This window comes from Gopherus flavomarginatus, chromosome 2 (genome assembly GCF_025201925.1).
Source record: "Gopherus flavomarginatus isolate rGopFla2 chromosome 2, rGopFla2.mat.asm, whole genome shotgun sequence".
Taxonomy (NCBI): domain Eukaryota; kingdom Metazoa; phylum Chordata; order Testudines; family Testudinidae; genus Gopherus; species Gopherus flavomarginatus.
The window spans coordinates 259,341,966-259,414,054 of record NC_066618.1 but is presented as its reverse complement, the minus strand read 5'-3'; positions in this window follow the sequence as shown (position 1 = coordinate 259,414,054).

Here is a 72,089-nt window from a genome sequence, read left to right as displayed (position 1 = left end):
CTTTTATCCAGTTACCAATGCATGAAAGGACCTTCTCTCTTATCCCATGACAGCTGACTTTGCTAAAAAGCCTTTGGTGAAGGACCTTGTCAAAGGCTTTCTGAAAATCTAAGTACACTATATCCACTAGATCTCCCTTGTCCACATGCTTGTTGACCCCCTCAAAGAATTCTAGTGGATTGGTGAGGCATGATTTTCCTTTACAAAAACTGACTTCCCCAACATACTATGTTCATCTAATGATTTTGTTCTTTACTACGGTTTCAACCAGTTTGCCCAGTGTTGAAGGTAAGTGAGATCTAGATGAAGTTACTTTATGGGGGGTGCACAACTGGTTGAGTAGTTTGTAAATGGCTCACTATCAAACTGGGAGGACATATCTAGTGGGGTTCCTCAGGGGTCTGTCCTGGGTCTTGTACTATTCATTCAATATTTTCATTAATGATTTGGATAAGGGAATGGAGACCATGCATATAAAATTTGCAGATGACACCAAGCTTTGAGGGGTTGTAAGCACTTCAGAGGACAGAATTAGAATTGAAAACAGCCCTTGGCAAATTGGAGAATTGTTCTGAAATCAGGATGAAATTCTATAAAGATAAGTGTACTTTGCACTGAGGAAGAGAAAAACCCAACAACTACAAAACGAGGAATAACTGGCTAGGCAGTAGTACTACTGAACATGATCTGGAGGTAATAGTGGATCACAAACTGATTGAGTCAACAAACATTATGATGCAGTTGTAAAAAAAAAAAAAAAAAAAAAAAAAAAAAAAAAACACACACACCACGATTCCATATGTAAGACATGGGAGGTAGTTTTCTTGCTCCACTCTGCACTGAGGAGGCCTCAGTTGGAGTACCATATCTAATTCTGGGCACCATGCTTCAAGAAGGATATGCTCCTCTAGACTCTCCATCTTGTCCACAACAAAAGTGATAAAATGTTTAGAAAACCCTGGCCTGAGGAAAGGTTTAAAAAACTGGACATGTTTAGTCTTGACAAGAAGACTGAGAGGGGACCTGATAAGTCTTCAAATATGTTAAGGGCTGTTAGAGAACGGTGATCAACTGTTCTCCATATCCACTGCAGGAAAGCCAAAAATTTATGGGCTTAATCTGCAGCAGGGGAGACTGAGATTAGGAAAAACTATCCATTTATTAAGGATAGTGAAATACTGGATTCCATGACATAGAAGGCAATTCTGAACAGGTTAGACAAACACCTTTCAGGGATGGTCTAGCTATACTTGGTCCTGCCTCAGCACAGGGGGATGGACTAGGTGATTGCTCAGGGTTCCCTTCCAGCCCTACTTTTCTCTGAGACCATCTTTTCTTTTTCAGCAATCCACTCTTATTCATTACACACCTTCCAACTTACAAAAGAAATGTCAGGGATCCTACAGACAAGGCTTGATCACTGCATAACCCCTGATTCATCCCATAGTGCAGTTCATATGGTGCACTAAAAGTGACAAGAACAAAGATAGTATCCAATTACGTACTCAAAGACTGTATCGTAATAGGTATAAGCGGGCTGAAAAAGTTGCACAGACAGCTTTAGTTCTGGCATTTGTTAACTTGAGTCTGATTAATGCAGTTTGTTATGTAAATTTCTCAGTACTTAAGACTGAAACAAATTCCATCTTATGGAACCATACTGACTTCCAGTTTGGTTCACCAGCAGGGTTCAGACCTTTAGATCTGCTCCAGGCCTCCACCACTTGAGCAAATTGCCTAGCAGTAGTAGGCTGTTATCTTCTCTAGTTCTGCCACTAGATGGGAATGATACAGTATTTTTGACAGAGGAAAGTAGAGACTCAGCAGTGTCAAGTTCAATTCTAGATTGTAAAAGGGAGTGTGTTAGACACTTCTGCCCTTGTACCTCAGTCTATCCCCCACTCTTCACATCCAGTTGCCCACCTCATTCCTCTGGCTGCTGCCCCATCACACTAACCTCCCATCCACCAGCTCCCGGGTTCCTGCTTCCCCACTCCCTCTGCAACTGTTCAACTTTCCTCACCCTCCCACTGCTCCTATCTACCACCAAAGCACCACTTCACTCCTGTCCACTCTCCCTCTGCTCCTATCTAACACCCCTGGCCATGCCTCAGCTCTTGCTCCCCTCCACCTTTTGTTCCCTCCCTTTTCTGACTCCTGTAATCCCCTCTCCTCTTGTTTTCCTGGTTTCCCATCCATCCAGTCTTCACCTCTCTGAATTCAAAGCAGACCGCTCTTTCCTTCTCAGTGGCAGTAGGACCATTGAGTGTACAGGAGAAAGCATCTGCTCTTGTGCCAATGCTACAGTAGCCTCTGGCAGGGAAAGAAAAGCCCTGCTTAGGCCTTGCAGCCCTGGGATGGAATATGAGCCGTCCAGTTACATATAGGAGCTGTGTGGGGTGGAGCATGCACAGGACAAAGAATCTTTGGAGAATTTCACTGCCAAACTCTAGCAGGTCTCTACTGAGCACAAGTGAGATTTTTCAGAAGCTTATAACTTGCCCATTTTGGGCATTTTTTCCCCATGGGAATAGCAAAAGGCACATGCCTGACACTGGGATAATTCCTCCTGCCAAACTTAAGTCCTTGAACCAATGCAGAGATTCTCAACAAAATAGTTTTAAATGTTCCCCCTGATTTCAATATTCAGAAACAGCAGAACTGGTTTAGCAAAACTTACAAAATAAATCCTAAAACAAAGTTGGAAGCAGATATCCAGCATGAAGTGTCAGCTTCAACAGTTAGTTTGGCAAACATAAGCAACCATACGCACACTAGCATAGTGAATAACAGGGAAAATGTAGGATCAGAAGCTAAAACAGGGAAAGAACGAGTTAAAAATTACTTAGACAAATTAGATGTCTTTATGTCACCAGGGCTTGATGAAATGCATCCTGTAATACTCAAGGAGCTGACTGAGGAGATATCTGAGCCATTAGCGATTATCTTTGAAAAGTCATAGAAAACGAGAGGTTCCAGAAGATTGGAAAAGGGCAAATACAGTGCCAATCTATAAAAAGGGAAATAAGGACAACCTGGGGATTTACAGACTGGTCAGTTTAACTTCTGTCCCTGGAAAGACAATGGAGCAAATTAAGCAATCAATTTGCAAACATCTAGAAGATAAGGTGACAAGTGACAGCATGGATTTGTCAAGAACAAATGGTGTCAAGCCAGCCTGATCACTTCTGCCTATCCATAAGGCTTGTTACCCTATCAAAGGAAACTATAGACATGGTATCTCTTGACTTTACTAGAGCTTTTGATTAGGGTTGTCAACTAATTGCAGTTAACTCATGTGATTAACTCAAAATTAATCACAATTGCACTGTTAAACAATAAAATACCAATTGAAATTAAATATTTTTCTACATTTTCAAATAGTTATTTCTATAACACAATAGAGTACAGTACTCACTTTATATTTTTACTACAAATTGCCCTGTAAAAATAAGATAGTATTTTTCAATTTGCCTCATACAAGTACAGTAGTGAAATCTCTATCACAAAAGTTGAACATACAAATGTAGAATTATGTACAAAAAATAACTGCATTCTTTTATTTTTCAATTGAAAACTTTAGAGCCTAGAAGTCCACTCAGTCCTAATTCTTGGTCAGCCAATCACTTGCACAAACAAACTTGGTTACAATTTGCAGGAGATAATGCTGCCCACTTGTTTACAATGTCACCTTAAAGTGAGAATGGCATTTGCATGGCACTGTTGTAGCCGGTGTTGCAAAATTTGTGCCAGATGTGCTAAAGATTCATAGGTCCCTTTATCTTCAACCACCACTCCATAGGACGAATCCATGCTGATGATGGTTCTGCTCAATAACAATCCAAAGCAGAGCGGTCTGATGCATGTTCGCTTTCATCATGAGTCAGATGCCACCAGCAGAAGAGTTTCTTTTTTGGTGGTTCAGATTCTGTAGTTTCCATATCAGAGTTCTTTTAAGACTTCTGAAAGCATGCTTCACACCTCATCCCTCAGATTTTGGAAGGCACTTCTGATTCTTAATCTTGGGTTGAGTGCTGTAGAGATTTTTAGAAATATCAAATTGGTATCTTTGCATTTTGTCAAATCTGCTGCTAGTGTTCTTAAAATAAACATGTGCTGGGTCATCCTCCGAGACTGCTATAAAATGCAATATATGGCAGAATACAGGTAAAACAGAGCTAAAGACACAGTTCTCCCGCAAGGAGTTCAATCAAATTTAATTAAGGCATCCTCTGGAATGGTGGCCAAAGCATGAACAGGCATACAAATGTTTAGCATATCTAGTTTGTAAATACCTTGCAATGCTGGCTGCAAAAGTGCTATGCAAATACCTGTTCTCACTTTCTGGTGACATTGTAAATAAGAAGTGGGCAGCATTAGCTCCTGTAAATGTAAACAAACTTGTTTGTCTTAGCGATTGGCTGAACAAGAAGTAGGACTGAGTAACTTGTAGCCTCAAGTTTTGTTTTTGAGAGCAGTTATGTAAGAAAAAAATCCACATTTGTAAGTTGCACTTTCATGATAGAGATTGCACTACAGTAATTGTAAAAGTATTCAATTCACCTTGTACAGTGCAAATTTTTAATAAATATAAAGTAAGCACTATATTTTGTATTCTGTGTTGTAATTGAAATCAGTATATTTCAAAATGTATAAAACATCCAAAAATATTTAAATATAAATGGTATTTCATTAACAAAATTAATCACAATGAATTGAATGATTGTGTTAAATTGCTTGACAGACCTACTTTTGATATCATCTTACATGACCTCAAACTAGGGAAATCCAACCTAGATGGAGCTACTGTAAGGTAGGTGCAAAACTGGTTGAAAAACCTAGAGAGTAGTTATCAGTGGTTCAGTCAAGCTGGAAGGTCATATCAAGTGGGATCCTGCAGGGACTGGACCTGGGTCCAGTTCAATATCTTCATCAATGATTTGGATAATGGCATAGAGAGTACACTTCTAAAGTTTTGTGGATGATACCAAGTTGGGAGGGGTTGCAAGTGCTTTAGAGGATTCAAAATGATCTGGACAAATTGAATTTTATCCTATTTACTCCAGAACATTTCTTCAATAAGAACAAATGCAAAGATCCTTCCTTCCATTTAGGAAGGAATAATCAGTTTCACACCCAAATACAAAATGGGAAATGACTGCCTAGGAAGGAGTACTGCAGAAAGGTATCTGGGGGTCATAGTAGATCACAAGCTAAAAGAGTCAACAGTATAACTCACTTTTTTTTTTTGCAAAACATCATTCTGGGATGTATTAGCAGGAGTGCTGTAAGCAAGACACAAGTAGTAATTCTTCCGCTCTACTTGGCACTGATTAGGCCTCAACTGGAGTATTGTGTCCAGTTCTGGGTGCCATATTTCAAGAAGGATGTGGACAAATTGGAGAGAGTCCAGAGAAGAGCAACAAATGATTAAACATCTAGAAAACATGACCTACAAGGGAAGATTGGAAAAAATTGTGTATTTAGTCTGGAAAAGAGAAGACAGAGGGGACATAACAGCTTTCAAGTACTTAAGATTGTTACAAGGAGGAGGGAGAAAGTGTTCTTAACCTTTTGAGGCTAGGACAAGAAGAAATGGGCTTAAATTGCAGCAAGGGAAGTTTAGGTTGGACATTAGGAAAAACTTCCTAATAGTCAGGGTGGTTAAGCACTGGAATAAATTGCCTGTGGAGGTTATGGAATCTCCAGTGATGGAGATTAAGAACAGGTTAGATAAACACCTGTCAAGGATGGTCTAGATAATACTTAGTCCTGCCATAAGTGAAGGAGACTGGACTAGATGACCTCTCGAGGTCCCTCCAGTCCTGTGATTCTGTGACATTACTTAAAAAAAACAAACTCACACCCATGATCTCAGACAGAGTGGGCCTGCTCCTGCTTCCATTGTAGTCAACTGGAAAATACTCAGGATATGTCTGCCCAGTGCTTTAACTTACACCAAAGGCGTATAAATATTTGCCTGCACAAGCATGGTGTGCACTAACTGGCCTTTGTGGACCCTGCTGACATGCACTTTAAAAGTTCCTTAGTGCAGGGGTTTTCAACCTTTTTCTTTGAGGCCCCTCCAATATGCTATAAAAACTCCACAGTCCAGCTGTGCCACAACTGTTTTTGTATAAAAGCCAGGGCCGGTGTTAGTGAATAGCAAGGAAAGCAATTGCTTGGGGCCACACAGCCTAGGGGACACCATAAAGCTAAGTTGCTCAGGCTTAGCTAAATTGATTCTGCTCTGATTGAATTAATTGGGAGCAGGATTGGGCCCTCCATCACTAACATGAAGTCTGATAGAGTATATCAGTTTGAATTATTTCTATCCTTTTTATGTTAAAAACTCTAATGTAGAGCTCACATTCAGGCGGAAAAAAATCTAGAAAATGAATTTTTATCTCCAGGCTAAGCTGCAGCAGTGAACAGGGTACTATAATGAAACCTATTTATATGCCTGTCATACAAAGAAACCTTTTCTGAAGGAAATGGATCTGAGTGTTTATTTGCAAAAATGATAGTCTGACAAAAATACTGAATTTCACTTTTAGATGCATGGAAGAAGTAGGTTTTAGCTTCCCTTGTCAGAGGAAAAAAATCCATATGTAAGTCATACCAGCTGAAAGTCTCAGAAAGCTAGTATGAATCTTTGTGGAAGGATGTGACTTAGAGTCTAAGGGAGTGGTTTAAGATCATGAATAAACTGTCAGCTTGCATTTTCAGCAAAAATAAGTCAAAAGAAGCTTATCTTCTATTGTCAATGTATTAGACAGTGTGTGCTATATCTGTGTGGAAAGCTGCATTTAAGTCAATTCTCTCTATAATTTGTATAAGTGAATTACACTGTGTGTAGACTGTCAGTTGCTGATATTGGGCCTGATTCTGCAGCCTCTCCAAATCTCAAACTCTGCTGGGAAGTCAAAGGGTCTCTAAACAGCTGCAAACAAACCCCACCATCACAAAAACAAGCAAACAACCAAATAGCAAATGGGGTTAAAATAAACACAAAGGAAAAGAGAACCTATAGGCAGCTTTTATCAGGATATTGGCCTCTGTTACTTCAGAGGGCCTTGAAAGCATCGTCATGCACCTCAGAGTTCACTGGGTTCCCAGTGCAAGTTGGTCTCTTTCCCCTTCTTAACTCAACTCAGGGACCCATGTCCTCCTTCTGCAAAGGCTGAGGCACAGTTAGCTGTCAGACCTCCAGTTCCCTGTTCCCTTCCCAGGGTTGTCCCCTTCTGAACTACTTAACTCCTCCTCCAGTTCTGGCATGATTTGCAGGTGTTGTATGGGGGGCACTTGAGACCAAAGCAGTTCCTTAACTCCTTCATGCTGGTGGGGGCTTCTATATCCCATCACAGTATGATTGCATTGGTATAACTTAAGAGTTTAATTTGGCTCTATGGCCTTTCCAGGTAGTCAGAAAAATGAATATTAAAATAAACTGCATGAAATTTACTTCCAATAGTGATTTCTTTGTTTTAAAGAGTAGAGGCTTCTATATAGTGCAATTTAACACATGGCATGCTGGGGTGTAAATCTGCAGTACTCTAGCCTGCCATGCACTAAATGGCCATATGGATCCTTCTAAACTAAAAGTTCCAGGATGTGTTGTGATCAGAGGTAGAGAGATAGAATAACCAAATAAATGTCTTAGGCCAGGTTTTCATTTACACTTATGTCAAACCAGAGTAAGTCCAATGATTTCAATGGAGTTACTCCAGTTTTACACAAGTGTAACAGAGCAGAACTTGGCTTTTGTTTATTAAATAGCCTATTTTGGTACCTAAACAATGCAGGCAATGCTGCTCTTTGAATAGAAAGTCCATCTTAAACTTAAATACTTGCTAAGTCTCTGAATACTTGCTGGTAAGCCAAGTGCTGCTATGTGACATTGTTTATCCAGAAATCATCTCCATTTTTCCATTGCAAGCCAAGAACTATTTAGAGAACAGCAGGTGAGGTTAGCAATAACTGTGTACTGATCATATCCAGTTACCGTTCACTAAGATTCAATGCTGAATTTTAACTATTTAGTTTAGAGAGGGTAGTTGTGACCAGTCTTGTGAAAGGGGAGAGAGGGACTAAGGACCAATGACTGTCCCTCAGAGGAAGGACTCCCTGAGGGGAGTGCCTACAGCAGAACTATCCAAAGGGAGGAAAGAAAATGAGGGACAAGCTATGACCACACCCATGCCCCTTTGCACTGCAAGTAGTGGCTAAAGAACCAGAATTTTTTGCTTACATCCTTGATTCTATAATGAACCTTGTCTTAAATGACCAAAGGACCACCCCTCCCCCTGCAAAAAAAATTGGTTGCTTAATGAAAGGTGGAGAACTGGGCTTATGTAGGGATGTTTTGTAAGAACAGACTTTTTTTTGCAAAGGTTTAACTATATTTGTTACCTAGGTGCATCGGAGCAGCAATATACCAAAGGATACTGGATCCCCTAGGCTCAACTTGACTCACTCGCTTCATACAATAAAGAAGCAGCACTGGGGAAACAGAGGCAGATTCTTACAAACTTAACTCCAAGCATGATTGAGCTCATATTAAAGGGATAGAAAATGTCCAATGCAGATTTGCTCAGATATCTTCAATATTCTCAAAGCTTTTAGCAATTCCCAGTGTTTATATTCCACTATTAAATATTTCCCAAGACAACTTGATTATTTGGCTAAGTGCAGCTGAAGGATACTATTAGATTTAGTACAGTGCAGGAATACCTTACATCTTTGTCTTAGAAAGACATGGTGGGTTAATAATTCAAGAATTATTGTTTTACTAACCTTAAACATCACAGCATTCCTAAGAGGGAAATATTTTACTCATAGGTTCATTGATACAGAAGGACTGTAGGTGACTTGTCCTAGGTCAGACATCAAATCAGTAATATAGCCAGGACTAGAACCCAAGCCCTGACTCCAACCTGCTGCTGCTATAGTCATTAGACAACTCTTCCTCCCTTATAATTTTAGTAATTGTGACCCTGAAGCTAGCTTTCCATTATGAAGCCAGTTACCCATGTTACTCTCCCTTGAAAGGAGACTAGACCACTTGAAATTTCACAACTCATCCTAGAGTAGGAATTTTCTGGGATGTTTGGAGTGAATCAGAAATAAGTTGTCAAGTTATAGGGCCAAATTCAACACTTCACTATTGTCACTCTACTGGTACACTGGAGTAACTCCATTGATTTTTATGCTGTCCTTTTTGGCTTACTACTGCAGAAGAGCACTCCTATTAATGCAGGAACGTGTTCTCCTGCCTGTGGCTGTTTGTTGTATTAACAGTAATACTCTGTGCCTGTGCTGTGGAAGGCCAAAACCTTAAGATGAAGTTATTTTGTTGTTGGAAGAGACCAACTGGGAGAATGAGAGTAAAAACTGGAGGGATGAAGATGAGGAATGAAAGAACCCCATCAAGGCAAAGAAGGGAGAAAAAACATAGGAAAAAGGAGGAAGAGAAAAAGATATTGAAAAGAATAGTGAGATATCAAAGAGATGAAAAAGTAAATGAAGAATGGAGTTCAAGGAGGTAGAGTTAGAAGAAAACCCTGGGGTAGAGATGGAGAGGAGGGGTCCACAGAGGAGATGAAGCTGAGAAGGAAGAACACTGGAACAGATGGGAAGAAAGAAATACAAAGTCAGGAAAAGGGAATGGGGAAATAAGAACAAAGGAAAAAAAGACAAAACCAAATACTGTAGTAGAAAATGATGGCCTAAAAGTTTAGTGTAAACGTATTAGAATTCATTGCATGCTACCTCAGAATATTGTTTGCAGATCAAGAAGTGTCTTACAGCCAGAAACTGTTGTATTATTTACTGTACATAGGAACAGAAAATACTACCGTCTTTCAGTGGAGATGAAAAACATTGAGAATGTCCTGCAGAGTAGCCCTAAATTGGGATCATGAACTGACTGTGAAACGAATTCCCATTGAAAGCTTTTATTAACCCAGCCACAAAGTGAATGGGGGGACTCCAGCAAAAACCAGCCATGCCTCCCACCCTCTTTTACCCGTTCTTCAGTTTACAGAAGTAATGCAAGTAACTGGAATAAACTTATACATTGTTTCCTTTAATCTGGAATGCTGATGTCTTAGTTCTTTGAATTGGCAGCATAACTAATCTTTCCACTAGAAGAGAGACTATTTCAAGGTATCATTGAAAAGAAAGTAGGTGGGAACCTCAGAAGCAGAAAACAAAAACTGAGCCTGAAAATGTGGACTTCTTAATCCCTACTAGAAAAATGAATCAGTTAACTTCTGAAGATGGTTAACTCTTGATCACAAGCTCTTATTTCAAGTGCACGTGAAATAAGATTAATCAGAGGTAGATTCAGGTGCTTTGCAGATTTCACAGTAGCTATGATCATTTCACATGCCATCTAGTTCTAAAGTAAAAAATTAGGAAGTTAGATTATTATATTAATTTAATACAAGATTGACATTCTCATATTGTCCCACAATTATCTATGTGCCTTGTTTTATGATGCCTTCCCCCGCAGTTCTCTAGGAATGCTGTTTCTGAGAGATGGTGTACAGGCCGCTACCCTCAAGTCTTTCCTGAAGATTTAAGTCTACCAGGACTGTGGGTCACAGTTGGCCTCTGCAATGCCCACCATGGCACTATTCACCCTGCCTCAGTTCCCTTTCCCCATCCCAGGGAAACTCTCTCAGCACCACCCATTAAGGTACTGGTAACAGATTTTAGGCCCCTATCCACAAAGGGACTTAGGCATTGCAACACTCAGCATTACAATGCCTAATTTTAAGCACCTTGAAAATCACTAGAATCCACAAGCCCTGGGTTAGGTGCCTAGGCTCCCCCATACAATCATAGAGAGAGAGGCTCCTTAGAATGGGATTCATAAAAGCCATTGTGCTAGGCAAGGACCTGCCTGAACTAGCCAATAGCAGGGGTCTGTCCTAAGACCCACCCTTCTGGGACTTAAACACCTATCTCCACTCATGATCCACAGCCAGTACCCTCTCCTAGGGCCAGAAATCTACACCATTTCTTACCAGAATACCAGGGACATGCACTTAATTCCACACAGAACAGCCAGGGGATGAGTCATCCCTTATCAGAATGGTGTAATGGAGAATGCATGTGGGATTGGGTAATTCACCACAATATTTGGGAAATTAAACTACCTGCTGAGCCTAGCTGATTTATAGTTGGTGCTCCTGGAATAACACTCTATATCTGGATAGGGATAGGAAATTAATGGACACTCTGGCCATTAGAGCCCCTGCAGCTTCAGTGTAAGTTGAAACAAGGAGAGGTTGTCAAGGTTCATGACAACATTTGTTGGGAAGGCAGGGACTAGGAACAACCCTAGCAGAGCACCTGATTTTCCAGGCTAATAGTTGCATATATGTTAAGAACTCCGTTTTGCAAGAGATGCATTTTAATCTTACTACTGCTGCAGTCAGCTAGATTATCTATTGGCCTGCAAACCAAGTCTTACAGTTAACCCTTAGGTTCCAAATACCCTTTAATTGGACTATTTTAGTACCTAATTGATTCCTAAATCTGCTTTCCCTCTTACCAGAAGTAGAGAAAATCTCTGAATTACAAGGTCAAATTCATGTACTCCAAAATATATATCAAATTGAAAAGCATGCTTTCCATACCGCCCACAGAACATTTCTGTTGTGTACCAGTTATGATATCACGTTATGTAATTAAGGCTCTGGAATAACCCCATCATAGAATTATATTGCGAATGTTGATAATTTATTGTTAAGAGGTAATAATGGAAACAGCTTTCATATTCATAATAATCATGTATTACCATTACCACCAACCAAAACTTGTAAGGTTGATCTCGCTAATCTGGAAACAGAAATACAATGTCTAATGAAAATAGAGATTTAACAATATTATTTGTGCTATAAGCACAAAATGGGGGAACGTGGAAGCAGAATTAAGAGACTACTCTAATTCTAACATGAGAGTTGTATGAGATGCTGTTTTCGCCTCTACTTTAGCTTTCTTGCCTCGCTTTAGTGATAAGGATGGAATGCTGATTTAAGCAGAAACCTTGAGATAAGGTAGTGTCTGAAGGAAGTTTGTATAAACAAAGGATAAACCGCTAGCCATTGATGCATGTAATGGGAAGATAAATACTTGCTTTATATTGCTTATAAAGCAGAGACCTGCCTGGGAAGGGGGAATCCCTGGTCATGCGCACTATCCCCCCTGCAATTGCTTGAGAATAAACTGTCTCTGACATGTTGCACACACATGCAGAGTGAGGACTGGTTTTCTTCCACAATTCTTCTGCTCACTTCTGTGGCTGTGTCTGGGTAATAGGTCTGCCTGTTCAGCCACCCTCTTCTGACTCTCGCTCATGCTACAGGTCCTGCCATGCTCCAGGAGCTATAGTGCTTCCTGTTTGTGGTTTGGCCTTCCAGCCAAGTCACTATAGTTTTCCCCTTCAGGGTAGCCATATTCCTCTGTATCAGCTGTCTGGTTGGCATCTCCAACAAACCTGTGCCACTTCCCCATGGCTGGTAGGGGAACTCAAACCCACCCTCTACACAGGTTTCCATCCCTGGGACCCTATAACAAGCAGCCAAGGTCTACACAGTTCCCTTTCTTGCTGCTGTTTCCCCTGGGCTTCTTCCTACCTTGTCTTTTCAGGTTCTCTTTCCCCACAACTTCTCTGGGGTTGGCCCTTTCCATCAGGATCCCAGGGCTTTTACTTGGATTTTATTGAAATTATTTCTACTCACCTTTTTGTGCCCAGACAGTGACTACAGCCACCTTGTGCCCTCACTGCTTGGCTTTATACTAACCCCACCTGCACCGAATCAGCTGGGCTCTATCCTCAATAAAGAATTGCTTATCAAGCCTAATCCTCCCACAGGTTAACTGGCCCCTTCTGTTCCTCATTAGCCCTTTCCTGGATAGTGTGGGGATGAATACCCCATCACAAACAGCCATACTGGGTCAGACCAATGGTCCTTCTAGCCCTGTATCCTGATTCTCTCACAGTGGCCAAGCTTAGGGACACCTAGAGCATGATATTGCATCCCTGATCATCTTGGCTGGTAGTCACTGATGGACCTATCCTCCATGAACTTATCTAATTTGTTTTTTAACCCAGTTATTCTTTTGGCCTTCACAACATCTTCTAGCAATGAGTTCCACAGATTGACTGTGCATTGTGTGAAGAAGTACTTCCTTATATTTGTTTTAAACCTGCTGCCTATTAATTTCATTGGCTGACCCCTGGTTCCTGTGTTATGTGAAGGGGTCAATAACAATGTCCTATTCACTTTCTCCACACTATATATGATTTTATAGACCCCTTTCATATCTCCCCTTTTCTAAGATGAACAGTCCAAGTCTTTTAAATTTCTCCTTATGTGGAAGCTGTTCCATTTCCCTAATCATTTTTATTGCCCTTCTCTGTAGCTTTTCCAAATTCTAACATATCTTGTTAGAGATGAGGTGACCAGAACTGTAGACGTATCATGGGTATAGCAGCATTATGCTATTTTCTGTCTTATCTATCCATTTCATAATGATTCCTAACTTTGTTAGCTTTTTTGACTGCCACTGCACACTGAGTGGATTATTTTTTGAGAGAACTATCCATAATGATTCTAAAATCTTTCTTGAATGGTAACAGTTAATTTAGATCTCATCATTTTGTATGGATAGTTGAGATTATTTTTTCCAATATGCATTACTTTGCATTTATCAACACTGAATTTCATCTGCCATTTTTGTTGCATGGTCACTTAATTTAGTGAGATCCCTTTGTTACGCTTCACAAATAGCTTTGGATTTAACTATCTTGAATAATTTTGAATCATCTTCAAATTTTGCAACCTCACTATTCATCCCCTTTTTCACATCATTTATGAGTATGTTGAACAAGACAGGTCCCAGTACAGCTCCTTGGGGGACCCACTTTTACCTTTCTCCTTTCTGAAAACTGACCATTTATTCCTAACCTTTGTTTCCTATTTTTTAACCAGCTACTGTCCATGAGAGGACCTTTCCTCTTATCCCATGACTGTTTACTTTGCTTAAGAGCCTATGGTATGTGACCTTGTCAAAGGCTTTCTGAAAATCCAAGTATATTATATTGACTAGCTGCTCCAAATAACAGTCATTTATCGTGATCAGGAAACTTTATCTCTGCATCCTGTCCTGAGGCGACATGTGCCCAGTCAATATGGGGGTAGTTGAAATCCCCCTTTATTACTGGACACAAATCAGACATTAGGAATGGCAATATACAAAAACCTGTAGGAGAGCACTTCAACCTCCCTGGCCACATGATAGCAGACCTTAAGGTGGCCATCCTGCAGCAAAAAAAACTTCAGGACCAGACTTCAAAGAGAAACTGCTGAGCTTCAGTTCATCTGCAAATTTGACACCATCAGCTCAGGATTGAACAAAGACTGTGAATGGCTTGCCAACTATAGAACCAGTTTCTCCTCTCTTGGTTTTCACACCTCAACTACTAGAACAGGGCCTCATCCTCCCTGATTGAACTGACCTCGTTATCTCTAGCTTGCTTGCTAGCATATACATACCTGCCCCTGGATATTTCCACCACATGCATCTGAAGAAGTGGGTATTCACCCACGAAAGCTCATGCTCCAAAACGTCTGTTAGTCTATAAGGTGCCACAGGATTCTTTGCTGCTTTATTACTGAGGTTTTTATAGCCTCTCTAATCTCCCTGAGCATTTCAGTCACATCACCGTCCTGGTCAGGTGGTCAGTAGTATATTCCTACTGCTATACTTTTATTATTCAAGCATGGAATTTCTATCCATAGAGATACTATGGTAGTTTGGTTCATTTAAGATTTTTACATTTGACTCTATGCTTTCTTTCACATATAATGTATTTCCCCCACCAGGACAACCTATTCTTTCATTCCTATATATGTTGTACCCTGATATTACCATGTCCCATTGATTATCATCATTCCACCAAGTTGACCAATACCAAATCTAAAATGGCATGACCTCTTGTTGGTTCAGTGACTATTTGGTGAAGAAATCTGTCAGCTATCATACTCAGGAAAATCTAAGCCCTACTATTATTATTAACATTTGTCTTCCAGTCTGGGCAACTAACTGAGACAGCAGTGTGCATGCCCAGAGACAGAAACTTAAATACCTAGGGAATGTCTACAGTGAAAATGTAGGAGCCAAGTGTACTTAGGTGCCTACAGGGTTAGGCAGAAGCTGAGCATGGTTTTATGGACTGCAATAGCAACTAAAACTGGGATTTAGGTACCTAAGTCCCTTTGTACATCTGTGCCTTAGACAACAGTCCCAAATGGAACTTAAATAAAAGGGTATCCCACACCTTCTGGGCTCAGCTCTTAGTTTTTCCCCTGTTCGCCTACAGAGTGCTGCCTCTCAGAGTTTTCCTGTCTGGGAGTCTCCTATCTACCAGAGCCAGCCTCCTTACTCCTCCAGGCCATCTGCCTGAGAGTAGCCCTTTTCTAGGGCCTACCAGAAGAGCAAACCACCCTTCTGTAGCTCCCCTCCCAACCTGAGCTGTCACAGCCCTTTGTAGGCATCCCATGACTCCTTCTGCATCTAGTAATTGAACAGGGCCATCTGATCCCTAGCCCATCAAGATCAGCTGGGGTAGTAGCTGATCTCTCACAGGGGGATCATTTCCTTACAGGGCCAGCCAGCCTGTGACATTCCTACAGAAAAATAGCTGCCTAGCTGGAGATTATTTTATATATATATTTTAAAGCAAAGAAACTAACACACAATTCTATTATCACGACATGGGCACAAATCACTGTGACCCTTCCTCTTGTATGATGTACATCTTTCCCTCACCTTTTTTCTGTTTGAGCTTTTAGACTATAAAGTACTTTAAGGCATGGACCATGCTTTCCAATGTGTTTGTATAGTGCCTAGCTTTTTTGGTGGTCTCTCTGTAAATAAATAAATAATAAAACCTTTCCAGACTCACTCTTAAAAATATTCACACCATGATTATCAATATGTGGAGAAATTGTCTTCTTCTGTTTCAGGTTCTGAAATGCCCAGAGAGCAATAACATTGGTTTTATTTCTTTTCCTATTTTCTTCTGTACTGAGTTTTTCTTTTGTGCCTGGAATATTATGTTCTAGCTACCCTGTCCCCAGGAAACTGGTTTCTCTGTTGGAGGCATTGTATCTGTACAGAGTTACCCCTCTGTTTGCAGAAGAAAGTAGAATGCTCTGTAAAGCCTCAGCAGCCATATGCTAACCTCCAAGATACCCTTATTTCATGCTTCATTTGACCAAGGAATTTGCACAGTACCCAGGACAATTATCTGGGCAGTCAATTTCTTTAGTTCTTGGCCCCCCCATTCTTAAGAGTAGTCTGTGCTGGTTCCTTGAGATGGACTGAGCATGATTTTGTGTAAGTTTGATTTAGGTTTTGGAAAACTAAAGGTATTTCAGATCCAGGGTTTCATTATTTGAACCCCCCAAATTCAGTGAGAGGAGGGGTGGTATTAAAAAAAGGGGGGTTGTAATGAGCAAATCCTGGTGGGCAGAAGCGGCCCCAGGGTTTTTGGCGCTGTAGCAAGGCGGTGTGGCTCCCCTCCACCCTCACGGAGGGTCGAGCCCCGCCAGACACCTAAGGGGGCAAGGCTACAGAGCAGTGATCCCGCCCCTCAAAGGGTCAGGTGGCAACCCGGAAGTATAAAAGCCGGCCATCAGAGCTCAATTGGAGCCCAGCCGCCGTTGGGAGCAGACCTGCTAGAGGGAGCTTGTGACTGGGAAGCCGCTGGGGCCTAGGGCAGTTGCCCTGACTGGCTGGAACCTCCCCGCCCCCGTTACTGGGAGGAGCCGCCAGAGCTTCCCCGCCCCCGTTACTGGGAGGAACCCCCAGAGCTTCCCCGCGCCCGCTACGAGGAGGTGCTGCTGGAGCCGCCCCGTCCCTGCTGTTACCCCAAGGAACCCCCGGAGCAAGCCTGGCCGGACTTCCTGGAGGAGCTGCCGGACCTACCGCCCAGCCCCGGCCGGGAGGAGCCCATGCTACTGGACTTCCCGGGAGCTGGCACCACGGAGCAGGTAGGCCCGGAGGGGGAAATTGGAAGTAGCCCGAAGGCAGCCGACCCCAGTCAGGCTGCAGATGTACCGGAACTGATGTCAGTGTGCTGCGGTCAGGAACCCCACTTACCATTAGTTGTGATAGCCGCTACTAGGGCCCCGGGCTGGAATGCAGTGGAGTGGGAGGGCCTGCGTTCCCCCTCCCACCCTCTCAAGGGTGGCAGACTCCCCCTCCCCCTGGCCTGAGAAGGCCACTCAGATTAGTCTGTGTTTGGCGCCCTGCCCGAACCCAGGGCTGGGCCCCTTTTGACTTGTATTGTTGCTCAGCCCTGCAGCAGAGGGCCTGAGCCCTCACTATCTCGGTGTGTCGGTGCTCAGCCTTGCAGCAGAGGGCCTGAGCCCCCAAGCGACTGTGCAGTGTCGCTCAGCCCTGAAGAATAGGGCAGGACCCGACTACGTGTAGCAGGCCGGTGTGGCTCCCCTCCCCCCTCAGGGAGGGTCGAGCCCCGGCCGCACAACGTTACAAGTGGCACCTGATCAGGGACTGGTTGGAACCCTCGCCCCTGTGAGAAGGGGCCGGTAGGAGGGTGGTGGTTCAACTCCCCTCCCCCAGCCAGGAGCATGGATATGGAGTGGCTATTCAGCAGCACGCGGCTCAGCTTGAGCACCAGCAGCGGCTGGTGCATCAACTGGGGAGCCAGCTGCAGCAGCTCATCGGGCCCGTACCCTGCCCCGCCGACTGGCCAGCGGGAGAGGGTGCTGGGGGGCCACGTCCAGCTGCCCCCCTGCGCCTGACCAAGATGGGCCCGGACGATGACCCTGAGGCCTTCTTGGTCACTTTTGAACGTGTGGCCTTCATCGCGGGATGGGCCCAAGACCAATGGGACACGCTTTTGGCCCTGTATTTGACCGGAACGACCCAGATGGCCTATCGCGGGCTGGCGGCGGAGGAGGCCAGGGACTATGACAGAGTGAAAGCTGCGGTCCTGGACACCTTGGACGTCAGCCCCGCGACCTTCAGACAGTGTTTCCGGAGCCAGAGCTACCCGGCAGGCACCCGTCCTCGGCTAGTAGCCCAAAACTTGAAGGAGGTGTGCCGCCGATGGCTACAGCCAGAAGCCAGGATGGTGGAGGAGGTAACTGAGCAGGTTGTCTTGGAGCAATTTGTCCATAACTGCCCATCGGAGGGAGGGCCTGGGTACTCCGCCATCAGCCGGCGACACTGGAGGCAGCCGTCTTGCTAATGGAGGGCTTCCTCGCTGCGGAAGCCTCCGTGGGACCTACGTTTCATCCACCTACCCCTGGGCCGAGCACCCCCATGGTGAAATGAAGGCGACCACCTTGTCCGGACCGTGGCACCCGGGCCGCGGATTGGACACCTGGCCGGGGTCCCAGACCCAGCGCCTGGACTCGGCTCCATGGCTTGCACTGCTGGCCTCCACCCAGGGGCTCCCGAGGGTCCGTCAGAGCCTCCCCCGAAGTCCCAGAGCCGCCGTCCCCCAGAGCGGATGCCCAGAGGTCGGACCCTGCTTCAGATGTGGGAAAATGGGGCACCTACAGCGGGACTGCCCTGAAATGGACTGTAGCTTTGGGCAGACCTCTGCAGGGGTCGGCCGGGCCTGACCACCACAGCCCCCCAAATTCACGGTCCCGGTGGTTGTTGGGGACCAAGCCACGCAGGCCTTAATTGACTCTGGCTGTGGCCAAACGTTGATCTGCCAGGCCCTGGGACCCCCAGCAGACCCCTACCTGGGGCCAATTCATCTGCAGTGTATTCGCGAGGACATCTGGCCCTACCCGAGTGCTCAGGTCCTGCTAACAGTGGATGGCATCACCCGACAGTTAGTAGTCAGCTTGGCCCCCCGACTAGCCTACCCTGTAATTCTGGGGCGAGACTGGCCCACCTTCGAGGAGGTCCTCCAGTCCACGCCGGCCTTAGAAGCTGAACCCCAGGAACCCCCGCCAGGGGCCATGGAGGACGTCGAGGAGGATGAGGCGGAAGGCCAAGAAGCTGATGGTCCGCAGAAGGAGTCCCTTTCTGAACCCCGCTTTGACACCGATTTCTGCCAGGACCAGCGGGCAGACCCTACCCTCAGCCGGGCCTATGAGCAACTCGTGGCGGTCAACGGGTCTGTTATCAATCCTCATCGGGCCACGCAGTGGCCCCACTTTGAACTACGCCGAGACAGGCTCTATCAGGTCGACTGGGACCCCCACACTTGGGAACCGCAGACGCAACTGCTGGTGCCCCCCTGTCACCGGCGGGCTGTGATGAGATTGGCCCATGACGTACCAGCCGCCGGACATCTAGGGCATGAGAAGACCCTCGCCCGAATCCTGGCACTGTTCTTTTGGCCCGGGCTCTACCAAGACGTGAAGTGGTACTACAACTCCTGCCCGGAGTGTCAGTTGGCTGCTCCACCCTGGGTACCCAAGGCGCCCTTGGTTCCCATGCCGCTGGTCGAGACCCCATTCGAACAGGTCACCATGGACCTGCTGGGTCCGCTCCCCAGAAGCGCGGCCGGCTTCCAGTACATCTTGGTCTTCATGGACTACGCCTCCCGTTTCCCGGAGGCTATCCCCCTGCAGAGCATCACGGCCCAGACCATTGCGGGCGAACTGGTAAAAATCTTTGCCCGCGGGGGGTTTCCCAAAGAAATCCTAACTGACCAAGGCACTAATTTTACATCCCGGTTGCTCAAACCAGTCTGCAAGCTCCTGGGGGTGAAACAGCTCCACACCTCCATATACCATCCGCAGACCGACGGGTTAGTGGAGCGGTTTAATCGCACCCTCAAGGACATGCTGAAGAAATTCCCCCCAGAGGAACTGCGCCACTGGGACCAGTTCCTTCCTCCTCTGCTGCTGGCCGTCTGGGAGGTTCCCCAGGCATTGACAAAGTTCTCCCCATTCGAACTGTTGTACGGGCATAGGCTGTGGGGCCTCCTGAATTTAATGTGGCAGACCTGGGAACAATCGGCCTCCCCAACCCAAGGCCTCCTCAAGTACGTCCTCCAACTGCAGGAGTACCTTTACTCAGGCAGGGACCCTGGTGCGGGAGAACTTGAGGGTAGCCCAGGAGAAGCAAGGGCGAAGCTACAACCGGGAAGCACAGGTCCGGGAGTTTGCTCCCGGGGACCAGGTTCTCCTGCTCCTGCCTTCAAGCGAGTCGAAGTTATTGGCCTGCTGGCAGGGTCCCTACAAAGTAACCCAGAGAGTGGGGCTCATTACCTACGAGGTTCGCCAACCAGATCGACAAAAGAAGACACAACTGTATAATGTCAACCTGCTAAAGCCTTGGCGCGACCGGGAGGGGCTGCTAATCGACCCTTACCCGCCCGAACCGGAGCTGGGCCCCGATGTGGCCCAGACGGGGGACTCGGATGAACCCCCACTTGGCAGCTCGCTCACGGAAGAACAGTGCAAGCAGGCCAAGTGTCTCCTGGGGGCGTTCCGGAAAGCCTTTACGGAAATACCGGGTCACACGACCCTGGCCTGTCACACGATCCAGACCGAACCAGGGAAGACGATACATGAAACCACACGGCCGTTGCCATATCGGATGTGCCAGGAGGTTGAGGAGGAGGTCCAGGCCATGTTGGCCCTGGGGGTTGTCGAACCATCCTGGAGCGAGTGGCGCAGTCCGGTGGTCTTGGTGCCCAAACCAGACGGCACCCGCCGGTTCTGCATAGATTTCCGAAGGGTAAATGCTATCTCTCGTTTTGATGCCTACCCGGTGCCCCGGGTGGATGAGCTGCTGGTCCACCTCAGGGACGCCCAGTTTATTACTACTCTAGACCTCAGCAAAGGCTATTGGCAGATCCCGTTCGATGAGGCCTCCAAAGAGAAGACCGCCTTTGCTACCTCATCGGGACACCATCAGTTCACCCGAATGCCCTCGGTCTCCATGGGGCCCCGGCGACCTTCCAATGGCTCATGGATCATCTATTACGGCTGCATCAGGACTACGCGGCTGCCTACCTCGATGATGTGGTGATTTACAGCCGCCGCTGGGAAGACCACCTAAACTGAGTGGCTACGGTCCTAAGAGCCCTGCGGCAGGCGGGGTTGACAGCTAACCCGAAGAAATGCCGTATAGCCTGGCAGGAGACCACCTACCTCGGCTATACCGTGGGGGGAGGACGAATAAAACCCCTTGTGGGGAAGGTGCAAGCCCTAGCGGAATGCCCAACGACGAAACGCCAGGTGCGGCAATTCCTGGGCCTCGTGGGGTATTACCGGCGGTTCATCCTGCAGTTTGTGTCTATCGCAGCACCCCTAACCAGTCTGCTAACCAAGAATAGCCCCCGACAGGTGCAGTGGACCCCCGAATGCGAAGCTGCCTTCAGGATGCTCCAGGGCTGTCTGTGTCAGGAACCGGTCCTGTATAGCCTGGATTACAGCAAAAGGTTCATCCTCCAAACGGATGCATCTGAGGTGGGCGTAGGGGCGGTCCTATCCCAGGAAGTGGAAGGAAAAGATCACCCGGTGCTGTACCTGAGCTGGAAACTATTCCCCCTGGAGCAGAATTATACTGTAATCGAAAAGGAAGTCCTCACAGTGAAATGAGCCTGCGATGCCCTCCAGTTTTTCCTCCTGGGCACCCCATTTACACTCGTCGTGGACCATGGCCCCCTCCAATGGTTAATGTACATGAAGAACAACAATGCCCATCTCATGCGCTGGTACTTGGCCTTGCAGCCCTATGCGTTTACCATTCAGCATTAGGCAGGTAAGGACCATGCCAATGCAGACTTCCTATCCCGCCTCGGGGAGATGGAAACGCCTGGTCCCGACGAGCGGAAGCCAGACTTGAGGAGGGGGGACGTGTAGCAAGGCGGTGTGGCTCCCCTCCACCCTCAGAGAGGGTCGAGCCCCACCGGACACCTAAGGGGGCAGGGCTACCGAGCAGTGAGCCCGCCCCTCAAAGGGTCAGGCGGCGACCCGGACGTATAAAAGCCTGCCATCAGAACTCAGTTGGAGCCCAGCCACTGTCGGGAGCAGATCTGCTAGAGGGATCTCGTGACTGGGAAGCCGCTGGGGCCCAGGGCAGTTGCCCTGACTGGCCGGAACCTCCCTGCCACCTTTACTGGGAGGAACCCCCAGAGCTTCCCCGCGCCCGCTATGAGGAGGAGCTGCCGGAGCTGCCCTGTCCCTGCTGTTAACCCGAGGAACCCCCAGAGCAAGCCTGGCCGGACTTCCTGGATGAGCTGCTGGACCTACCACCCAGCCCCGGCCAGGAGGAGCCCATGCTACTGGACTTCCCGGGAGCTGGCACCACGGACCAGGTAGGCCCGGAGGGGGAAATTGGAAGTAGCCCAGGGGCAGCTGACCCCAGTCAGGCTGCAGACGCACCGGAACCGATGTCAGTGTGCTGCAGTCAGGAACCCCACTTACCGTTAGCGGTGATAGCCGCTACTAGGGCCCCGGGCTGGAATGCAGTGGAGTGGGAGGGCCTGCGTTCCCCCTCCCACCTTCTCAAGGGTGGCAGACTCCTCCTCCCCCTGGCTTGAGAAGGCCACTTAGATTAGTCTGTGTTTGCCGCCCCGCCCGAACCGAGGGCTGGGCCCCTTTTGACTTGTATTGTTGCTCAGCCTGCAGCAGAGGGCCTGAGCCCTCACTATCTCGGTGTGTCGGTGCTCAGCCTTGCAGCAGAAGGCCGGAGCCCCCAAGCGACTGTGCAGTGTTGCTCAGCCCTGAAGAATAGGGCAGGACACAACTATGTGTAGCAGGCCAATGTGGCTCCCCTCCCCCCTCAGTGAGGGTCGAGCCCTGGCCGCACAACATTACAGGTGCCCTAGGCGGGGGGTCCTTCCGCGCTCCTGGTCATTGGCAGCAATTCTGTGGTGGGGGAGGTCCTTCCGCGCTCCTGGTTTTCGGGGCACTTCAGCGGCAGGTCCCGGAGCGAGTGAAGGACCCGCCGCAGAATTGCCGCCAAAGACCTGGAGCGCGGAAGGACCCCCCGCCACCGAATTGCTGCTGAGGGTGGCAAAATGCCACCCCCCCAAATCCTTAGGTGACCACCTAGGTCACCTAAATGGAAGCACCGGCCCTGCTGGTGGGTTTGGCACAGCTGTTTTAGGTTTGCAAAACCAAGCAGGGTTTAGACCCAGTTTCCATTTTATCTGAACCACCAGATTTGGAATTTGAGAGATGCAGCGAGAGTTTCTGATAAAAGGATTCAGTTTTGTTCCATCTCAACTAACAACTGTACTTACAGTACCAAAGTAGATACTAGGTTCTCCTTTTACAGTCTTTGCACTAGCCAGTTTCTGCAAAAAGAACAGGAGTACTTGTGGCACCTTAGAGGCTAACAAATTTATTTGAGCACAAGCTTTCGTGGGCTACAGCCCACTTCTTCGGATGCATGGAATGGAACATATATTGAGGAGATATATATACCTATACAGAGAGTATGAAAAGGTGGGAGTTGTCTTACCAACTCTGAGAGGCCAATTAAGTAAGAAAAAAAACTTTTGAAGTGATAATCAAGATAGCCCAGTATAGACAGTTTGATAAGAAGTGTGAGAATACTTACAAGGGGAGATAGATTCAATGTTTCAGTTATGTATCCTGTTTTCACTCCTGTGTCTGATTCTCCATTGCCCGGCACCATGTGCAGTGTGGGTGTAAAACAGTCATTCAGGGTAATGGAAAATCAGGCCCCTGCTTGTGAGAACACTATCTTCTGCTTGCTTGTAGAATGTTGACCAACCCACCTTAGAGCTGATTCACTTCCCAGTAGAACTTGCTGCTGCTGTTTCTCTGTCTCCTCAGCCTGACTTGCCTAGGGAAGTTGTAAGCATGTATTAAAACGTGGAGTATGCTGAAATAGTCAGATACAAACTGGCATGCTTGCAGAGTGTTTTGATTAGCATACTGGTCAACTCTGAAGAAAGATATTGGTCTGGAACTCAGCGTGTCACTGATTACATTTATATAGGTTCATGTCATGACAAGTATGTCAGCCAACTATGAGCATCAACTACTTTATCTTTTTGCTACATTCCATTTCAACATAATTTGGAATTTTCTGACAAAGCCCCATATGTAAGTTTGTCTAAAAATGGTCAGAAAAAACAGGAGTTGTTTCTTAGTGGAACCCAATGAATAATAGCTTTGAAGAATTTAGTTTCTATGTGCAAAGCACCTGTTTAAATGTTCTCAAATATTCTCATTATTCAGAATGATTCACAAAATGATTTTTGTGAATAATTGGTGGTTTATAGACTGCAAGCAATTGTTACAAGTAGTCAGTATTCAAAATCTGAGTTACGCTGATTAGTTTTGATTGAACCCATAGGTTTCATAGTATTATTCCTTTACATTGATTGGAGGAGTGTAAATCTTAGAACTGGGTTTTCAGAATGAATGCACTTGTTTACAGGATCAGTATTCATGCTATGTGACTATTCCTTAATCTATGCCTACAACTCATTAGTTGGAGCGTCTGAAGAGGGGCATGAACACAGCCAAAGTGAATTCAGCTTCTTATTTGAGTGAATAGTTGCAGAAATGTTCACCCGGCCCTATCTCATAATCCTGCTCAGCCTGGTCTCATGATTCAGGCCATGAGCCAACCACTAACTGCCTGGGGTTAGGAAAAGACTTCCACCAGAGGAATGTTATGGCATTATTGCTCTTTATGGGGGCTTTACACCTTCTTCAAGCATTCAGAAACAGGATATGAGACTTGATGTAACATTGTCAGATCCATTTTGTTCCTCGAAAGGAAGCTTTATTAAGTGAAATCATTATTCATTAATCGATGACCACTTATAAAGTAGAGATAAAAACACCTGCTAGAGTTGGTAGCCTTCCAGTCTCCTAGGGATATATGTTTAACCATTGAAATGGGAAGATAGATAATGTCAGATTCATGTGACTCAGTTGCCCTTGCATGTAACAATTCTCCAGGGTCACTTGAGTGGATGCAGTTGGAATTTGCTGCCACCCCTGTCTGAGAATACAGAATGTCTAAAGTGGTAGCGCTTGGCAACGTTTTGTTACATGAGCAGCCTATTCAGGGATGATAAAGAAAACAGGCGATGCAATTGCCAATACTGTGCACTGAGTTTCCTAACTTTTTATTTAATAGAGTCCAACTTTTTCAGTTCAATATTTATTATTGTTTCCCCTACCTTGAAATGGGAATTGCAAGCACTTTAATAAATGGATTGAAAGATTGTAACTTCTGCAAGTAGCTATTGCAGAATTCTATTTTGTAACTTTCTATAGCAGTGTTTGGTGAATCACAACACAGTCTCTTTTCAACATGAAGGTCAGGGGCCAGTGCAGGAAACACATATAAATAATGTAGGGCCAAATTGTGCCTGGCTGTTTCCCAGCTGGGTAAGGGGATGAGCGAATTCAAAGATCTAATGCAGACAAACATCTGTGATCTCAAGATCACATACCTCTGGGTGCTCCTTGGAGCATGACACTCTGAGGGGAGAGAGAGGCCATGCCTTTGACCCTTTCATGAACCAGCTAGTGCAGCTGACCAGGTGAGTACGTTGCAGCCCCTGAAAGGGTAGATCAGTAAGCAATCTCCCCTGTGTTTCAGGAATCTCTGGCAGGAATTCAGCCTCTGATTTCCTGCCATAGTTCCTCCCCAGGCTATGCAGCACTCCCACCGCAGGGTTGTGCTTAAATGACAGAACTGAACGCATAGAAAATATCTCAGCCTCTAAAATTAGGAACATGTGTACAACCTGCAAAGTGTGTGGACTAAAAGGGCCCAAGGAAAGCATGTTCCTCCAGGTCTCACAGGGAAGTTTTATGACTTGGAATTTTGAGAGTGCTCCTCATTTGAAAACAGCCTAGAAATCGTATTAATGCTATTCCCTCAAACTAATGTAAAGCTACTCAAAGCACCTTACTCCCAAACCTGACATCTCATCATCCCCTATAGTCAGACAGTATTAAGGCAGCAACTCCAAACTAATCCTCTTCTCTGTGGCCACATATAATGGTGAGAAGTTTTTTGTTTTTCACTGTTTGGTAGTATTTGTTTTGTGGAACAGCATTTCAACACAGTTTGTCAAAATGGCTCAGTTTAGTCCTCATGCTGAAGATGAGCAGGTGTGATCACAGAGGGCCAAATTCCTCCTTGGGGTAACTCAGGGGATTTACCCCAAGGATAAACTTGGGCAGAAGCATTTGACACGTATGAACGGGGTGGATTTGCTGGGAAACTGCTGCCATTACAATTGTTTGAGAGTGATTTTTGCCCATTTTGCATTCCAATCAAAACAATATCCTGGCTCTTTGGAAGTTAAATACCTGCTCAGCCTGATTCCCTTTTCACATGCAGCTGAGAATTTTGTGGGTCGTCCAGGAGGTCAATTACAGATATGTGGGCTAATAGCATGTCTTTTGCACAGTTAAACTGTTAGCAACAATTGACCAACACTAGATACCAGCCCTGTTAAAGTGATCTAAAAAGGACAAACTTATTTAAGGAGGCAACACACGAGAACACCTGGGTGACTCTCCTAATGGCTGCATTGTATGGAAGGGGAGACCTAGCTTCATTTCTTTCTGAGCTGTAATGATAGACTTAGATGCAGCATTTTCACATGGAATTAATTCTCCAACCCCTAATTAAAAACGTAACAGCTCTGGCTTGCCTAGTGGCCTAGCTGTAGCACTGGTCACTGCTATGCAAGAGACCTAAATTCAGTACATATTAATGGCTTATTTCAAAGTTGTAAATAACAACATTTGTTGATACAATTGTCACGGTGTCTGGAGTGGTTCATGACTGAGAGTGCCTACCTCAGGGCAGACGGTCAAAAACATGACAGGCTCCTCAAACTGGTGGTGTGTGCTATAACTAGATTTCACCAAGTCAGTAACAAATGTGATCTCCTGGACCACTATAACAGTCTTACCTTGGAGTCACTGACAGTCCTCTTATCCTCCAATCTATCTTGCCACCCAGACAAACTGGATTTAGTGGTAAATGATTACTTTCACCAAAAATCACTCCACATTCAGATTGCTTCCAGTCCCAAGAGGCCAGTCACTTAGCCCAGGTCAATTGGTTCCCTAGATCCTATGCCAAAGACAACGCCTGTAGCCAATCCTGTAATAAACTATCTAGAGGTTTATTGATGAGGAAAAAGCAATTAGGGAGTTATTTACAGGTTAAAGCAACCAAACGTACACACAAATGAGTTATTATCTAAATCCTAAGAGTGAAAGAGTTGTAGTTATCTGTCAATTCAACGGTTTCAGAGTGGTAGCCATGTTAGTCTGTATCAGCAAAAACAATGAGGAGTCCTTGTGGCACCTTAGAGACTAATAATTAAATGTTAGTCTCTAAGGTGCCACAAGGACATCTCATTGTCAATTCAAAGTGTCTTTCAGGGCAGCTCCAGGAGGCAGCCCCTGGGGAATCTGGCTTCCGTTTAGAGTCTCTGGCACTTCAGAGTTCAAACCACCAAAAAGATGGAAAATTTTCCTGATGCTTTGTTTTATTTCCTTCATTCAGCTTCCAAGCCCACAGGATGAGTTTCCTTGCAGAGAGATGCGATAGGGCCATTAAACAATCCTTTGTATTGCCACGATTCTTGATGACCCATCAGATTTTGATAGTTCTTCTGGATGGGCAGAGGAGGGAGAGGGATGATTACTCTGCCTGAGTTCACAAATCCAGAGCAGGGCGGGCTCCAGGCACCAGTTCAGCAAGCAGGTGCTTGGGGTGGCCAAGGGGAAGGGGCAGCAGGTTGGGGTCTTCGGTGGCAATTTGGCGGTGGGTCCCTTGGTCCCTCCTGGAGGGAAGGACCTGCCGCCAAAGAAAAAAGCGGCAAATTGCCACCAACCACGATCGTGGGTTTTTTTTTCCCCCGCTGCTTGGGGGCAGCAAAAACCCTGGAGCCGGCCTTGGTCCAGAGCAAATGTTTTCAAAATTAAAAAGGAAAACTTACATGTTTTCTTATAGGCTGGAATACAGACGTTACAAGTGAGATTAATGCATGCAGCCACTCACAAGCATTTCACAGAGTCTAAACACTAAATACATTCTTATAAGACTAAGTATTTTGCTCAAAACTAACATACAGGTGACCTGATCTGGTCTCCAGCTACAAGAATGTCAGTTCTTAGCTAATGCCTGCAGCCTGGGCAAGAGGTAACACCTGGCCTGCAGGCATCATAATAATCATTTCCATTGTATTCATTGGCTCTCTGTGGTGGCTGATTTTAGCCCTATAATACCTCAATAATTTTCTCTGGTGTAATTTCATTAAAATTTCCGTTAAATTATTTCCAGCCATGTAATTAGAAGGATTAATTCATTCTTGCCAATTTTCTAAAACAGAGAAAAAATAGCTTTTTATCAAAAACATTTCTCAAGAAAAGCCAATGTAGATAAAGAATAGTTAAACCATAAAGATCTCATGTGAGACTGGGCTCTCATGTTCACTGCTAAATGCATTAAAACCAGTGGAGTTACTTTAGAGTTATACCAGTTAAACTGAGAGCAGCATTTAGCTATTTGTGCTGTGTGATTATTCACTCAAGTCACATAACAGTGTTTCTGCTCTCTGATTGGTTGACTCACAAACCCACAAAGAGCTTTAAAGGTGGCTACACAAATACTTCTGGTGAGAATCCTTTCACATATCCACATTCCCATCAGTTTTTGCAAGTTTCTGTTTCCATAAAAATTTTAGCGGACACAAGTGTTTGTGGAGGCCACTAAAAGAGGTCATGAATAATACTGCTGTCAATTTGTAGTTTTTATTCAAACAAATATTCTTGAATACTTTTCTGCTCTATCTGACTGCTCTAGTGATGAACAGATTAGGAATAAATACAGCTGGTCAAAAAATGTCAAATTCTGATTTTTTTCAACAATAAAAAAGACAAACTTTTACCCCCAAAATCTTATTTTTCAGCCAATTACACCGCTGAATGAAAAAAAGCCATATTTTAAAAAAAAAAGGGAACAATTTTCATGATTTTTTTTGGCAAAAGTTCTCTCATATATTGACTGCTCTGAAAATAAATCTGAAGTCTACTATAAGCTGAGAGACTAACAAATTTATTTCAGCATAAGCTTTCGTGAGCTGCAGCTCGTTTCTTCAGATGCGTAGAATGGAACACATCATTCTATACATCCGAAGAAGTGAGCTGCAGCTCATGAAAGCTTATGCTGAAATAAATTTTAGTCTCTAAGGTGCCACAAGTACTCCTGTTCTTTTGCGGATACAGACTAACACGGCTGCTACTCTGAAACCTATAAGCTGAGAGTTAGTTTAAAATCCAATTGTGATGACTTCACTTCTCTGATAAAGTTGACAGAATTCTGATGGCTTTAGAGCAAGCTGCTCTATGTTAGGGTGAAGGAGATAGAACAAAAACAGTCTAAGTTTGCTTCCCAAAGCTTTTCACATAATTATGTGCTGAATACAAGACCTAATGCATTCATTTCACATCTCAAGGAGTGAGTCAGGATTTTTCAAACTCACAAAATGTTTGATTTTTGCATTTCTCACAAGTAAAAAATTAAACCATTCCACACAGGCCATTAAACATCTCCTGTTATTTTAGTAGGCTTTGCCAGACATTTCATGGTTGAGAGGCAGGCTACTGCAGTGTGTTCGTGGGAGGTGGCGGCTGGGGAAAACGGCAGCAGGGGTCCCATCCTTTTCTCAGTGAAAGCATGCATTGTATGCCGTGCACCAAATCCTGCTCTTATTGAAGTCACTGGGAGTTTTGCCATGAAGGGCAGTAGGAACCCTGTATTTTTCCACTGCTAAGACTAGTTTATGGGTCTCATCATGCAAAGGCACACAGCACACTCTGCTCCCAAAAGAAGGTCAACAGGAGTTGAGAGCACTCAGCACCATGCAGATATGGGCCCTAGGTGATTTACTCTTCATATATAATACAAAAGATGCCAACCTCTTACTCCGTAAGGACAATGTGACACCAAAAGTGCAGTGTTGAACTGGAGCCTTTAATGTAAAGATGTATTTTTATAAAGCTCTAGCTTTTAAATATATCCTTATTAATTGGTTTCTACTGTGCTGTTGTGTCCTCCAAACAGAATGTTTGTAGGGGGAAGATGTGTGGAGAAGGGCACCTACTAAAATAGATCATCAATTTAAGAAAGAACATGTGTAGTTTTTATGTTAAAATGTAGGTCTGACCCTGCTCCCATGGAAGTCAATAGGGGAGCTTAATTGGGCCCTACATTACCTATTTTTCCACTAGTAACTGAATGTTGCTGTAGGTGTCATTTTATTTGTCTAATAATAAAAGCCAGGGAGTGACTCTTCAGTCTTCGTTGGTTTTGAAGGAGTGAAAACCAGCTCACCAAAAAATTTCTGGGATAAACAATTAGTAAGGCATGTTAACATGGCATAGCCAGAAGTCTGAGAGTGACTAGCCAATGAAAAGTCCACATCACTGGACTGCTGACACAAATGTGACAATATGCAGTGCTTAATTTGTGCCAGAGCTTGCCAGGGCTTAGCCCTGGGCACTTCTAGGCATGGCACATCAGTAAAATAAAATTGCCTGAGCCCCAGAACCTCTTTCATTACAAATTAAGCAATGACAATATCGAGTTAGAGCCCTGTCCTGCAAGGTAGAGAGTCTCTCCTCTGAGGTGCTGAGGGCCCTACAACTCCAGTGAAGTAGAAAGAGGTGCTCAGCACTTGCAGGCTGGGGCCCCTAGTTTACAGGGGGAAGCTGTTGCATACGACATTCTCCAGTCATGTGGTGAATGTAGGAAGTTAACACATCTGCAAATAGTGTAGTTCTATTTTGTTTTGGTCTTATTTCTTACAGATAGAGCTTGGCAATTGGTGCAAAAAATGTCTAAAATTTTATTCAAATTCACTTTGACTGTGTTTACTCCCCTTGTGTATTCTTCTTCCACAGGGATTCCAACTAAGAAGCCTGCTCTCGTCCCAATGTATGGCTCCTTTGCACTGCTCTATAAAGTTGCCTTCCTTGTACAGCTGAGATCTCCCATGCAGTGGAATAATCTGTGGCTGGTATAGGGCTGGTTTAGCTGGATCTATGCTACTACATCCGAGCTTCCTCAGTACAGGAAGGGGTGAGGGCACAGCAGAAATAAACCAGGCTTTGGTAATCCCTGGCCTGGGTAATCGCCCTGGGAGGGCTGTTACAAACTGGTGTAATGTAGGCTATGTCTACACTACAAGCTAGGGGTTTGGTTTCCCTGTTCATATATGCAGGAGTATGAATAGCAGTGTAGCCACAGTAGCATGGGCTGTGGCATCAGGATCATAGCTGAGCCGTGCCAAGTACATACTCACTGGTTTCAGGCAAGTTTGGCTCAGCCATACCTCTACTGGAAATGTCCATGCTACCACAGCTCCACTGTAATTGATACTCATGCTACCTCACTGAGAACTAGCGCAAGTATGTGTACACAAGCAGGGGCCATCACACCCCCAGCTCGCAGCAGTGGTGTAGCTTTTGAGCAGCCTCAAGGCTGTTCTAAGGTACACTGGTGACCAAAGTGGCCCTCGGCTGCTCTGGAGATCAAAAAAGCATGGAAGGTGGCTTGAAGCCATTTTTGCACCCTCCCTGACTGCCCACATCCACATCCACACCCACACATGTGGGCCTTGTGCCAAACAGAGCTTATCTAGACCTGAGAATGGGGCCACTGAGTTTAGTACAACAGAAATTTTTTGCAGATACACAAATTTTAAATGAATATTGGGAAATAGTCACTCAAAAATGAATGCTGCCTACATAAACTTGCGTATTTACCCCAGAAACCTGATTCTGTAAGTTTTATTCATCCAACCATAATGGAAATACCCTATTAAAATTAACCAAATCATCTTGTATCTCAAATACTGAACGCTCACAACAAACTGTTTGTGTGTAACCGACAGAACACACATTATTTGTTGAAAACTTTGTGAAAACTATTTCCAACAACACCATTTCGAGGAAAACATCAGCCATCAAAGAGCAATTTGCAGAGGAAAATAAAGGAAATTTGTTGACTAAATTATTCACAGTGAATTAATTATTTGCTCAGCTCTTCTCACAAAGCATTCAGCATGAGAACACCACCACACATTGCTGCTTGTGGCTTCATATTAGCCTCTTCCTTCATACATTTTTATGCTATTAGTAGTTTTAGTGCCAGGTGTCTGATAATGCAGCTTAAAAACTGGAGTTGTTGGTGCCAAGTGAACAACTCAGCTCAATTTTTTTTCCTGGGTAGGAAGAGAGAAAATGTTTTCAAGCCCATATAATTACTGATTTGCTTCCTGGTAATTTACTGGTAATCTACACAGAGAGAGTTGAGTCCTTATTAATTGATACATAGTTTGTTGGGCTTTGATACTGAGTGTGAGGCTTTAATGCTCTTTGTAAATGGCCATAATTTATTCCATTCATATGCCAATATCTCACTGTTGCTCCACTCCATAGACAATTACATTTCCCCTACAGGATAAGCCTACACTGCAGCTAGGAGCAAGCCTCCCAGCCCAGGTAGACAGACTTGCACTAGATTGAGTGGAGCTAACACTCTAAAAATAGAAGTGTAAATGTTGTGGCAGAAGCAGATGCTTGAGCTAGCTACCTAAGCTCTGAGACAATGGGCCAGAACTCCAGGGGCTAGTCCAAATCTCAACCAATGCCATGATGTCCACACTGCTATTTTTAGCATGGTAGCTTGAGCGGAGCTACCACGAGTCTGTCTGCCTGGCATGAGAGGTATGTTCCCAGATGCGCTGTAGCTATACCCACAGGTGTCTCTTGCTGAGAAATCTCTTGTGTTCATTTTTGATAGGCCTTGTGGCTTCATGGTATGTTTGGTTAAATGAGCAGAAGTTATGCTGGAGGAAGCCTCTTTCTTTTCCACCAAACAAAGGGCCATCATTGCAATGGTACCTGAACCTCTCATTTGAAGATTTAAATGAAGAGCTAGGCCTGAGTTGCAAAATGTGGATTTAGACCTAGAGCCCAAACCGAACTCTCCCAAAATTAGACAGTGGTTGGGTCTATGATTTTCTCTTGGCTCGTTAGGGGACAACTGCAAAGTTCTGGTCAATGCTTGGATCAGAACTTCTTTTTTCAGATCCAGGATTGTGCTTTGAGTCCATCTCTAGCACAAACATGGACACAAATGAGTGGTTGGAGTACATAAAAACTAGTGAGCAGAATTCCAGAGACCAACTGTGAAAATTGGCCCTGGGAATTTTGATTAATTATTAATACTTTGCTTATGTATAGCACCAATAATCAATTAGTTAGTTCTCATAACACCACGAGGCACAGAGATAATAAAAAAGTGAAGTAAATTTAAAAAATGGACATTTCAAAGTGAAACACTGAAATGTTTGGTTTTGAAAGTGACAAAATGAAGCATTTCAATGTTTTCCAAAAAAAATTTAGTTTATTTTCAAATGTAACTGTTCAGCAAATTCAACACAACTTGGTAAAATGTTTCAGTTGACTGAATCATTTTTCAGCAAAAATAACTTTCAACCAAAAATTTTCTCCCAGCTCTAATCACAACCCTACTGTGCTATTTGCATGTAGTTATTTAGCACTGATAAGGATGTCCTGCCTTTGCTTTGTAGCCCACCATTAATGATCAACTTTATTTTGCATGACTCAGTTGACTTCCTGTAGGTATTTACTGCTCCAGTAGGCAGCCATGGTATTCTGTTCTTCAAAGGCAGGAAGTTTGCTGACCCAGAATGCTTGTGAACTGAAAGGTGTTTGGTTCACTTTCTGCACCAATTGCTAAGTTTGGATTCAAAAGTCCAGAAGAAGTAGGGTGGTTTATGTGTTGCTGTTCCCACTAGCGGCTTAGTGGGATGAGTGAGGTGGAGGCTGTGCCTGGGAAGGAGGAATGTTGGTGCACTGCCAAGCTGATAATCAGCTTTAAAGGGTTCTGTGTGGTTCTGGTCAGAAAAGTGACCCTGTTAAAAATGACGGCCTGATAGTCTATATTTATTCCCCTTTGGTGATTTTCATCTCCAATTTACTCAAAATGCTCAAGTCAAAACATTTTAACTGCCAGTTTCTCCTAATCACTGTTTGAGCAGTTCTTACATCATACTTCGTTGATGAGAATAGAGAGTCTGGAACCAGAGCTTACCTGATAATTTTGTTGATGATACACAAGGCAGTACAGAACACAGCTTGCTCCACTACAGCTGTACTGCCCTGCTGGGTTTAAGCCTATCAATACTTTTTATTTTCATGACTAAGAGGGTATGACTCAGAGGATGCAGAAATGTTCCCTAAAAAGGTACATTTTTATAGTTCCTCTTCTGACCATAATCTCCCTTTAATGCAGCCACAATGTGATCAGTGGCCATGAGGATTTATGATTGAAATAAGAGCCTCCTACATGCCGAACCAAATAAATTGTGTTATCAGTGCAAGCAGAAGGGATGTAAACATATTTAAATTAGGATTTATAGTGAGCATGAAAGTATCGAGGAACACGGGTGTGGTCAAATGGACATAATAACACTATAGTGTGGATCATGCCACTACTTCCATAGTAATCTCCTTGTCATGAAAATACCCTCTTAGCTTATATTTGGCAAACAACGTACTTCATAAAAGGGGAAAACAGATTTAACATGCCTGCAGTAATTTTGTGACCCCCGCCAATGTGAGGGATATCACTGTGGATGATATGGTGGGGAGGGGAGGCTAGAGAAATAAACTAAAAAGACAAATAATTGGTAGCTGTGGCAAAAAGCTATGCTCCTCTTTGACATTGTCTGAGATTCTCAGCATTGGAGTTCTGATCCCATGCTGGCTCATTTCTAAATCTGTTTTTTTGTGAAGGAGGCTTGTGATTTTTACTACAGAATAAAACCCTTCATTTAAAAAAAAATCTACTTTGGACTTGGATAATGTATCTGATAATGTATCTCAATTTTGGCAAGTCTTTAAAATTATATTCTTTCTATGGTCAATACCATTTTAGATGTTTAAGTAAAGGAATTTGTTATTCTGTACTAGAAAGAATTCAACCATTATAAAGAAATTGGCATAGGGTCTTGGAAATACAACAGTGATATTTCCTTAGTTTATAAGTAAAAACACCTAAGCCATTGGAAAGAAGTGGCAGCTGGCTGCCAGAAGTGAAAGTCTACAGAGTGATTTTGTGTTTGCAGTGAAATGAGCGTGCAGTACTACTGGATCCTACTGGCTGTGGTTGATCCTGCACCTTGTTAACACATCCAAATACTGTTCTGCCCAGTCTCTGGCCAGATATGAGCACTGTGCTGGAAAGAGGGGCTGCAGGATGTCAGTTGTGGCTCCCTGATTCAGGATGCCTACTAGTGGAAGATCAGGAGTAGCACACCCACAGACATGCCCCCTTTTTCCCCTTCCATCAGGGTGGCTGGCTGGTGCAGGAGATGGCAAAGCCACCTATACCAGCTTCTCATGAGCAGAGCATTCCCCTGAACAGTGAGAATTCTGCACTGGCCTCCGGTGACCACTTTAAGTGCAGTGCAAAGTGGATTTAGCAGACTGGAGATTTCAGTTTAATGTGAATAAAGGGGCTGGAACTGGGCACTTGATGGCCTTGATAGACAAGTGACAGTGAGGGGCTAAGGACATGGGTTACAGAAATATGAATATGCAAGTATTCATTGTAGGCCCATGGACATCAGAAGTGGTTCTTTTTTAAAAATTAGACTCTAAACAGTCTTTTTTTTTGTAGGCAATGCAGCAGGAAAGAGTTTTTAGGAGTAATTTAAGTCATGTGCAAAAAGGCCTTTGTGACTATAAATACTGTGAGTCAGGGATTCAGATTTGTTCTTCATGCAGATCATGTCTTAATAGAGAGTCTTGTGAACACCTTTCCACCAGCTGACTCTGGCATAATACCTCTGTGACAACTAAAGCAAATGCTTACATGGAAAAGGAATATTAATGTGCTTTTAATTGTCTTGTAATGCAATTTAGTAGGTAGAAACAAAGGGTAGAATGTGTGATCTGCCTCCTTCCCACAAATCATCACCAAGTGCTCTATGGACCACCAGTGATAGATGGACTGCAGTTTGAGAACCTCTGCTATAAGTAACTATGTATTTAAATATACATTTGAATATACATCGGTTTTATATGTATGGGAAATTTCAACAATCCAGTGTGCAAATACGGCTGTGCTAGTGTGTATGCATGTTTTGTGTATGCACATAAAAAATGATTTCAAAAGTGCACAGAAGTATTTATGAATTACCATTTTCAAAATTCACATCAGTGTATTCACATTTACACACATATCCTATCAGGAAACTGACACAATACAATATGATTGATCTGGCCAGTCAAAATTATAATTAATATTTAGAGGGAACTGCTTGGAATCATTTACAGAGTTAAAAAATTACAAAAACAAATACTTGACTGCTTGAGGATCAGGAATACATTTGAGGAAATTAAGTTTACTTGTGGAGATCCGATAAGCAGAACGGGACTAAATTCATTGGCTATATTATTTATTGTGAAACCATGAGCTTTTGCGGTTATAGATTTGAAAATATAAGGCATATATCATAAATAAAAATCCAGCTTTACATGGTTTATGCACTTAAAATAATTGAATACATCATCTGAAAAAGCTATTAGAATCCTTATATAAATTATGGTAGTTGGTCTTAGAATATAAGATGATGAATTATATCTTCTTGTAATATAGAACCTAACAAGTCCTCATCTTGAAGTTCTGCAGCACTGTTTTTCATCTCAAGGAACTCATCTGACTGTAAAGCTGTTCTAAAGCTAAATAGTTTTCATTATGAGTCACCATATGCTCCTGAGAACACCCATAAACATGAAATCCCACTCAAAGTGTGGCTCTAGTCTGAAAAGTTACATTGTAAAAATGATACTCGTCTTATGCAACAGGATTTTCTCTTTGTGAGTAGTCAGTAAAGAAGCTATATTTACTGTAATGCATTTCAAATCTGGACCCCCAGCTTTCCTATTTGTCTTACTTTTACTATGGTATCAGTATAGGAAGACATCATAAGTATAACAGACATCCTCTCAGGTTAGGAAAAACACGGACACTAGCCAATAAAGAACATGATCATTTTGGAAAGTGTTAGCCTGATTTAAGACAGAAACCTTGCTGTTTTGAATCCTAGCATGTCTGTTCCTGGCTTGAGAAGAGCTCTGTGGCTGTATCCTGTACCTCCCATGGTTATCTAGAAAACAGTACATATTGCTACACTCAACTGCAGCATTGTGAACAGAACTGAAGACCTTGATGTGGTGGAATGCCATCAGGTTATGTCATAATCATGTCATGATGTGATGATCTTGTATCAACTCTGAAGATTTGAGAGAAAGTGTGTAAAATCCTAGAAATGTAGGATTACAGGACCTTGAAAGGTCATCAAGTCCAGCCTCCTGTGCTGAGGCAGGACCAAGTAAACCTAGACAAGCCTGGACAGATTTTTGTCCAACCTGTTCTTAAAATCCTCCAATGGTGGGGATTCCACAACCTCTCAACTACCTTACAGTTAGAAAACTTTTCATAATATCTAGCATAAATCTCCCTTGCTGCAGATTAAGCCCATTACTTTTTGTCCTATCTTCAGTGGACATGGAGAACAGTTAATCACTGACCTCTTTATAACAACCCTTAAGATATTTGAAGACTGTTATCAGGTTCCCCCCTCAGACTACTTTCCTTAAGATGAAACATGCTCAGTTTTTTTAACCTTTCCTCATAGGTCAGGTTTTCTAAACCTTTTATCATTCTTGTCCACATCTTTCCAAGAGCGTGGCCTCCAGAATTGGACATAGAACTCCAGCTGAGGCCTCAACAGTGCTGAGCAGAGCAGGACTATTACCTCCCATATCTTACATATGACTTTCCTGTTACTTCACTCCAGAATATTATTCTTTTTCACAACTGCATCACATTGTTGACTCCTTCAATTTGTGATCCACTATAACTCCCAGATCCTTTCCTGTAGTACTACTACTGGCTAGCTACTTTATTGCCCATTTTCTAGCTGTGCATTGTACTTAGCACTTGTCTTTATTGAATGTCATCTTGCTGATTTCAGACCAATTTGACAGGGTCATTTTGAATTCTAATCCTGTCCTTGCCCAACTTGGTGTCATCCGCAAATTTTATAATCACACTCTCCAAAATTGAATAATGCTGGACTAAGGACAACCCCCTGTGGGACCTCACTAGCTACGTCCTCCCAGTTTGACAGCAAACCCTTGATAAACTCCTCTTTGAGTATAGTTTTTCACTCAGTTGTGCATCGTAATTTCTTCTAGACCACTTTCCCCTAGTTTGCTTATGAGAATGTCAGGTAGGATTGTCTCAAAAGCCATAAAAAAATCAAGATATATCATATCTATTGCTTCCTCCCTCCACTAGGCCAGTAACTGTCAAAGAAGGAAATTAGGTTGGTTTGACTATTCCTTATAACCCTATTGCCTTTTAAATGCTTACAAATTCATTGTTTAATAATTTGTTCAAGTATCTTTCCAAATATCAAAGTTAGGCTGATTAGTCTATAATTACGCAAGTCCTCTTTGCTCCCCTTTTTAAAAATAGGTACTATGTTTATCCTTTTCCAGTCATTTTCAGACAGAACAAAATCTATTGTACCTCATCCTCCCCAGCCTGATGATTCTGGCAAAAACACTTGGGGAATCATTATTGTTTCTTTCTTTTCCCCTAATCCGAGGACAGCAGAAAGCCCATGATAGTGTGTGGTTGAGTATTCTCCATTCAGCCACTTCTGCAGCTGTTAACAAGCATACAAAATAACTAAGCCATCTTACCCAGCAGTTAATCATTAATGCCTCTTGGAAAATACTTTAAATTGAAAGGAACATTTTTATTTTTCCCAAAATATTACATTAAAGCTTCATTTTCAATTCCTTTGCAGTATATCACAGAATACAATATATTATGCATTAAACTACCATATTTCTTGTACAACTGTGTCATTTCTTTTGCTAAACGCTACAGTTGTGGAAGCTCCACTTATTTTTTTAAAGTGGAATAAAGAAAAAGTTGGCTCAATAGGAAAATATATAAATATGTTTTCAATTCTGATATGTCTGGAAAAGTGAAGGTATAACACAAGTGGATTAGGTGATTCACTTTACTTGAATGGATGTTTTGCTCTGAGGGCTACATATGAATTCCTGAGAAAGGCTGAGCTGTATCAGCTTGCTTTCCTGACATGAGCATGGCTGAGGATTTTGGACAGCCAGGGCATTGCCTCTAATCTTGACTTCCTGACAGCTCATTACTTTACTTTACTCTACTCCCTGTTCATGCTACACTAGTCTGCCTTTTCTGGTAGTGGTAAGAAATGAAATGAACCTCATGAAATATATATTGCAATTGCCGCTCTCGATAGACATCAGAAAAAAATGTACAATGTAGCGGAATAATATTGTCTTCATCTCTTCCAGAGAGAAATGGAAGCCAAGCTCAACACACATTGTAATGGAGCTCGCTGAACTAACTAGAACCAGACACAAAGATTTTTGAGTATTCAAAAGCACCCTCCTGGCCTTTAGAATAATTAGCATAGAGACAGCACCTGACATGGATAACCCAGAAAGACTTGTGCAGGACCAGCCTTAAGTTTTGTTCTGCTCCAGACAAAAGCAGGACTGCGACTTTCCTTCTGCTGCTAGAAGGAGAGATTACAGTGAAGAGTTAAGAAAAATGGGAGCCTTTCCATTGACTTCAGTGGTGATTTGATCTGTCCCTTAGCTTCCTGCTCTGATTCAACTATTGGATGAGGCCAATGACAAGTCCATGCAGGAACAGAGGCTAGTAGTGTTCCTTGAACTCTAAAAGTTCCTTGAACAGTTTGTACCTAAGGCTTGCAGAACGACCGGGGATGGAATCACCCCTCTGCACAGGTGTTACCAATTGTATAAGTAATACAACTTGTACCCCTACATCCATGTGGGGAATGAATCCAATCCTTTGTTTGGCTAGCGTCATCATTGGCATCAATGAATTTGGCACAGTTCTGGTGATAGGGTTTTCTATGTTGTGCTCCCAGGGCCGGCGCTTCCATTTAGGTGACCTAGGCAATCGCCTAGGGCGCCAGGATTATTGGGGGGCAGCATGTTGCTGGGGCGGGGCGGCAGGTGGCTCCGTTGACCTGCTGCAGGCGTGCCTGCGGAGGGTCCGCTGGTCCCGCGGCTCCGGTGGACCTCCCGCAGGCATGTCTGTGGCAGCTCCACTGGAGCCGCGGGACCAGCGGAGCCTGTGGCAGGTCCACCGGAGATGCGGGAGCAGCGTGTGGGGCGGCGAAATGGCCGTGCGCCTAGGGCGCCAAAAACACTGGCGCCAGTCCTGTGTGCTCCCTGTTTAGACTGGGCAACTGGAGCAGGCCACAGTTTAGAATTCTCAGTAGCAGTGATTTTTGTTGTTAATCGTGAAGAAATAATTTCCGGAGGGCATTCATCACCAGACCATAACCATAACCTTTGAAAGGAGTGTTGTATTTGGAGACAATCTTGTCCCTGCTCTCCTCTCAACAATCCCCAGAGCTAGGGTAGAATTGTGAGATTTCTCTTTCCAATCCTGAAATGTCAGAATACCTCCTGCCTGCAGACTTTGCAGATGATACAATGATAATGCACTCACACTGCAAATGGGACGGTGCTTTTGCTGCCAAAAATAGTTCTATTAATAGTCCCAGCAATATTCTCCAATGGGAAAACAATGAATGAATACAGTAGGACTTCAGCCACAACAGTTAGTTATGGCATTAAAGCACCAATTTAAAAACAAAAGTTCAAAGAAGGTGAATTGACTTCTGCAAGATTAAAACATCATATAAACAACCAACCAGTTATTAGGGAAAAACCTGCCAGGAATTAACACAGAAATAGCCAATATTTATGTAAGATTAAAGGTGTGTCACAAACTTTAATGGCGAATGGAAATATAAAGGGAAAGCTGCCACTCCATCCTTGTGCTGTAGTGACTAGGGGTATCTGGTGTTGAGTTGGGTGTTAACATCTAACAACTCCTGCCCAGGCTATGCATTAAAGTTTTATCATCAACTTCAGCTTAGAATTTCCTGAGCATGTGTCAATTTGTACAACATCTTTAATATTATTTAAACAGCATTATGTCTGTGTGCTTCATATGGAAGCTGCTGTTTGCTATGGAGTTTTCAAAATGTATATGCCTTGCAGGGATATTTGAAAATATTTTCAAATTGGCCTAGCTAGGCAGCTTACACCAGTCAAGAGTATTTATGCAATGAAAACTAGGATCCCAACAAATATTTGTATTGTAACTGTACTTGTATATAGAACCTAATAGTTTGTATAAAACAGGTGTCAGTTATATACATGTTTCCCTGCAATGTTAAACATCTAATCTACAGTTTAAATTACTAGCTCCATATACAAACATCTTATTTGGAAAAAATACACTGAAGCTGTCATTAATTTTAAGTTAACTCATTAAAAACCAGATTTTGCTTCAGCAGTTTTGGTTTAAAGGGCTCCTAGAGGATTTACTTGTATAAAGAGGAGCCCCTGGGTGGCACAGAGCTGATATAGTGGCTCTGTACTAACCACTTCCTAACCCCCAGCATATGGGTACGGGAGAAAGTAGGCATGGCCTGGGTGTCCCAACACCCTTGCCAAGGATATCTCCAGCTGCTGGAATGATCCTGGAGGCCATTGGAAAATGGGTGTAATTTAGAGCAGCCCAGAGATTTCTCTAAATTATGCCAAACTCCAACCCCATGTTCAAGAAATGCAAAGATGTCTTACAGCAACCTTTGCCCACCACCTACTCAATTGCTCTGAGCTGATCTCAGTTGACAGCTGAGGATCTAGCCCATAACATTTTAAAATTGAGGAAAGAAATCCCAGTAAATGATTTATGGTATAAAGGTAATATGTGTTGTTATTATATAACACATACTGCCTATTAGAGCTACTCAGTTGTAAAATACGGCTAGACCGTAAAATTGAATCTAGGTCTCTGCAATCCCTCCTCTGATTTCTGGGTAAACCTCAGATTATTTGTGACATTAAGTTTTGTTGCAGAGTAAATAGTGGCAAATAATATGTATGTTTTTTTCAAATGTAGGAGATGAGAAACTCGGCCTGTTTCCAAACTCCCCTTCCAACCCTTCTCCTAAATTCTTAATCCATCTGGAAACAATGTGAGGGCTAGAGAGGGTAGGAGACTGTGACGAACACAGGTTACAGTTTCTGGTACCACCTAGAAAGGGAATGTGATCAGTCTCTTTGGGAAGTCTGATAAAATGTACTTTGTAATCACTAGAGCATGAGAGGGAACACATGCACACACACATGCACACACACACGCCCCCCCCCAACCTCTCTCCCTCACCCCGTTGGCCGGTTTCTCTAAATTTGGCTCCATTTTTTACTAAACTATAAACTCTGCTGATTAATGAAGTCTTTCCAGTGTCTCGTTACTGTGTTCCACCTTAAAAAGCTTTTCCTTTTATTTTAAAAGGCAAGTGCCCTCATTTTTTCTTATTTTTTTTTCCATGTGTGAGCTGTTTCACTGAAAATAAATGTAGCTATTAATTCATAAGGTGCTTCAGGAAAAAAAATAATTTATTTTTGGATTTCATTTACTTTTGGTCCCCTACTCGTTTTATGAAAACTACTGACTCTGGTACCAGAGGTGGGCCAGACTATTGAAAAACTTCCCAGAACCTTTATTTAGCTTATGGATTTACTGTAGGTAAAGCAAAGCAGGTTTTTTGTGTCCATCGATGAGAGAACCTCCAGAAGTCTGGATCTTTGGCTTGGAAAAGCAGCCAAATATTTTGATATTTGTCTAAAATTAAGCTACTAGATAATCAAAGAAATGTAAATTGAAGCATCTAACAGTACATACCCTTTACTCCTCCCCTCCCAGAGAGAGACAGACTTCACAAACAAACACAACCATCATGCCCAACAAATCGTATAGCCCAACCTTCAGTCCACTCTGCTTTGGCTGTGCAACACTGACATAAGGTCTATACACTAAGGTCTGTTAAGGACTCTGTCAGTCGCAGACTCAGACCTGTCTGTCTGCAAATCTAAGTTGCATTGGTTTCAGGGTTTGCACCAAGTGACATCTGTCTCCTTGCTCCCCACCCTCTCTCATGGGCCAAACAAAGTCAGCTATAGGACAGAACCTTGCCAGTTCCATGCAGCCCCCCTTAACTGACACACAATGTAGGGATTCTACATATGAATGTCAATGTTTGTTTTTAGTTTTAGACCCTGTTGTTTGGAAAAGGATGAAGATTGCTGACATAGTAGCAGCTGCTTTGGCTGGATGCTTTCCCACAGAGCCTCTTCTTCAGGAAAGGAACTGCTGCTGTTGGGGAGGTCCTCACCTACAATGCAGCCTGAAGAAGAGACGCTTTGGGAAAGTGCTCATCAGGCTCAAGGATGAGGAGGGAAGGGAGGAGCAGGGAGTCGGTGAGAAGGAGCAGTGTTTGGGGAGCATCAGGGGGTTGAACAAAGGACAAGCATAGGGAGCTCTTATGTTCCTAATGTGTGGCTGCTGAGGAGAGATCGGGATCGGATTGGGATATGGATAGAGACCTCTTTAATGTCTTTAATGAAGTAAACACAAAGGGGAAATGTGTGATTATGGGGGACTTCAACTTCCCGGATATAGACTGGAGGACGAGTACTTGCACGAATAATAGGGGTCAGATTTTTCTGGATGTGATAGCGGATGGATTTCTTCATCAAGTAGTTGAAGCACCTACAAGAGGGGATGCCATTTTAGACTTGGTGTTGGTGAGCAGTGAGGACCTCGTAGAAGAAATGGTGGTAGGGGACAACCTTGGTTCGAGTGATCATGAGCTGATTCAGTTCAAACTAGATGGAAGGATAAACAAATGTAGATCTGCGATTAGGGTTTTTGACTTCTCGAGGGCTAATTTTAAAGAGTTAAGGAAATTAGTTAGGGAAGTGGACTGGACGGAGGAATTAGTGGATTTAAATGTGGAGGAGGCCTGGAATTACTTTAAGTCACAGCTGCGGAGACTGTCGGAAGCCTGCATCCCGAGAAAGGGGAAAAGAACCATGGGCAGGAGTTGTAGGCCAAACTGGATGAGCAAGCAACTCAGAGAGGGGATTAGACAAAAGCAGAAAGCTTACAGGGAGTGGAAGGAAGGCAGGATCAGTAAAGAAAGCTACCTTGCTGAGGTCAGAACATGTAGGGATAAAGTGAGGAAGGCTAAAAGCCACATTGAACTGGAACTTGCAAAGGGAATCAAAACCAATAGTAAAAGGTTCTACAGCCACATAAATAAGAAGAAAACAAAGAAAGAAGAAGTGGGGCCGCTATACACTGTGGATGGAATGGAGGTTAAGGATAACCTAGGCATGGCCCAACATCTAAACAAGTACTTTGCCTCAGTTTTTAATAAGACTAGTGAGGAACCTTGCGATGATGGAGGGATGATAAACGGGAATGTGGATATGGAAGTGGATATTACTGCAACTGAGGTAGAGGCCGTACTTGAACAGCTCGATGGGACGAAGTCGGAGGGCCCGGACAATCTCCACCCGAGGATATTAAAGGAACTGGCGCGTGAAATTGCGAGCCCGTTAGCGAGAATTTTTAAGCAATCGATAAACTCGGGGGTTGTGCCGTATGACTGGAGGATTGCTAATGTAGTTCCTATTTTTAAGAAAGGGAATAAGAGTGATCCGAGTAATTATAGGCCTGTTAGCTTGACGTCTGTAGTATGTAAGGTCTTGGAAAAAATTTTAAGGGAGAAAGTAGTTAAGGACATAGAGGTCAATGGTAATTGTGACGAATTGCAACACGGATTTACTAAAGGTAGATCGTGCCAAAGCAATCTGATCTCCTTCTTTGAGAAGGTGACGGATTACTTAGATAAAGGAAATGCGGTAGATATAATTTACCTAGATTTCAGTAAGGCGTTCGACACGGTTCCGCACACGGAGCTGTTAGTTAAATTGGAAAAGCTGGGAGTGAATATGAAAGTTGTAAGGTGGATAAGGAACTGGTTAAAGGGGAGACTCCAGAGGGTCGTATTGAAAGGTGAACTGTCGGACTGGAAGGAGGTCACCAGTGGAGTCCCTCAAGGATCGGTTTTGGGACCGATCTTATTTAACCTTTTTATTACTGACCTTGGCACAAAGAGCGGGAATGTGCTAATAAAGTTTGCGGATGACACGAAGCTGGGGGGTATTGCTAACACGGAGAAGGACAGGGATACTATTCAGGAAGATCTGAACCACCTTGTAAACTGGAGTAATAGAAATAGGATGAAATACAATAGTGAAAAGTGCAAGGTCATGCATTTAGGAATTAATAATAAGAATTTTGGATATACGTTGGGGGCGCATCAGTTGGAAGTGACGGAGGAAGAGAAGGACCTTGGGGTACTGGTTGATAGCAGGATGACTATGAGTCGCCAATGTGATACGGCTGTTAAAAAAGCAAATGCGATTTTGGGATGCATCAGGCGAGGTATTTCCTGCAAGGATAAGGAGGTGTTAGTACCGTTGTATACGGCGTTGGTGAGACCCCATCTGGAATACTGTGTGCAGTTCTGGTGTCCCATGTTCAAGAAGGATGAATTCAAACTGGAACAGGTTCAGAGACGGGCTACGAGGATGATCCGAGGAATGGAAAAACTGCCTTATGAAGGAGACTCAAAGAGCTTGGCTTGTTTAGCCTGGCCAAAAGAAGGCTGAGGGGGGATATGCTCGCCCTATATAAATATATCAAGGGGGTTAACGTCAGGGAGGGAGAATTATTTAAGTTTAGTACCAATGTAGCCACGAGGACGAATGGGTATAAACTGGATATTAGGAAGTTTAGACTTGAAATTAGACGAAGGTTTCTGACCATTAGGGGAGTGAAGTTCTGGAATAGCCTTCCGAGGGAAGTAGTAAGGGCAAAAGACTTTCCTGGCTTTAAGACAAAGCTTGATAAGTATATGGAGGGGATGTTATGATAGGATCGTTAATTTGGGCAATTGATCTTGAATTACACCAGACAGGTCTGCTCAATGGTCTGCGGGGAGATGTTGCATGCGATGGGTACTGAGTTGCTGCGGAGAATTCCTTCTTGGGTGCTAGCTGGTGACTCTGCCCACATGCTCAGGGTTTAGCTGATCGCCATATTTGGGGTCGGGAAGGAATTTTCCTCCAGGGCGGATTGGCAGGTGCCCTGGAGGTTTTTCGCCTTCCCCTGCAGCGTGGGGCACAGGTCGCTTGCTGGTGGTGTCTCTGCAGCTTGAGGTCTTCAAACCATTTTTGAGGATTTCAATAACTCGGTCCTGGGATAGGGGTTGTTATAAAATTGGATGGGTGGGGTTCTGTGGCCTGCCTTGTGCAGGAGGTCAGACTAGATGATCAGATTGGTCCCTTCTGACCTATGAGTCTATGAGTCTATGAGTCTATGAGAGGGAGGAGCTGGTGAAGGTCCTCTAGATCAGAGGTGGGCAAACTATGGCCCGCAGGCCACATCCAGCCCACGAGTGCATTCTGCCCAGCCCTTGAGCTCCTGGCCGGGGAGGCTAGCCCCTGTACCCTCCCCCGTTGTTCTCCCCACCCCCTGCTGCAGTTACGCCACTGCGCGGGTAGCGTTCTGGGCGGTGGGTTGTGTGCTCCTGCGGAGCAGTGTGGCTGCATGTCTAGTTCCAGTCAGGCAGTGCAGCTGCCAGACGTGCTGCTCTGAGTGGCATGGTAAGGAGACCAGGGGGTTGAATAAGGGGCGGAGGTTTCTGGGAAGAGGTCAGAGGATAGGGGACAGGGGGTGTTGGATAACTGTGGGAGTCCCATGCAGGGCCTGTTGGGGTGGGGGTGCGGTTAGGTGTCAGGAGACAGGGAACAGTGAGGGTTGGATACGCACATGGTCCTGGGGGACCTGTCAAGGGGCAGGGGCGTGGATAGGAGTCGGGGCAGTTAGGGGACTGGGAGCAGGGGGGGGGTTGAATAGGGGGTGAGGTGCCAGGGACAGGGGGCCCCGGGAGGGGGCAGTTAGGGGAGAAGGAGCAGGGGAGGTTGGATGTGTTGGCAGTTCTGAGGGGGGCAGTCAGGGGCGGGAAGTGGGAGGAGTCAGATGGTGGCAGGGTCCAGGCTGTTTGGGGAGGAGCAGCCTTCCCTACCTGGCCCTCCATACAGTTTTCCCACCCAAATGTAGTCCTTGGGCCAAAAAGTTTTCCCACCCCTGCTCTAGGTTAACAGTAATTTCATCCCCTCTCTCTCAGGCTCCCTCAACACTGCAGCCGGATCGATGCTACGGTGAGCAATGCACCGGGGGTTGATTTAGTGGGTCTAGTTGACTGCGGTACTCCATCCTGAATGAAAGAGTAAGGTAAGTCGACGGGAGAGTGTCTCCAGCCAACCCAGTGTGGTGTAGACACCGGAGTAAGTTGACCTAAACTACATCGACTTAGGTCAACATACCACGGTAATGTAGACATAGGCCATGCTACACTTGCAGATGTAGAGCGCTTTGGGTTAAATCAGCCTTCAGAGAGCGCATCAGGGAAAGCGCTTCAGTCTGTCCGCACTGACAGCTGTATGCGCACTGGCCTGGCCACATTCACAGCACTTGAACTGGCATTTGGAGCAATGCATTATGGGCAGTTATCCCACAGAGCACCTCTTCCCATTCTGGTGCTGTGGCTTGTGGGAAGTGGGTGCGGGACATTCTGGATCCTGTCCCAGTATCCCGTGATGCATTGCTTCGCATCCCAGCAATCCCTGTGTTTCCATCTACATTTGGTGCCATCTTTCAATGGTTTCTGTGCAGAGCGTGCTTTGTCTTTCCTTTCAGTCTGCGGGAATGGAGCCTGAACTGCTGTGGAACATGCTGATGAGTCTCGCCAGCTTGTCTTGTTCGGCAGTCGATTTACTGCTTAAGATCCAAAGTGACAGTGTGGAGTCTGACGATAATATCGAGTTGCGTAATGCATACAACATGAAATTGCTTGTCTCATTCATGGACGTGCTCTCCACTGTGGAACGCCACTTTTGGGCTTGGGAAACAAGCACTGAGTGGTGGGATCACATCGTCTTGCAAGTCTGGGATGACAAGCAGTGGCTGCAGAACTTTCGGATGAGAAAAGCCACTTTCATGGGACTGTTTGCTGCGCTTGCCCTAACCCTGCGGTGCAAGGACACAAGACTGAGAGCCGCCCTGCCAGTGGAGAAGTGGGTGGCTATTGCAATCTGGAAGTTGGCAACTCCAGAAAGCTACTGATCGGTCGCTAACCAGTTTGGAGTGGGAAAGTCGAAGGTTGGAATTGTGTTGATGCAAGTTTGCAGGGCCATTAATCGCATCCTGCTCAGAAGAACCGTGACTCTGGATAACGTGCATGACATTGTGGCTGGCTTTGAAAAAATGGGTTTCCCTAACTGTGGAGGGGCGATAGATGGGATGCATATTCCTATTCTGGCACCAGCTCACCTAGCCTCTGAGTACGTTAACCGAAAGGGGTATTTCTCCATAGTTCTCCAGGCGCTTGTGGGTCACCGTGGTCATGTCATTGACATTAACGCAGGCTGGCCCAGAAGGGTGCATGACGCACGCATCTTTCAGAACACTGGTCTGTCCAAGAAACTGCAAGCTGGGACTTTTTTCCCAGACCAGAGGATCTCCGTAGGGGAAGTCGAAATGCCCATTGTGATCCTTGGAGATCCCACTTACCCTTTAATGGCATGGCTCATAAAACCCTACACAGAAGCCTGGACAGCAGCCAGGAACGGTTCAGCTACAGGCTGAGCTGGTGCCGAATGACTGTGGGATGTGCTTTTGGCCATTTGAAGAGCCACAGATGCTCTCTTTATGGGAATCTGGACTTAGCTGAAGACAGCATCCCCGCGGTTATATCCGCATGCTATACCCTCCATAATATTTGTGAAAGAAAAGGTGAAAGCTTCACTCAGGTATGGGCCTTGGAGGTTCAACACCTGGAGGCTGAATTTGCACAGCCAGAGAGCAGGGCTATTAAAGGGGCCCAGCATGGGGCTGCAAGGATTATGGATGTCTTGACAGAGAAATTTGAGGCTGAAAGTCATCAGTAATGTCTGGTGCTCTGCACGGGAGTTAAATGCAGTGGCTGCGTTTGGTACACTGACTTGCAGTGCTTGTTGCTTTCCTGGGCTAAGATATATTTTGCTTTATGCACTAATAAAGTATGTTTTCAAAGTAAAAAAACTCCATTTATTGAAAAGGAAAGAAAAAAGAAAATTCATTTATTGAAAAAACAAAGTAACGCAGAAATATCAAAAGGGCAAGGGAGTGGGGTGGGAACTGGTTCATTCACAGGCTTGAATATGTCCTGCTTTCATACTCTTGAATCCTGTCTGGAGTGCTGTGCACTGAGTGCTGCACTTCAGGATGGCTATAAGGCATGTTGAGGGGGGTTGAGTGCAGTGGATAAGGGTTGTAGTTTTCGTGGGTGGGTGGTGAAGCTACAGGTGTAGGAGGCAGCTGGGGGTGGTAAGAACCCAGAAGTTGGGGAAAGTGGGTTGGAGGGGACACGGAGGCACAAGGGGAAGAGTTTTGGGACAAGTTCTGCCGGGTTTTCTGCCTGCATGGCAACGAGTGCCTGGATAAAGTCCACTTGGCACTCCATTATGCTAATCAGCCGTTCTGTGCTTTGCCACCAGTACATCGCGTTTTCCTGGCAGATCCTCCTTTCGCTCTCCCTCCACTTCTGTGCCTTTCGATTCTCGTTTAGAGACTGCTGCATGACTTCATGCAGCATGTCTTCTTGGCTTTTACACAGCCTCTTCCAGAGTCTTCTCAGTCTGTTGGCCAGTGATAAGAATGACGGCTGAGATCTCAAGGTTGCACCTATACAGGCAAAATGCAACACTTAACAGAGGCAGCATTGTACACACCAGACAGAGCAATGATTCCCTTGCACTTAAGGAGGGAAATCACTAAAAACATACTTTGCCTGTCCCAAAGTGAGCGCACATAACCCACGGGAGCCTCAGAAATGGTGAGTAAGCACAAGGTCCGTGAGGACTGATTGTTTCATGGCCATACTGTCCTCTGGGTTTCTGTGCCTTGGGGAGAGCCAACAGCCGCGGGGGCACCTATACTGAACACTCTCCCAACATTCGCCACAGGAGTTCATCCTGGAAGATATCTCGCTGCCAATGGTGACCAGGAAAGCAAGAGAGGGTCTTCTCCTACAATGCGGCTTCCTCCCTAGCCCATATGCAGCTTGCCTGTGTGCAGCAGTGTCCCCCCCTCCTCACCCAAAGAGCCCATACTTAAAAACTTCCTTCCCAAAAAGAAAACCACTTACCAGGAACCTCCTCTGTTGTTTGCCCTTCCCCAAGCACAGGACGCCATGACTGGCTGCCTTCCTCCTGGCTCGAGAAGAGCTCCTGGCTGCATGCATCTAGGGATTCCGGGGTGTCGCTACCCACCTCAGCACCATCGCTCGTGCTTTCCTCCTTCCCCGCTCCTCCACCCCGCTGTGCTGGGCTCAGAAGCGTCCATGGTGGTCGTTGCAGTGGAGGTGGGATCGCAGCCAAGTATCACGTCCAGCTCTTTGTAGAATTTGCAAGTCACGAGGGCAGCACTGGAGCGGCCGTTTGCCTCGCAGGCTTTGCAATAGGCATTCCGCAGCTCCTTTAACCTGACACTGCACTGCATCCCAGTCATAGCCCTTGTCCATCATGGCCCTTGATATGTGCCCGAAGGTATCATAATTCCTACAGCTGGAGCGCAGCTGGGACTGGACAGCTTCCTCCCCCCGAACACTGATGAGGTCCAGCACCTCGCCATTGCTCCTTACTGGGGATCGCCTGGAGGTATGGCCACCTGGAAAGATGCGCTGAGAGCACTCCACACTCTTTGGCAGGAGGACTGTCTACTACTCTGTGTTTGTACAGTGGGACCCTGAATTTAGCTGGTCTCTAGGCACTACTATAATGAACACAATTGTTAATCTATGGAAGGCATATGTAAGACCCCTTTGATGCTGCTTATTCAAGAAAAATCTGATCAGCTGGCTAGCTCTCTTGTACCATGGCTATTTTTACAGATATTTCTTTATATAGACTAACTTTTTTGCAAATGTGAAATATTTCTGATCAGACTATACGTACAGTGGAGGCAAATGCTAATTTGATGCCTGTCAGTATCTTTCAAGATTTCCCATGAGATCTCATGCTGCTGTAACAGCCTATAATTAAATACCAGAGGCCACTTTCATTCCAGATATAGCTTCATGGAAGACAGTGTGTTACACCAAGGATGAATTTAGCCTTGGTATATTGAACTCTCCAGTTAACTTGACATCTTGTTTTTTTTAATTTATTTTGATTTCTACATTTTTCCCCTACCAGGTCTCTCTTAATTGTACTTCAATACCACTTTTCATTTTTCTTCATCCCAGTTTAAGTCATGCCTACGGAAGGCTGCCATTCATCACAGCTTTCTTTGATACATAGCTTGGTTTCACTTTGCTTTATTTATGGCTCAGTTATCCATTCATTTGTAATTTCATCTCTAAATATATCAACACCCAACACTTCATCTGATGTGAAAGACGGGGAGTTGCAAGACTACACAATAAGGCCTACACAGTTTCATAGTAATTCCTATGTCCATATAGCTAGGGGTTTTCTAGTATTCATTTTTATTTATATACTTTGTAACCTTTTCCCCAAAGTCTTTACATTCGTTCTACCAAACAGCCAATGGTACATACTTTTTAGTTGGATTCCTACCTACAGCTGTCCTATCTGCCGTCCCTTGCGCCCATTGCATTAGCTCACCCTCTGCAAATATCTTGTGACACCTTTTCAATGACAGATACTTCTCACAAACAGAATTGTGTTTAGTTGCAAATCCAGTTTTCCATTTGAAAATTTTGCCAATGGCCAATAAATCACTTAATCTGTGCTGTGCCTCAGGTGCCTGTCTGTAAAAATGGGGATCAGACTTCCCTATTTCACAGGGATGATCTGAAGATACAATCTATTAATGGTTGTGGGTGCACAGATACTATATGTGATAAGGGTTATATAAGTATATGCCTAGACAGCACGATTAGAGTGTGTTCTGACCCAAAGCCTACTGAAGGCCCCCCATGGGCTTTTAAGGAGCATAAGATAAGGTCCTACCATATGTCACTAGTGCAGAGTGTCTGAGTCAGGGCATGATCCTGCAACCTGTATTTGTGTGATTAGGCCTTTTACACTTAAGTAGTCCCAGAGACTTTGACTAGACCACTTAAACAAATAAGAGCTACTTACCTGAGTAAAGGTTGCAGGATCCAGCCCTTAATAGGAAGATTTACTACTAAGCTATACAGTAAGGCGTGTGTGTATATGTGTGATTTTTAGAACCTATTGCAGTCTAGGGAGAATTGTTGATGGAGCTAAATGAGGCATAACTTAGATCTATCCAGATAGAGACATCAATATCACACACATTGTCCAAAGGTAGGTGGAACCTGGGACTCCCTTTGTGTGCAATACCATTCTCTTGATTCCGCCCACCTCCCATCAATTACAGACTAATACAGCAAAAGTCTGCCTGGTGCTGTTTCGGAACTAATTGTGTATTAGAACTGGGAATCCAAGACACAGGACTTCACTCTATTTAAAAACATAATTGCCCATTTCACAGGTCGGACAGCCCGTATTACATTTGGGTGCATAAAGAATGTGTTCCTGTACCCCTAGAGAGTCTCACCAGCATGATATGGCTTTGGTCACCTGCTCCTGTATGTCAGTAAGAGTATGTCTGCTCTGGAGTTGGAAGGTGTAATTTCCTGCTCAAGGGGACATATCTATGCTTGCTCTGATCAAGTTAGCAAACTAAAAATAAAAATGTAGCCATGGCACTGTGGGCATTGGGGGGGCTCACCAGCTGAATATTTACCTAGGGTTTCAGATGGGCTCGTACTCGGGGCAGCTAGACCATCCCACTGCTCACACTGCTATTTTTAGTGCACTAGCTCGATCAAAGCAAGAACAGGTATGTCTACTGAAGCAGAAAATGACACCTTCCAACTCCAGCCTTTATACACACCCTGTGTTCCTGAAAATGTCTTAGTCTGTGTTGGCTATTTGGGAAAGACTTTGTCTCTGCCAGTGGGCTAAGTGGTCTCTCTCACTCCTGATTTGGAAAAAAAAAAATAGCCTGATAATTTCCTCTGACAATGACAACCACAGGTGCAGTAATAACTATATACATCCCATTTTTGATCATCCCAGTTGCTTAAAAGGAATGCTGAGTCCTGGCACACAGGAGGTCCAGAAACAGCCTGAGAACTCTTTGTCCTTGGGTTAGTGGAAGACTAATATAGTAGGAGCAGTTTGGGAGTGCCTCTCAACTTGATCAAGTCCGTATGAGCGTGACTCTTTGGCCAGGGCCAGCTCTAGGCACCAGCACTCATAGCACTCTGGTTCCTTTTTTTTTTTCTTGCACTTGGGGTGCAAAAAGCCAGGAGCTGGCCCTGAGCAGAGGGGAGATGCGGTGGTGGGGGGCACGAGGAGGGCCACAGGAAGTAACCGTGGCGGGGGGGGGGCAGAGGAACCACTCCCTCCCCCAGCTTACCTCCACTCCACTGCCACCTACTCCCCTGAGCACATGGCTGCTCCGCTTCTCCCCCCTTCCTTCCAGGCTTGCTGGGCAAATCAGTTATTTTGCGGCAAGCCTGGGAGGGAGAGGGGAGAAGCAGAGCGGCGGCAGTGCGCTCAGGGGAGCAGGCAGAGCGGAGGTGAGCTGTGGCGGTGGGTGGCACGGGAAGAGCCGCAGGAAGTAACCGGGGAGGGGGGCAGAGGAACCACTCCCCTACCCCCAAGCTCACCTCCGCCTCCTCCCCTGAGTGCACCGCTGCTCTGCTTCTCCCCTGGGAGGGAAAGGTAGGAGGGAAAATGCGGCACGCCCGGGGGAGGAGGTGGGGCCAGGGATTTGGGGAAGGGGTTGGAATGGAGTGGGGCCAGGGGGGCGTGGGAAAATGTTTTTGCTTGGGGCGGCAAAAAACTTGGAGCCAGTCCTGTCTCTGGCTGTGGGCTGCACATGATGTAGTTCGTTCTCCTCTCTTTGCGCCCCCTGCTGAGAACCACTATAGCCCAGTAGTGGTCTGTTGTTTCTTCTCTCAGCTCTCTGGCCACGTCACATATAGTCCTACCCCTTCCAGGGTAAACCAACAGTCCAACAAACAATAGTCCATTGACCTTACATTGGGCCTTCATTCTGACTCTGGACTCACTACTCCTTATCTCTGGTATCAGGTGGTTTCAATAGTCTCTTACCCTTGTAGCCAAATATTTCCACCCTCACCTTCCTCAGTGGGCTAAGAGGAAGGGCCTGGATTTCCCTCTCCTCTTGTTTCTGGTCCAGGGACCCTTAAATAAGCAGCCAAGGTCTGGCTATGCCAACCCCCTGCTCTCTCCTTGGGCCACTCCTACCACAACCTGCCATAGCCCTTTCCCACAGCCTCTTCTAAGACTCACAGTGTATCAGCATCACTCTTTCTAGACCTCTTCCACAGTCTCACTGCAGAGCTTCTTAGCGCTTTCAGCCACCAAGCTGGTTCTGCTGCAGAAGAGTTTTCTCCTCCCCTAGCAGGACTGTGACCGACTCAGCGGGAGCCTTCCTGCAGGCCTCTCTGCCAGCATGGAGAACACGGGGCAGGCTCCCTTCTCTCACCACTGCCTTGCATTCCCAGTTTCAGGCCTTCTTCCCTTTCAGGGAGACTTTGTCTGCCAGCAGCCACACTCAGTTCCCTGGGTAGGCCCCACCTGAGCCAGGTTCAGCCCTTTTAACTCCAGGCTGATGCCTTCTGGATGTGTAGCAGGGTGGGTCTGATTGAGCCCACAGGTTTTCATGAACCCCTTCTATCCTAGTGTAGGATTGTGCACCCCCTCACAGTGAGCTGCAGTGTGTAACAAAGACCAAAAATACAGGACACTGTAGGAAAGAGTGATGTGGATTCATTCCTTTAGTGTGACTCTTCCTATAACACTCACTCACGATTGCTTAGTGTTGCTGTAAATGATTTTCAGCAATAAAAAAGAGGGAGACACCAAGGGCTGCTGAAGCCTGTACCGATACTGGGCTTCATTGACTTTAACTGGGCTCCTAGATAAGGAAGAGACTGTACCAGGATCTATAAGCAATTTTGGGAGTAGAATTAGTGACACCCCTCAGAAAGAGGGACATATGAGAGGTATGTGGGGCAATGACTGAGGCAAGGTGCAGCAAGGAGAGAGGGAGACCACACAGAGGCCTTTGGGAATCCCTCAACAAAAACGGCAGCAAAATAGTTCATACAAATCCACCTCCGGGCAGCATCCGTGGCAATGTGGTTTTCTCCAACACTGGAGCCATTATACTATAAGCCTTACTGTAACACCACGTACAACTGTTGGCTGCCAAGATCAGTCTTATAGAGCCAACCTTTGTAAGCTGTACCCCAAGATGGCTATACTCTAGTTGTCTGTAGGTTGGCGTGGCAGGGCAATGACTCATCAGCACACCACCTCCTGCTGGTTGTCTCAGGAATTAGCTCTTTCCAGCCCAGAGTGCCCTCTGCAGGCCGGTGGCTCACCCACCGCTGGCCCTTGTGTCTCTCCCAGACCCCAGTGCTCCCTCTTTCAGGGTTCTGCCCCCAGCAGCAACCCACTTTCTCTGATTCTCCCCTCCCAGAGGAACTCCCAACCCTCTATCCCCACCTTGCCTCAGTGGCTACTGCCAGTCATCACCTAGTCCCCGCTCCCTGCGGCAGTCTGCAGTCTGTAAACCACTCATCATCGGCAAGTGGGTTAGGACCTGCTGCCTTTGCTTACCTCTGGGCTGTCTCCCTGCAGCCCCAATACCTATTGGCCCTTTTGGCAGGGCCTGCAGCCTGGAGTGCCACAGCTCCCTCTGCCCTTCCCCAGCACTGCTTTACCTTAACAAGGCATGCAGCCCAGGGTTTTGCTAGGCTGGAGCTTCCCAGCTCCCTCTGCCCTTCCCCAGCACTGGTCCACCTCAGGTACCTTCAGCTCCCATGCAGCGAGGTCCTTCTGTCTCTGAAGCTAGAGAGAGAATGTCTCCTGCAGTCTCTGGCCCTCAGCCCTCTTATAGGACCAGCTTTGGCCTGACTGGGATGTGGCCCCACCTGTGGCTGCTTCCCCCAATCAGCCTAGCATTTCTCCGCCACTGCCCTCTACAGGGCTGCTTTAACCCCCTCAGGGCAGGACCACCCCACTACAGTTGGGTACTCAAGGAAGGGGTGGGGGAAGGAGGGCCTTGACCTAGGGTTGCCAACTTTCTAATCACACAAAACTGAACACCCCCGCCCTGCCCTCTGCCCCTTCCTTGAGGCCCTGCCCCTGCCCCACCCCTTCTCCAAGGCCCCACCTGCACTCACTCCATCCCCCCTCCCTCCATCATTCACTCTCCCCCACTCTCACTCACTTTCACCAGGCTGGGGTAGGGGATGGGGGTAAGGGAGGGGGGTAAGGGAGGGGCTCCAGCTGGGGATGCAGGCTCTGGGGTAGTGCCAGGATGAGGAGTTTGGGGTGCAGGAGGGGACTTCAGGCTGGGGCAGGGAATGGGGGGGGGGGCTGAGGGCTCTGGCTGGGAGTGTGGGCTTTGAGGTGAGGCTGGGGATGAGAGGTTTTGGGGGCAGGAGAGGACTCAGAGCTGAGGCAGGGGGGTGGAGTGTGTGTGTGGCTCCAGGAGGGAGTTTGGGTGTGGGAGCGGACTCTGGGCTGGGGCAGGGGGTTAGGGTGCGGGAGGAGGTGTGGGGTGCAGGCTCCAGGCGGCACTTACTATGGCTCCCCAGCTCCCTGCAGTGCAGCCCCTAGGTACATGGGCAGCCATGGAGGCTCTGTATGCTGCCCTCGTGCCCACAGGCACTGCCCCCCACAGCTCCCATTGGTCGCAGTTCCTGGCCAATGGAAGCTGCGGAACCGGCACTGTGGGTAGGGGCAGTGCGCATAGCCTCCCTGGCCACCCATACGTCTATGGGCTGCAAGGACCTGGTGGCCATTTCCAGGAGCCACACAGAGCTAGAGCAGGAAGGGAGCCTGCCTTTGCTCCGGGCCCTTGCTGTGCTACCGAGTGGACTTTAAATGGCCCAGTCGGCAATGCCGACCGGAGCTGACAGGGTCCCTTTGCAACCGTGCATTCCCATCGAAAACTGGACGCCTGGCAACCCTACCTTGGCCTTGTATCCAAAGACTTTTTTCTTTAAATGAAGCAGCAGGCAATATGACTAATAAGACTGATGTTTGGGCTCCCCACAGACAGCGTTAATGGAAAGAGAACTGGGAATGTCTAATGAAAAGTTTGAGAGGGCTGTTAGAGAAATTAAAAGCAAGTTAATGATTTGCATGGCAAACTTATTAAAAAAATTGGAAATTAAAGCTGTAATTGAAAATTTTATGTAATTAAAATCTTTATGTGGAAAAAATGAAGTCCTGATACAGATGTAATAAGAAGCACAGAAATATTTCACACATGCTATAGATAGTGCAGATAATTAAATGTTCTCCATGCTTTGGTCCTTTCTAAAACTAGACCAGGTAATTAACATTTATCTGGTGCCAGCTGCAGGATTATTCCATGATCCCCTTGTGCACCATATGAGTCTCCTACAACATTTCCATTTGCGTAATGGGTAGTTTCAGATAATCCCATTAACATTAAGAAATAAAGGAAGACTAATAATAGTGACATTGCAGTAATGCCCAATTAGGATCAAGTCTCTTTGTGCTAGATGCTGTACAAACCCATGTGAAGGCAAAATACCTGCTCCAAAGCCCTTCACTGCAAAGTGCTATGTGGCCTTGTGGCTACTTTGGGAGTGGAGATGGGAGAAAAATCTATCTAGTCATATACAGATCAAGTGAGTGTGGTCGTGTGAATTGAAGTCAACAGATTCTATTTCATGCTAGTATGAATGGAAGAAAAAAATATTTTCATGGAAGGGTGTTTTCTCCCCCTGTTGGTGGGAGGGCTAAGATACTATGGTAAATTTTGTGCTTAGTTTGTGCCAGGGCTTGCCAAGGCTGAGCCTCAGCACCTCTGGGCTTGCCGCATCACTAATAAAAGTAAAAAAATTGTCTGAGCCCCAGCACCGATTTAATTACAGATCAAGCGCTGGGTGAACTAGTATAAGACTATAGACAGGAGGTGCCACATTTGTTTCCACCATGCCTGCTGACACAGACTTGCTTTAGATTCAGACATCAGCACTTCAGAAGTCTGGACTGCTGGGTATTTACTAAAATCAGGGGCTCATCTGGAGAGAGGTGAAGGAGGAGTGTTTGCCGTATCTTTAAGTACAAAGTTACTAGTTTTACACAGACAAAAGGGAAGAGTAATGCTCTTGGTAAATGTTTTTCATTCAGAGTTTGTTTACAGCATGTGTATCAGTGAGGAACAGACACATCCATGCCTCAAAAAAAAAAATTAAATAAGGCTCCAAGTCTTGGCATTTCTGGCCTTTTTTGTAACTTTAATCATGTTTAACTTTTCCTAACAGCAGCTTCTTGTTCCAGGAATAAATGTTTTCTGGAAGCTGCTGCTTTGCTGGCTCAGGTTGCAGGATTTCTGGGTGGCCCAACTTGCACCTGTGTGAGGAATAACCCTCACCTACTCTTCAAAGCATTTTATTCTGGGACATAAAAATCCTCTCTTTTTTCCTCCTATCTTGCTAAAGTCACAGCACGTGGCGAAGGAAATCATCTGCTGCGAGCTGACCATCACATTGTGGCGTGGTTTCGGTGTTCACAGCCTTCAGGCTAGAACCCTTGGTTTAATTTTTTGTACTCTTTTGCTGTTTTGAGTGTCACTATGTGGTCTCCAATGCAGTGATTTCTTCTCTCATGGCTTTCCAAATCTTACCTATACCGATACATCAGACCTTCTTAGACACAGCAGGTCAAATCCTGCTGTCCTTACATGATCACAATTCCCACTGACTTCAATGTGATTAAGTGGAAACTGCAGAATTTGTATTGTCCAATTTCACCCCAAATTAAGGGAAAAACATGCCTGAAATTGATTGAGTTGGCTGCTCCAAGTCCACGTCCATTGGGCACTCACAACATGTAGGCATCATACGGTGTGTATCAGCACTAATATAAATTCAGTAACAGTGCAGAAGCACTAGCAGCAGGTTAGAATTTAACAGCTCCACAAAGGCAGGGGAAGGGATCTCTTGTACTGTGAAGGAGTCACGCTCTCATGTCAGTGTGATACCCGCTAAGCCATTTAATCAATACAACTCTTTATCCTGGATCACTGCTAAGTTAGGATGCCCCTAACTAAACAGCCCTTTGATGTCAATCCCTTTCTTTTTATCACCACATAAACTGCACCCAGCTTCTGGCAAATCACAAATTTGAAGCACATACGGTTCTGCATAATTCTTTTTCTTTCTTCAGAAAGCTGTTTCAAAAGAGGAAATTCTAGTATCACACTAATAGATAGCATTTTTAAGAGCCCAGTGGGAAAATTGTATGGTATGTCCTCTGTACAGCCTGCTTTTCTACCCACTCACTTAGAAACACACTTTCATGTTTGCAGACAATAAGCACCAGAAGCTCTAGTGGATAAAGGATTCACATTCTACTTGCATGGGTTTTCCATGGATTATATCGCACTTGTAAAAAAGCACCTACCACACAACTCCCTGGTAACAAGGCAATTCTATAATTTGCTCAGTAGCAACACAAGAGCCATAAAAAAAAAAGAAGTGTCTCCATCTTATGTTGTAAAATACGTATTTATTTAAAAAAGAAAAAAAATATTTAAATTAAAAACCTACTGGTTGAATAAGGCAGGTCTTATCTGCTTGTTATTGATTTCAAGGAAGTTGACTGCTTCTTTTATGTAGGAGAATCCTCAATAAAAAGCTGTTATATAGACAAACACTGAAATTTCTCAGGTCCCATAACATGTAATACTTACCACCTCTGTTATACTGTTCATCCTCAAAGAACGCCGTAAGTATAAACTAATTAAGCCTCACAACATACCTGTGTGGCTAAATGACTTTCTTCTGAGTTGGTCTCAGAGCCAGGATTAGATCACAGGAGACTTTGTCTCTCAGTTCTCTGCTGAGATCATGTCTTTCATATAAACAACTCCTGACTCTGTTTCTTTAAGGAAATGCAGACACAGAAATATAGATAAGCGGGAAAAGGCTTTGGGTGTAAGAGGAGACTTTTTTTTTTTGCTTATATTGAGTAAAAGCCTATGACCATATTGACTTCAGTGGCAGCTGAGAAGGATTAGCACCTGGCAGGATCAGGCCTTTTCTACTGATGTCTAATTTGCAAGAATATATTCTTCAGTGACTACTGTTTCTCATTTTGTTTTTAATATATGCTTATTTTAAATTTATACAAAATAGAAACAAAAGCGTCAATATACCTGTCTCCAAGGGAAACAATTGCCATAAATATTTTATCAGAATGCAGGTACAAAAGGGGTGAACTTGCTGTCCGAAGGCCAATGGTTTTTAATACCACATTTTTTTGAAGGAAAAGAAAAACTATAAAGGCGCAGATGTCCTTAACACCAGGTACCAAATACATGTTTGTGTCTTCATAGCTAATGTAGCCACAACACTGCTTCTGCAAAGTTAAAGCTGTCATAAACCTGAGAAAAAAAATTATACAGCCTTAAATGGAGGAGATGGAGTAATACAAATAAATATAAGCATAGTCTGAATGAACTCTCCCCTGACAGCTAACTGGGGCAAGGAGAGACTTCAAGAGCAAACTGTAGTTACATGAACACATGTAATCTGTTTAGGTATCCAGTAGATAGAGTTTAAAGTAATCAACTTTGGCTGGTGTTGGGTTACAAATCACTTTATACTGAATATGGGGGTAGTGAAATGCTGTTATCAATGTTGTTGTCTTTACTGTATGAATAAAGGGGAGCAGAACTGTGCTTAACCTGTCCCAAGGGGGTCACCCTCAGCTGAAAGGATCTCATTAAGTCAGGGACTCGAATGCCAGACCCCTGTAAAAGAAAAGGGGTGGGGAGAGGTGTCCCAGCCAGGAGATGTGGACTCTCCCTAAGGGTCCCTGATCTGGTTTAGCCTGTTTCTTCCCATTGTTTAAAGATAGAGCTAAATAGGCTTCATTAGGAGCCATTTTGTTATGTTAAGTACTCAGTGAGAGCTGAAATCTCTGATGGTGAGGCAGTGTTTCTGCCCAGCCTACTGAGAGCTAAAAATCACTAAGGCCATAGCTACACTGGCGCTTTACAGCACTGCGACTTTTGCGCTCAGGGGTGTGAAAAAACACCCCCTGAGCGCTGCAAGATACAGTGCTGTAAAGCCTTAGTATAATCAGTGCCGCAGCGCTGGGAGCGCGGCTCCCAGCGCTGCAAGCTACACCCGTAAGGGATGTGGTTTACGTGCAGCGCTGGGAGAGCTCTCTCCCAGCACTAGCGCTCCGACTACACTCACACTTCAAAGCGCTGCCGCGGCAGTGCTTTGAAATGTCAAGTGTAGCCATACCCTAAGAGACTGACTTACAGAGGTCACCACAGATGGGCAAGTCTCAGCAAGAAGTGACTACTGGGCAGCCGGTGGGAACAGCCAGCAAAAGTGGCAAGCAGTCAGGAAGAAGCAAGGAACAGCAGCTGGCAGGGCAGCCAGGCGGTGAGGAGCAGCAGCTGGCAGGGCAGTCAGAAAGAGCAAGTGCTTAGATGGTGGAGTAAGCCAGGTGTCTTCTTCCTAGGGTGGAAGGTGAACTCGCACAGATGCACTTCTGGAACCTGGGTCCTCACTGACCAAGGACAATCACTCTGAGTGGGGTATGGTGAGGGAGCAATGGAGGACAATGGTAAAAAACTTTTGGTTGTAGAACTCAAGAAGATGAGGCAGAAGACTCTGCCCCACACATTCTGGAGTGTGTGTTCTGCTCACAGTTTTAGTTCTATGAATCCTGCTTGTGGCATTTTCCCTAATTAATGTCGGGTGACCTCTCCTTTCATTAAAGGTGTATTTTCTACACTCAGACTCTGTGCCTGAAAATGGGGAAGTATTGCCTCTCAGAGGTGCCCAGGGTGGTGTGTAATTTTCCCAGGTTACTGGGTGGGGGTGTGACATTGCACTCCATATGTTTATGGAAATATACTTATGAGTGTAAATATAATGTAATTGGAATATGCTTCATGAAAAAGGTCTCTTGTAAGGTATCATGACAAAGCTTACAATCTACTGAGTGTGTTCATCCTATTTGTATGGATGTATCATTCTTATATCTAAAGCTAGAAATATGAAGTATTACTCTGGAGACTTATTGTAACTATGCAAAGCGTGGGCCATTAATAATGGATTGGAATCTTGAAGGCTCCCGTTAACTAGGACAATTTGTTGTAAATGGCTCTGTTTACTTGCAAGCCTTCCTGTATTCCTGATGTCACCTGGTACTGGAATCCATCTTAAACCTTTTCCATTTAGAAGGATGGGTGGGAACCCAGAGAGAGACATAGGATTCCTGCCTTGTGCCAAAGCTATAAAAGGGGGTGGAGCAGAACAAGGGGGGTCCCAGTCATGAGAAAGCCCCTGCTTTTCACCTAAGATACCTAAGCTGGAACTAACAGGGACTGTACCGGGGAAAGGATTGGGCCCAGACCAGGAAGGCATCTAGTCTGTAAAAGAAGTTTATTGAAACATCTCTGAAGGTGAGATTTACCTGTATTCAGGTTCTTAATGTATTAGGCTTATACTTGTGTGTTTTGTTTATTTTGCTTGGTAACATACTTTGTTCTGTCTGTTATTACTTGAAACCACCTAAAGCCTACGTTTTGTACTTAATAAAATCACTTTTGTTTATTAATTAACCCAGAGTAAATGATTAATACCTGGGGGAGCAAACAGCTGTGCATATCTCTCTATCAGTGTTATAGAGGGCAGACGATTTATGAGTTTACTCTGTATAAGCTTTATACAGAGTAAAATGGATTTATTTGGGTTTTGGATCCCATTGGGAGCTGGATGTCAGGGTGCTGGAGATAGGTGATCTGCTGAGCAATTTTTGGTTAAAGTCTGCAGCTTTGGGGGCATGGACCAGACCTGGGTCTGTGTTGCAGCAGGCTAGCTTGTCTGACTCAACAAGGCAGGGTTCTGGAGTCCCAAGTTGGCAGGGAAAACGGGCTCAGAGGTAATTCCAGCATGTCAGGTGACAGTCTCAAGAGGGTTTCTGTGACCCAACCCATCACAGGGGGCTCAAGCTGGTTCTGTGTTGTATTGTTGAAAAGAAACCCCTAGATATTGAACCCGGCCCTGGTTGCTTCTGGCTCCACCTGGCAGAAGGGTTACTAAATATTATTCTTAAAGGTGATCTGCAAAGGAATGAAGAACCATATGAAGCTAAATGGACTGAATAGCCCGTTAGTCAGGCTGTGAGAGGCAATTAGAATATAAACTTGGAGTGGCCCAAGAAGGTTGTGGGACCTAGAGCTACATTTAAAAAATATTTTATAAAGGAGTTATGTGCTGCCTTCCTCCTACTGTCTGATTAATCTAATCTAATCTCTCTAGTTTAGATATTTATGAGTAGGGCCCTGCCAAATTCACAGCTATGAAAAATACATCACGGATTGTGAAATCTGGTCTCCTGCCCTGTGAAACCTGATCTTTCTTGTGCTTTTACCCTATATTCAGGGGTGGCACTAGGTATTTTCCCGCCCCAAGCACAGCAGGCAGGCTGCCTCCGGCGGCTTGCCTGCAGGAGGTCCCCGGTCCCGCACATTCGGTGACACGCTTGTGGGAGTTCCGCCGAAGCCGCGGGACCAGCGGACCCTCCACAGGCATGCCGCCGAAGGTAACCTGCCTGATGCTCTTGCGGCGACCGGCAGAGCGCCCCCCGTGGCTTGCTGCCCCAGGCACGCGCTTGGCGTGCTGGTGCCTGGAGCCGCCCCACCTGTATTACACAGATTTCACAGAGGAGCCCAACATTTCTCAAATTGGGGGTCCTGACCCAAAAGAGAGTTGCAAGATTACGTTAGAGGGGTTGTGGTATTGCCACCCTTACTTCTGCACTGCTTTCAGAGCTGGGCAGCCGCGAAGTGCCAGCTGTTGGTAAGGTGCCCAGCTCTATAGGCAGCGCCCTGGCAGCAGCAGCATAGAAGTAAGGGTGGCAATACCATACCATACCACCCATACTTTTGCACTGCTGCCTTCAGCGCTGGATAGCCAGAGTGTGGCAGCTGCTGACTGAGGGCCAAGCTCTACAGGCAGCGTGCAGAAATAAGGGTGGCAATACCATACCAGGCCATCCTTGTTTCTGCGCTGCTGCTGGGAGCAGCTCTGCCTTCAGAGCTGGTCTCCTGGCCAGCAGCCACTGCTGTCCAACTGCCCAGCTCTGAAGACAGTGCTGCTGCCAGCAGCAGTGCAGAAGTAAGGGTAGCAGTACCTAACCCCCCCCAATAACTTTGTGACCCCCACACAACTCCTTTTTGAGTCAGGACCCCTACAATTACAACACTGTGAAATTTCAGATTTAAATAGATGAAATCACAAAATTTGATTTTTAAAATCCTGTGATTGTGAAATTGACCAAAATGAATTTGGTCAACGTGAATTTGGTAGGGCCCTATTTATGAGGTTCCTGTAGGCATTCAGCATATCTGTCTGGACTTGGTTCAATTTTCCAGTGCAGTTACTCCCTTTTTAAGTAAGTTAAATTTTGGCTCTGGTGGTTGGACATTGTTTTTTTTTAATTCAGAGAAGCCGCTCGTATAATAATAATGTGCTCCGATACTGTACTGCTGAGGGCCACAGAAAAAGATAGAATGACAGATAATGCACTCTCACAGACAAGGAGGAGATTTTTAAAAAATGTTGGGGTTTTGGTTATTTTTTAATCTGTCCTCCTGATCCAAGGTCCCTCTTCTTTGCTTTTCTGTTCTCTTCTTGTGAGCAGGAAAGGTCTGAAGAGCAACATTCTTGCCAAATTCAATATATTGTCCTTGCTGACAAGAACTGCGCAGAGAGGAAGGATAGTGAGAAGTGCACTTGCAAACCAAACCACAGCTGCTCAGCAGTAATTTTAGGGCATCACTCTTGACATTTTCCTTAAAAATAATTTGCAGAGAATAAACCCATAAGCAAAAAAGTTGATGCAACTCCAGAATCTTCACAAACTATTACATATAATGTTATATAACATTGCTTGGAGGGGGAAATCGCTAACAATAGAAATTATTACTATTGATTTATGAGAGTTAATAAAACTTGGAGAAACACAAAAATTAGTTATAGACCAGACTCTTCAGCAGACTTATCCAGTCTTGATTGTATCTAGAAACTTTACCACAGGGTCTTTATCCCAAAGAAATAGGATTTAATGGAAGACCGACAAATTACAGGATGGTTGCGGTAGTAGATACTACTAGCATTCATATGCTACGGTGATGAATGGCAGAATAAAACCCTAAGATATTACTCTCTTGGTCTAAGAATTACTGTTAATAGACATTTTCCTTTTTGCCCAGAGGATGTAACCAAGATCAGGAAAAAACAAAGACATTTTGTTCTTCAGAACTTGTTTTATTGGTTCCAGATGCATTTAAAATCTTACCTACATGCTTGCAACTAGTGAGTCACAATTCAGAATGGTTACTTGGACAGGAGTCCTCTTCAGTGGAATCCTGTGTAACATCTTTCTGTACACAGTGTTAGAGATATTATCATATTATTAAGGACAGTCACAGGATGCACCTTTCACCACTGGTCTGGCACCTCCTCCTGGTCACTCTGGGGCTTAGCTCTTGAGGTCAACACCTCCCTTCCTGCAGTTGCACACTATCACTCTGTCTCTGTCTCAGGTCTGGAGCCCTTCTCTCACTCCAGGAACCACAGCATCCTTCTCGTGACTCAGGCCTCCGGCCAGGTCACTCAGTGTTCCCCCCTTTTGGGACAGCAGAGTCCCTTCTCCCTAGCAGTCTTAAGCAGTTTTCTCTCTCACTGCCCCATGTTGCCACTCCCTCAGTGACTGGTAGAGAAACATGGACCCACTGTCTACTCCAGGTTCCAGGCCAGGGGCCCTCAGCTCAGCAGTTCTGGGCCTTTCTTTTTCAGTCCTCACTGCTCTTTCCCTGGACTTCATCCTACCACACCTGGTTCCCTTCTCCCCCTGGTGTACCAGCTCCAAAACTCTCCCCCCACTGCCCAAGGAGTGACTGCTGCATGCCTGCAACCTTTCCCAGCATCCCCTTTTACTGCTCACAACTCCTGGGCTTTATACAGTGTTCCTGCATGGCTGAACCTGCTTCCAATTAGTTCCCTGCTCCCTGGCTCTCCCTCCAGGTGCAGCCTGATAGGGTTGCCAACCCTCCAGGATTGGCCTTGAGTCTCTAGGAATTAAAGATTAATAATTAATTAAAGATTATGTCATGTGATGATGTCTCCAGGAATACATCCAACCAAAACTGGCAACCCTACCTGTGGAGTTAATAGGCCTCCCTGACCATCTTCACCCCTTCCAATCCTGAGTGGGGTGGACACCCCGTCACAAGGACCCTTGATGTGCTTTGTTCTGCACATGATACAAATATAATGATAATTCCCGCCCAAAGGAGTTTATGACAGGGGCTTCAACAGTGCTTATGGGACTTAGGCCCACAAGTCCAATTAACTTTATATCAATAGATTTTTTTTCCCATCTAAAGCCCTTATCTTGCTCCCACTGAATTAAATGGCAAAGTTTCCATTAACTTTAATGAGTATAACATTAGACCCTAAAAAACATACATAGAAAAGAGACTCAGAGGAGGGACTCACTTTAGATTTTATTCATTTTGGTCCATGAGGTCAGACTCTTTTCTCTTTCACTATAACAACAGTCCTTTTCTCTTCTTGGTGGAGTGTTGTTTATGATTTATAAAGTGGCAAATGGCTTGGGAACTGGCAGCTGAAGACACTGCTGCTCTCTCCCCACATGCGGTACTGTCACCGTTGTCATCAGCAGAGGTACTTAAGTGAGTGTCCCTTTGGATGTAAATGGGAGGGCACAGGTATCAGGGAGTTTTCTATGGGAGCCTCTTGACTCTGGACCTGGCTTTGTGCCTGGTCTGTCCGCACACAGTTTTAACCATCTGAGCCCAGAGCTCAGAGCTTCAAAGGCCAGAGCTTTTTGTGACGAGATGGGCTGAGGGCTACCGGTGTTTGAATGAGATAATTTGTAGTTATTAATTATTATGGACGATCACCATATTTTATGTACTCGTTTGAAGGGCCTTGGTAGGGCTGTTCATTTCTATCCTGGATTCCAGTCCTTTTTCTTGTCATTCATCACCTAGCTCATCACTCCTGCTAACCCCTCCTGAGGCACACAGTGCCTCCAAAGTTCACTTTGCACCCAAACATTTGCAAAGAGCACATGCCAGCATCAAAATAGCAAATTATGAGACTTTTATACTAAAGGGAACCATTTCCAATAGTCTCCTCATAAAGTGTTATCTTGTCTGCAGCGTTTAGTTTTTGCAAATTATAGGCGGCTGTGTGAAATTTGGGCAACTGGTGTAAATCACGTAGGTGACGGCGAGTAATTGAGGATTATATGGAAGTGGGGAACAGGCTCAAACCCTGAACTATTCATTTCTAGTATCAGAGGGGTAGCCGTGTTAGTCTGGATCTGTAAAAGCAGCAAAGAGTCCTGTGGCACCTTATAGACTAACAGACGTTTTGGAGCATGAGCTTTAGTGGGTGAATACCCACTTCGTCAGATGCATGTAGTGGAAATTTCCAGGGGCAGGTATATATATGCAGGCAAGCTAGAGATAATGAGGTAGTTCAATCAGGGAGGATGAGGCCCTGTACTAGCAGTTGAGGTGTGAAAACCAAGGGAGGAGAAACTGGTTCTGTAACTGGCAAGCCATTCACAGTCTTTGTTTAATCCTGAGCTGATGGTGTCAAATTTGCAGATGAACTGAAGCTCAGCAGTTTCTCTTTGAAGTCTGGTCCTGAAGTTTTTTTGCTGCAGGATGGCCACCTTAAGGTCTGCTATAGTGTGGCCAGGGAGGTTGAAGTGTTCTCTTACAGGTTTTTGTATATTGCCATTCCTGATATCTGATTTGTGTCCGTTTATCCTTTTCCGTAGTGACTGTCCAGTTTGGCCGATGTACATAGCAGAGGGGCATTGCTGGCATATGATGGCATATATTACATTGATGGACGTGCAGGTGAATGAACCAGTGATGGCGTGGCTGATCTGGTTAGGTCCCTATACCGAAAACCTACCGACCGCTATGCCTACCTTCATGCCTCCAGCTTCCATCCCGTGCACATCACACGATCCATTGTCTACAGCCAAGCACTGAGGTACAACCGCATCTGCTCTAACCCCTCAGACAGAGACCAACACCTACAAAATCTCCACCAAGCATTCTCAAAACTACAATACCCGCATGAGGAAATAAGGAAACAGATCAACAGAGCCAGACGTGTACCCAGAAGCCTCCTATTGCAAGACAAATCCAAGAAAGAAACCAACAGGACTCCACTGGCCATCACATACAGTCCCCAGCTAAAACCTCTCCAACGCATCATTAGGGACCTACAACCCATCCTGGACAATGATCCCACACTTTCACAGGCCTTGGGTAGCAGGCCAGTCCTCGCCCGCAGGCAACCTGCCAACCTGAAACATATTCTCACCAGTAACTGCACACTGCACCACAGTAACTCTAGCTCAGGAACCAATCCATGCAACAAACCTCGATGCCAACTCTGCCCACATATCTACACTAGCGACACCATCACAGGACCTAACCAGATCAGCCACACCATCACCGATTCATTCACCTGCACGTCCACCAATGTAATATACGCCATCATATGCCAGCAATGCCCCTCTGCTATGTACATCGGCCAAACTGGACAGTCACTATGGAAAAGGATAAACGGACACAAATCAGATATCAGGAATGGCAATATACAAAAACCTGTAAGAGAACACTTCAACCTCCCTGGCCACATGATAGCAGACCTTAAGGTGGCCATCCTGCAGCAAAAAAACTTCAGGACCAGACTTCAAAGAGAAACTACTGAGCTTCAGTTCATCTGCAAATTTGACACCATCAGCTCAGGATTAAACAAAGACTGTGAATGGCTTGCCAGTTACAGAACCAGTTTCTCCTCCCTTGGTTTTCACACCTCAACTGCTAGAACAGAGCCTCATCCTCCCTGATGGAACTACCTCATTATCTCTAGCTTGCCTGCATATATATACCTGCCCCTGGAAATTTCCACTACATGCATCTGACGAAGTGGGTATTCACCCACTAAAGCTCATGCTCCAAAACGTCTGTTAGTCTATAAGGTGCCACAGGACTCTTTGCTGCTTATTCATTTCTAGATAGTCTAGTGTTTGGGGGTTTCTAAAGCTGTTGAATTTTCATAAAGAAAGTCATGTTTTGGGCATTAGTCTGATTCCTCTGAAACACACTTTCTACATTACCTCTGTTCTGACTTTTTATTTTATTTTATTTTATTTTTTTTGCTAACCAGTAAATGTAGATTTGCCATGCGCACAGGCATGCACATTCATTTTGTGAGTGTGGTTTATACCACAAGATGTGAAAATTTGGGCCTTTCTCTATCTTTCACATGATTCACAAATATCTTCCTCATTGTACTTGACTAGTACTCTCTCAACTTTTCAAGTCTATAAGGACAAAAAAAGTGAACTCTCTGTTCTCTACATATGAATGGCTAACTGTCTCTTGAATTCATTTCTACTATTTGCTTCAATAGCTTTACTTAGCAATAATTTATTCCCATACTTATTGCACTTTGATTGAAATAGTTCTGGCTGAATTTCTCCTTCATTCTAAATTTTCTACTTTTTAGACTTAGTCTCTTGTTTTTTCCAGCCCTCTCATCACGTTGAAGAGTTTCTCATTCCGCTTATCAAAGCTTTTTACAATTTGAATATTCTTCTTATATCATCTTGAAGTATTCCCTGTGATTTTTGCTGATGAAAATAAATGCATTTCTTTGTATCAAATGTTCTTAAATCCAGATTCATTCTACTTACACTGCCATCTCCAGCAAAATAGTACCCTATAGAAAAAGGTGACTCAATATTTCAGACTAATCAATGTCTTGTACAGTAACAGCACCACTCTTTTAAGGGAGAGGTGAGCCATATGCTCCCATTTGCCCCTTACCATCACTGCATCTTCTATCATCCTCAGAGGCTCTGAACCGTGTACTCCTTCAGCTAGAAGGGCTGGATGCAGTTCCTTCCTCAGCTATAATGGCTGTAGGAAACTTGCTGACTGACCGTGCCAGGCTTGAGGATAATTTGGGAGTAGTTTGCATATCTCCTCAAACCAATTTTTAAATCTATCTCAATCTGATGCAGAATTTAGGTCCAGCTTTCCGCAAAGTACACAGGGCCGTGTGTGCGTGTATGTGTGCATGTGTGTGAGTGAGTAAGTAAGGTTCAGCTTACCCCTTCAAGAAGAGCAGGATAAGTACAGTTCTGCTGTCCTTTACTCCTACAATAAGGATAACAACATTTCCCCTGCATTCAATTAGAGTGAGTTGCAACCCAAAACTAGCCAAAATTGATCCTTTTGGCAAAGCAGTTCCATCTGCTGTTCTCGTAGGCAGAGTAGGCATGTCTATTCAGACATGGTCAGCTCCTGGAGTCTTTTCCCCTAGTTTGTTTCTAGATGTCAGGAGAGCTCAATCAGACCCTGCTTATATATACACATACACACATTTTATACAAGTCTGGCCATACTGGGTCAGATCAATGGTCCATCTAACCCACTATCCTGTCTTACAATAGTGCCCAGTGTGAGACGTTTCCAAGGGAATTAACAAAACAGAGCAATTATCGAGTGACCTATCCCCTGTCATCCAGTCCCAGCTTCTGGCAGCCAGAGGCTTAGGGACACCCAGAGCATGGGGTTGCATCCCTGACCATCTTAGCTAAGAGCTATTGATGGTCCTATCTTCCATAAACTTATCTAATTCTTTTTGAACCCAATTATACTTTTGGCCTTCACAACATCTTCTGACAATGAGTTCCACAGACTGACTGTCATTTCTCTATATAAAGTGAGTGAGAAATGTTAAATCTTAAAATGGTGATTTTTATTGATTTAAATATGAAAATATACACTCCAGTTGGTTTAGGGCTGGGTGCACCATTTATTCTGATGTTAAATTCAATTTATTTTTCATTGTCCCTCACTTTCAGTTTTCAGTGTGCTCTGCATTGTCATCTTTAACATCCTATGGAGATTTATGGTGGCAGGTCACATCTCTCAGAGCCATTGTTTCAGCCTGTTTGTTGATTCAGGCAGATCCCTCTGCCTCAGATTACGCTCAGGTCATGTTTTAAGGTTTTCTTCACAACCAGGAAGGCTAGACACATTCATTTAGAAGGAAAGCTTGGATTCCTGAGCACCAGAGTGAATTCCACAGCAAATTCCAGAGCTGAGGCATATAAGGGTACGTCTACACTACGGGATTATTCCGATTTTACATAAACCGGTTTTGTAAAACAGATTGTATAAAGTTGAGTGCACGCGGCCACACTAGGCACATTAATTCGGCGGTGTGCGTTCATGGTCCGAGGCTAGCGTCGAGTTCTGGAGCGTTGCACTGTGGGTAGCTATCCCGTAGCTATCCCATAGTTCCCGCAGTTTCCCCCGCCCCTTGGAATTCTGGGTTGAGATCCCAGTGCCTGATGGGGCAAAAATCATTGTCGCGGATGGTTCTGGGTACAGCCTCACCCCTCCCTCCCTGAAAGCAGCAGACAACCGTTTCACGCCTTTCTTCCTGGGTGAACTGTGCAGACGCCATAGCACGGCAAGCATGGATCCTGCTCAGATCAATACTGCAATCGTGGACGTTGTGAACACCTCGCGCATTCTCATGAAGTTTATGCTGAACCGAGACCTGCAAAGCCAGGTGAGGAAGAGGAGGCGGCTACGGCAGTGCAGCGATGAGAGTGATGAGGGCATGGACACAGAATTCTCTCAAACCGCGGGCCTCTGCGCTTTGGAGATCCTGCTGGTAATGGGGC